At 32.4% G+C, this 72,089-nt stretch overlaps 1 protein-coding gene, 1 long non-coding RNA gene and 1 other non-coding gene across 5 annotated transcripts; 2 read left to right on the top strand and 1 right to left on the bottom strand.

Annotated features, from left to right (window-relative positions):
- Positions 1-17,048: 17,048 nt before the first annotated feature.
- TRNAD-GUC (transfer RNA aspartic acid (anticodon GUC)) lies at positions 17,049-17,120 on the bottom strand. The gene has a single exon. It is a non-coding gene; the product is annotated as a tRNA-Asp (tRNA).
- An 11,870-nt stretch (positions 17,121-28,990) lies between these two features.
- LOC144549537 (uncharacterized) lies at positions 28,991-31,228 on the top strand. Of its 3 annotated transcripts, XR_013509703.1 has the most exons (3): positions 28,991-29,194; positions 30,072-30,268; positions 31,155-31,228. It is a non-coding gene; the product is annotated as an uncharacterized LOC144549537 (long non-coding RNA). The 3 variants fall into 3 exon arrangements; XR_013509705.1 differs by lacking the exons at positions 30,072-30,268; positions 31,155-31,228 and adding an exon at positions 29,662-30,040; XR_013509704.1 differs by lacking the exons at positions 30,072-30,268; positions 31,155-31,228 and adding an exon at positions 29,561-30,040.
- A 12,848-nt stretch (positions 31,229-44,076) lies between these two features.
- Positions 44,077-49,186, top strand: LOC144549361 (meiosis-specific protein PAIR2-like). The gene is made up of 12 exons (XM_078298066.1): positions 44,077-44,360; positions 44,884-44,917; positions 45,005-45,046; positions 45,693-45,821; positions 46,111-46,218; positions 46,599-46,641; positions 46,722-46,763; positions 46,881-47,008; positions 47,103-47,115; positions 47,738-47,808; positions 47,901-47,990; positions 49,160-49,186. The coding sequence occupies exons 1-12, from the start codon at positions 44,077-44,079 to the stop codon at positions 49,184-49,186; spliced, it is 1,011 nt and encodes a 336-aa protein (XP_078154192.1).
- Positions 49,187-72,089: the final 22,903 nt, after the last annotated feature.

The following is a 72,089-nucleotide window of genomic DNA, read 5'->3' as shown; positions in this document are numbered from 1 at the left end:
CTTAGGCTAAGACCTGAAGATATGTGAATCCACATCCTCTCCTTTACGTAGTTTTTTTGTTACGTTTAGCTAGGTTCTACTTGTTGTTTAGATTTTAAAATATTTTTCCAACACATTTTATGTATTGAAAATTTCTATTATGATTATTGAAAAGAAAATAGGTCGTGTTTGGTTGTGGCTTATGATTAAGGTTGATTCTTTTACTTAGGTATGGCATAGATTTATTTCTTGTTTTGTATAGATTGAGATATGGGTTAAATATAGAAAAGCCAAAAGAATTTATTTTTTGTTTTGTATAGAAAATTATTTGATTCTATATTTACTAATTTTACTCATTATGAATATTTTGTAACACCTGCTATATAACAACCTATATTTTTATAAAAAAAAAAATAAAGCTATTATATTTAGCTGAATAATATTTTAAAAAATGAAAATAAAGCTATTTTATTTTATAAAAAAAAAGCTATTTTATTTTATAAAAAAAAAGCTATTTTATTTTATAAAAATAAAGCTATTATATAAATATTGATAGAGGTCTAATAAATGAAAGTAAATTTTAGTCTCAAGTCATATCTAATTATTTTGAATCAGAATTGATAAGTGTCACTACCTCTGATTCCACTTGGCTATGCCTGACTCGGTCGAGGATTTAAATTTATTTAAACTTGACCTCTAATTTAATAATGAATTCATGTGTGTTTGCAGTGTATAAGTTTATTATTTTGGGGATTTTGACGGTTTTAAAATACTTGAGAATTTGAATATGTTAGTACTAGTGCATGTATAGCAGCATTTAATTTAATTTAATTTGTTCCTCGATCGTCTTGTTGAAATACTATTTCTATATATATACTACGCATATCTGGCAACTGCGCATAAATTATCTAGTACAAAACAAATTAAAGTAAGAGAATGAATATAGATGCATGCATATATGGTTGATCATTTTAGATATTTTCCTAATATATAGCTAGCTTCCATGGCAGTTGATGAGTACGTCGAAAGGTTAATTTGATCATTTCTTTAATGGTTCATCTTTATGTACAAATCATACCTATTCTTTAATGCACGCAAGATATATATAAGCTAGTGTCCTTTTTTCGTTTGACATTTTTTTAACTGTTTTGGGAGGGTGAATTCCATTAACATATATATTAATTGCTCGACAGTCTATATATATATATATATACGAAGCTCCAGCTAAATATGACTTAATTAATGATCGATATAACTAAATTTTCTTAATATATATTCATAGCATGTGCACTTTTTTCTTTCATTTTATAACCAATTAACTACTCATACAATCTATCTCAATTATTACCGTCGAAGCAAAGCAAGGCAAAGTGATCTAATATTCTTAGATTTTTCTCTATAGAATAGCAATATCATATTTTTTTTTTAATCTATTAATAAATTTCACATTAAATTTTCTTTTAAATCTGTTGTTCGGTTTTACTGATAAGAAATTTTATTTAATAATGAGATTATTCGGTAAATTATTTCTTTTCCAAGTTAGATGAATATTTAAAAGTCATTTCATACTATGTATAATTTTAAGTTTTAATTATATATTCCTCCTTGATAATTATAAGACACTATAAATATGTGACTCTCTAAGATTGATTTAAATGATTCCAAACAGTGCCACGATTGATAAGTAACTAGGGTGTGTTGTGCTCATCAAAAGGTTTGGTGAGCATAACTTCAAAATCTATTTTATTGACTTTAAATGAGATGAATCTAAACGTACTGTTAAACCGATCTACTTTGCAAGTTATGTTTGTACATGTAAAATTTTGAAATTTTTGAATTTATTTAGTGTAAGATCAAGTGGTAAAAAATATGAGTTTTTATATGCAAAAAAACCAAAAAAATGTAGTTTTACAAGTTATTTTAATGCATACATATTTCATTAATTTTTAACAATTGACTTCGCACTAAATGAAGTCAAAAAATTAAAAATTTATGTATAGTCAATTACATCAACGAACATTCGCCATTGTTGTTTGCAGAGTGTGTTCGTTAACAGACAAATCCAAAACAAGCTAGATCTGAGTGATATCATGTTTCAAAAAATGTATCTCTGTTTCGCAAAGACTCGTTGCAGTTATTTGTTTGACTTTTTTTGTTACGTTTAGGTTCTACTTGTTGTTTAGATTTTAAAATATTTGTTAATTAAGAATTTATTTGTAACGGTGAAGGGATGAAAAATTAAGGTACACCCAATTCTTATGGTACAAATATTTAGAAGTGTGATATGTCTAGTTCTTATAATACAACCAAATTTTATGGTACATATATTAAAAAAAAACAAAAGATTATTCATATTCAAAAAAATTAAAATTATAGGTGTATCACAATTAAGTTTTTATCTTATACCACAATTAAGTAGCAAAACTTTTACCTAAAATGCAAAAGAATATAGGACTGTGCATATACCCAACAAACATATTGCATGTCCTAAAAATGTTGTCAAGCTTTGAAACTACCACTTGACGTCCTCTACTGTCTGTATGGTACTACGGTTATCCCAAAATAGCCATGCATATCAATATTTTGTATATTTCATATCAAACTAAAACTTGCATAGGTGCCTAGGTGGCATGCGAGCATAGCCAGACATATATAAATTAATTGGAGAAAGATCCTCTGTAGCATATATATACTAGCTAATTGTGTGAGAAATAGGCACAAAAAGAGGTTTAGTTTACGTTGACTCCTTGGTGTTTTTGTACAAACAGAAACTTGTACTTCCCATATTGTTATTGGTTATGTAACTGACATGAACAGTACATATATGTCAGCCTTAGCATTGCATGAAGTAAAAACAACTCTATCAATATCTTTACCAATATCTGTTAGCAAAAGAAAATTGTCAATTTTTCTTCTTGAGCTCCGCACCAATCACCATGAGAGGAGTGACGCATGCTCTGCTGGCCTGTCTTCTTGAACTATAAGATGATGATACCAAAATACAGTGACTTGATGTTGTTATCCGATAACAAATCGAAGCACATTTTGTATTTACAAATAAAGTTAATTGACTTGATGTCATGAATAACACGGTTTGAATTTTGAAACACTGTATCAAGATCATCTGTGGTTTGAAAAACTATTATCCGGTGTAAAAAGTTAACGGGATTGGGTTTCAAGTTTCATTGTCCCTAATCTCTATATAACTATAAGTTTCTTTAAAGAGAAAAACCCTTCTTCTTTTTTCATTGTCCCTAATCCCTAATAGGCTATATAACTACTATGAGTTTCTTTAAAGAGAAAAACCGTTTTTTTTTTTGAACTGGTTCGGTTATTACTGCTTTTTCCATCCATTTAATGAAGAGAGATAGTAAAAGTAGGTAGGTAGACTACTAGGCTATCGTATCATAATTGGTCATCCTCTTGTATTCTTAGAGAGTAACGAGTTAAGTTAGTATTTAATTTGTCTTGTGAAATTTGCACATGAAACCTCAAATAGTTTAGATTGTGTATTGTGTATTGTGTATTGGAGTAGAACTAGGGTGTTCTCAAGCTCACCAAAGTGTTTGGTGAGCTTGACTCAAAAACCCGTTAAATCGGTTTCAAATGATGAATCCGAACTGTTGGAACCCACCTATTTTACGTGTGATGCGTCTACATGTGAAATTTTTAAACTTTCGAATTAGTTTAGTATAAAGTCAAGCCGTCAAAATATGTTCAAAAAATGAATGCACTAAAATTAATTTATTAACCTTCTAATTTTGACCAATTTACTTTATATTAAACTAATTCGAAAGTTTAAAAATTTAATATGTAGACGCATCACACGTAAAATAGACTGGTTCCAACGGTTTAGATTCGTCATTTGAAACCGATTTTACGGGTTTTTGAGTCAAGCTCACCAAACACTTTGGTGAACACCCTAATTCTACTCTTGTGTATTGTGTATATTTGTTTCTTTTCAAAACACAATTTTAATTTTATTATTGTTTAAACTTTGCGTAACTATTTATCAAAATTACATCTTCCTAATAAATAAAGTTAAGTGATTATAATTTTCCCTATAAACTAAAACTTCAATTAGATATTATTTAGAGAGTGATTGTGATTGTTTTTTTTTTATTTTGCGACTTAAAAAGCTGGCACTTCTTCTTAAAGCTGAATAATTATCAAGATTATATAATAAAAGCATGTATTTCTGACATTTTTATTAATATCCAACATAAAATATAAAATTCTAAATCTATTCAGAATCTAATGTTTTTTTTAAATCTATTCAAACCGCATGTTAATTTTGCGGTTTGGATTAAATATTTCAAACCGCAAAATAATTTTGTAGTTTGAGTTTTTTTTTTTTACCAATTAGATAAATTCAAAGTTTTAGATATATATTATTTTATTTTATGGTTATTTTTTACCGAAAACCCTGGAAGTTAATCGCCGATAACCCTGAATTAATTTTTATTACAAAAAGTTCAATTTGATTATATATTTTATTTTATTTTGTGGTTATTTTTCACTGAAGACCCTAGAAGTTTAATCGCCGATTGTACTAAATTACACTTAACTGCGCTAAATTACGCAAATTATACTAATTACTTTGAATTACACTGAAAAACGCTAACTACACTAAATTATGTTAACTATGCTCAATTACGCTAATTACGTTAAATTACGCTATTTATACTAATTTAAATACTAACTGTAATAAATTACGCTAATTACGTCCTCTACTGTCTGTATGGTACTACGGTTATCCCAAAATAGCCATGCATATCAATATTTTGTATATTTCATATCAAACTAAAACTTGCATAGGTGCCTAGGGGGCATGCTAGCATAGCCAGACATATATAAATTAATTGGAGAAAGATCCTCTATAGCATATATATACTAGCTAATTGTGTGAGAAATAGGCACAAAAAGAGGTTTAGTTTACGTTGACTCCTTGGTGTTTTTGCACAAACAGAAACTTGTACTTCCCATATTGTTATTGGTTATGTAACTGACATGAACAGTACATATATGTCAGCCTTAGCATTGCATGAAATAAAAACAACTCTATCAATATCTTTACCAATATCTGTTAGCAAAAGAAAAGTGTCAATTTTTCTTCTTGCGCTCCGCACCAATCACCATGAGAGAAGTGACGCATGCTCTGCTGGCCTGTCTTCTTGAACTATAAGATGATGATACCAAAATACAGTGACTTGATGTTGTTATCCGATAACAAATCGAAGCACATTTTGTATTTACAAATAAAGTTAATTGACTTGATGTCATGAATAACACGATTTGAATTTTGAAACACTGTATCAAGATCATCTGTGGTTTGAAAAACTATTATCCGGTGTAAAAAGTTAACGGGATTGGGTTTCAAGTTTCATTGTCCCTAATCTCTATATAACTATAAGTTTCTTTAAAGAGAAAAACCCTTCTTCTTTTTTCATTGTCCCTAATCCCCAATAGGCTATATAACTACTATGAGTTTCTTTAAAGAGAAAAATCATTTTTTTTTTAACTGGTTCGGTTATTACTGCTTTTTCCATCCATTTAATGAAGAGAGATAGTAAAAGTAGTTAGGTAGACTACTAGGCTATCTTATCATAACTGGACATCCTCTTGTATTCTCAAAGAGTAACAAGTTAAGTTAGTATTTAATTTGTCTTGTGAAATTTGCACATGAGACCTCAAATATTTTAGATTGTGTATTGTGTATTGTGTATTGGAGTAGAACTAGGGTGTTCTTAAGCTCACCAAAGTGTTTGGTGAGCTTGACTCAAAAACCAGTTAAATCGGTTTCAAATGACGAATCCGAACCGTTGGAACCCACCTATTTTACGTGTGATGCGTCTACATGTAAAATTTTTAAACTTTCGAATTAGTTTAGTATAAAGTCAAGTGGTTAAAACATGTTCAAAAAATGAATGCACTAAAATTAATTTATTAACCTTCTAATTTTGACCAATTGACTTTATATTAAACTAATTCGAAAGTTTAAAAATTTAATATGTAGACGCATCACACGTAAAATAGACGGGTTCCAACGGTTCGGATTCGTCATTTGAAACCGATTTGACAGGTTTTTGAGTCAAGCTCACCAAACACTTTGGTGAACACCCTAATTCTACTCGTGTATTGTGTATATTTGTTTCTTTTCAAAACACAATTTTAATTTAATTTTATTATTGATTAAACTTTGCGTAACTATTTTTGAAAATTACATCTTCGTAATAAATAAAGTTAAGTGATTATAATTTTCCCTATAAACTGAAACTTAAATTAGATATTATTTAGAGAGTGATTGTGATTGGTTTTTTTATTTTGCGACTTAAAAAGCTAGCACTTCTTCTTAAAGCTGAATAATTATCAAGATTATATAATAAAAGCATGTATTTCTGACATTTTTATTAATATCCAACTTAAAATATAAAATTCTAAATCTATTCAGAATCTATTTTTTTTTTTAAATCTATTCAAACCGCATATTAATTTTGCGGTTTGGATTAAATATTTCAAACCGCAAAATGATTTTGTAGTTTGAGATTTTTATTTTTTACCAATTAGATAAATTCAAAGTTTTAGATATATATTATTTTATTTTATGGTTATTTTTTACCGAAAACCCTGGAAGTTAATCGCCGATAACCCTGAATTAATTTTTATTACAAAAAGTTCAATTTGATTATATATTTTATTTTATTTTGTGGTTATTTTTCACTGAAGACCCTAGAAGTTTAATCGCCGATTATACTAAATTACACTTAACTGCGCTAAATTACGCAAATTATACTAATTACTTTGAATTACACTGAAATACGCTAACTACACTAAATTATGCTAAATATGCTCAATTACGCTAATTACGTTAAATTACGCTAATTATACTAATTTAAATACTAACTGTAATAAATTACGCTAATTACGTCCTCTACTGTCTATATGGTACTACGGTTATCCCAAAATAGCCATGCATATCAATATTTTGTATATTTCATATCAAACTAAAACTTGCATAGGTGCCTAGGTGGCATGCGAGCATAGCCAGACATATATAAATTAATTGGAGAAAGATCCTCTGTAGCATATATATACTAGCTAATTGTGTGAGAAATAGGCACAAAAAGAGGTTTAGTTTACGTTGACTCCTTGGTGTTTTTGTACAAACAGAAACTTGTACTTCCCATATTGTTATTGGTTATGTAACTGACATGAACAGTACATATATGTCAGCCTTAGCATTGCATGAAGTAAAAACAACTCTATCAATATCTTTACCAATATCTGTTAGCAAAAGAAAATTGTCAATTTTTCTTCTTGAGCTCCGCACCAATCACCATGAGAGGAGTGACGCATGCTCTGCTGGCCTGTCTTCTTGAACTATAAGATGATGATACCAAAATACAGTGACTTGATGTTGTTATCCGATAACAAATCGAAGCACATTTTGTATTTACAAATAAAGTTAATTGACTTGATGTCATGAATAACACGGTTTGAATTTTGAAACACTGTATCAAGATCATCTGTGGTTTGAAAAACTATTATCCGGTGTAAAAAGTTAACGGGATTGGGTTTCAAGTTTCATTGTCCCTAATCTCTATATAACTATAAGTTTCTTTAAAGAGAAAAACTCTTCTTCTTTTTTCATTGTCCCTAATCCCTAATAGGCTATATAACTACTATGAGTTTCTTTAAAGAGAAAAACCGTTTTTTTTTTTAACTGGTTCGGTTATTACTACTTTTTCCATCCATTTAATGAAAAGAGATAGTAAAAGTAGGTAGGTAGACTACTAGGCTATCGTATCATAACTGGACATCCTCTTGTATTCTCAGTCTGAATCTCAGAGAGTAACAAGTTAAGTTAGTATTTAATTTGTCTTGTGAAATTTGCACATGAAACCTCAAATATTTTAGATTGTGTATTGTGTATTGTGTATTGTGTATATTTGTTTCTTTTCAAAACACAATTTTAATTTAATTTTATTATTGATTAAGCTTTGCATAACTATTTATCAAAATTACATCTTCGTAATAAATAAAGTTAAGTGATTATAATTTTCCCTATAAACTGAAACTTAAATTGGATATTATTTAGAGAGTGATTGTGATTGTTTTTTTATTTTGCGACTTAAAAAGCTGTTACTTCTTCTTAAAGCTGAATAATTATCAAGATTATATAATAAAAGCATGTATTTCTGACATTTTTATTAATATCCAACTTAAAATATAAAATTATAAATCTATTCAGAATCTATTTTTTTTAAATCTATTCAAACCGCATATTAATTTTGCAGTTTGGATTAAATATTTCAAACCGCAAAATAATTTTGTAGTTTGAGATTTTTTTTTTCACCAATTAGATAAATTTAAAGTTTTAGATATATATTATTTTATTTTATGATTATTTTTTACCGAAGACCCTGGAAGTTAATCGCTGATAACCCTGAATTAATTTTTATTACAAAAAGTTCAATTTGATTATATATTTTATTTTATTTTGTGGTTATTTTTTACCGAAGACCCTAGAAGTTTAATCGCCGATTATACTAAATTACGCTTAACTGCGCTAAATTACGCTAATTATACCAATTACTCTGAATTACACTAAAATACGCTAACTACACTAAATTATGCTAACTATGCTCAATTACGCTAATTACGTTAAATTACGCTCAATTACGCTAATTAATTGAGAATAAAATAAGGTGATTAATTTGCTCCCTCACAAAAGAAAAGAAGGGACATCTCCATTATCTTGAAAAAAATTGAGAGATAGTATTGATAAATATATACATAAACTTTTGTTTGTTTGTTTTTCTTTTCTTTTTTTAGAAAACCTTAGGTATTTGATTGAACTAAAGTATCAATATTACAAACCAGGAATAATTAAGAGTACTCTAATTACGCTAGAAATTTAATTGCAATCAGCTAGAAGCTTAAAAGGAAAACTAGAAAAAGAAAAAACCAAATGGAGCCGGGTCCACTGAACTATCCGCTCCATTCTTTGTGTAGGGTTGAAACAACCAAGGGATTAGGACAGTAATTTTATTTATACATAGAAGTAATTTCAAGTTAGGTGTTTTTTATGCTTACTTTGTTCTTAATTTTCAATAATTGTAGTTTGTAACAATTTTATGTTTAATGTCAATACCTACGGGTTTTTTATCAAAAAAAAAAAAGAAACAACCAAGGAGTTTATTGCATATTTCCTTGTCCCTGCATCTGACAACGTCCTCTTCGCCGCCTCCTATTTTGTTTTGTTCTATGCGAGAGAGAGAGAGAGAGAGCCACTGCCAGGTTTTAAAAGAGAGAGAGGACTTGGTAGCCACTACCAAGTATTCTCAAAAAAAAAAAAAGAGAGAGAGAAGGGGGAAGTACTTTTGAAACATTTCTTCTTTAATGGCAGACATTCCTCTTCTATGTTTTAACAACAGCGAAATCAGCTCTTTGTTTTTTTTCCTCATTCGGAATACAGTTCTCTCCTCTCCTCTCCTCTCCTCTCAAACATGGAGACCCAGACCCAGACCCCGTCTATAAAAGGTGTCCTGTTCACCATTCTTCATATCCAATTAAACCATGGCCAACTCCCCTGAAAGAAAATCCTCCTCCGCCTATCACACCCCGGCTGAAACCCCCTCAAGAGATTCCCGTCACATACCACACATCACCGGAAAAGATGAAAGAACGCCGCTATTCGATGGCCCAAAATCAAATGTGACAGAAGGGAAGGGAAAAAGCCTTGCAGGGACTTCCGCCACACCCAGTGACAAAAAGTCTAATGAAGTGGAGAAGGGAACATCTGAAGGGAAAAAACCCCCAGAGAAAGGAGAAAGCTCCGCTAAGTCTTCCATCATTCTCCATTTCAAATCCCCATAAATCACAGAGGAAGAAACCTCCACCCATAACAATACCCTTGCACCACCCCCTACACCTACCCACGTTGTAGCTGTAAATACAGCTGCTGAACTAGCACAACAGGAAGCTCGATCCTGCATTGACGAAGCACGAAAAGCTTCTCAAAAAGCTCTAGAATATGCTCAATGCATCCGACAAAGACGTGGCACTGCTATGGAAACCATTCGGGCAGCTGCTGATGCAGCCCGGATTGCAGCCGAAGCTGTTAGGGCAACTGTAACCTATGCAGAAGAGGTCGCAATGGCTTCCTCTGCTGCCACACTTGCTCATGGCATTGCTGCTGCGGCCACTAATACCAATGATGCCTCAGCAGCTTCTCTTCAAGCCGACAGAGCTACAAAAACTGCCACTGATGCTGCCAGAATGGCGCAAGCCCATTTGCAGGTTGCCTTATCAGCTAGTCAAGCTGAAGAGAATGACATCGATCTCAAATGGGAAAAGGTGCGTCTCAAGAATATGCCAAATATCCTGGCTTTAATGGCTGTGATTGTTGCCATTCAATTTGCTCTTAAAGAGCCAACTGATAGGAGAGAATGGCAGTGGTGGATGTTTTGTAATGCGTCAACGATCGTCAGCGTGGTAATTACTATTCTTGCCTTGTCTGGCATGTATAACGCAGTTAGTCGGATTGTTCCCCCAAGGCATGTTGAGAAGTTAATCGTGCTTAGTTGCGTTATTTCTATGATAAATTGTTTGGCAAGACTCATACTTCTTTATCCAAGTACATGGTTCCTTATATTCACTGTGGTGTGGTGTGTGCTATCTGGAATGACGTATATTTTTTTGTAAAAGTGGTGACTCCGTTCATATCATGGGCACTTCTTGGAGATTCAGTCCCAGAAAGGGTGTGATGAATAGCTAGTGCATGGTGGGTGGGTAGGGAGGCAGCATGGTTTTGGGTAATTAAGTGTTTTGTTTTGGCAGCATTGTTTTGAGCCTCGTGTTGGGCCTTTTTTTTTTCCTGTTGTTTAGGCAGCCGCCGTGTAGTCTTGTAGTGTTAGGATGTTAAGATGTTGCTAGTGTTAGGATGTTGCTAGTGTTAAGATGTCAAGATGTTAAGATGTTACTAGTGTTAGGCCTTCTAGTCTTCTTCAGATGGATGTATCAGTGTCAAATTGCAATGCTAATTAAGTTGTCAAATTAAACATTTTAATTAGCACCTCTTCTAAATTAACCATGTTGGAGAAGAGATCATTAAGAGAATGCCAAGCTAATTATGAAGGTTCTTAAAAAGTAAGAGGTGTCATAACTCATAACAATATAGTTGAAATAAATAAATATTTACTTTCTTTAATCCAAAACAAGTGCATGCACAACTAATGAAATTTATTCCTGATATGTTTACTTCTCTTATGCTGTTTATCTTTTTTCTTTTGAATTAAGCACATGAGTTACCATATTTCAATTTCAGAGGAACAATTGGTAGCTGGTTCTTCAAATTAATCTGGCATGGGTGAGATTGCAATCAGGTGCACTTGTTGTTGGTTGGTAGTATCTTAAATGTGTCAGGTTTTAGCTTTTGTTACTATTTCTAGCTTAGATTTGCAGTAACCCTGGTTTTCAACTCTTGAGGCATGCATCCTGATACCAGTCAGGTTGATTGCATATGAGTGTTGTTTGGTAACAGTGCAGTTCTAGCTGCTACTGCTGACTTCGTTCCAATCTATAACTGACCATTTCCGGCAATGTTAATAAACTTTTATACCGGTACCTGTGTGATCATTAAACATTTGTTAAATATGTAATAGGTTGGAGGCTAATCAGCTACCTGATGTTAAAGTGACCAGACTAAATTTAAATGAAATAAGTGTTGAACACCTTACATTTTCAAAGTTCCAGATTTACCAAAATGCCAAGTAACTCTCTTGCATTCCAAGAAATGGGAGGTTTCTTTTCTATGTGGATATTGAAAAAAAGGTCATTATGTTTGAAATATGAAAAAAAGGTGATTTTGTTCTCATTTCTACATGATCTGTCATGTCTTATATTTTGTTGTGATTTATGTTTAGGTAGAGAGGGAAAACATGGCGGTGCCGTTGCCGACGAAGATCATGAAGAAGAGGGTTAAGAAGTTTAAGATGCCCCAAAGTGATAAAAAGATCTGCGTTAAGGTAATTCTACGCTACTATTGTTTGTAACAATAGAAATGTTAGGCTTATTTGTAAAATTGACCATCTCATTTTTATCAGTCACTGATTTCAGTTCTAATTTTGATTTTCTTTTTCCTGCCAGGGAACTACGAGGCTGGTCCACTCACTTCCCTATGTGTAAGTTCTTTTTAATTTAACTCCTTTTCAATAATTGAGTTCAGCTCCAAATTGCTAATATACCTGGTAAAGAAAATCAAAATTGCTAATATTGCTGGCAACAAGACTTTGGTTTTGCCTGTAAAAAAATGCAGAGGTACATGTTCTTTTCGATTAAATGTGCCTTTTTCAATTAAATTGAGAATTTTATGCCAATTTTTCTAGGTCTTTGCTAAGTCATTGTTACTTGTCTTTTTAGCAGCATATAAAGGCGATAATTACTGCTTTTTAAACAGAAATGAACTTATTATTTAATTGTTTCATTGCTACTGTACTGCCACACAGGTTTCACTCATATCAACTACTGTACCAATGAGTTAGGTTTTGTACTGGTATGAAATCTACGGTGCAATAATTTATTCCTCGACAGTTCGTTCAGATACTTGTACTAAAAAGGAAGAATGATGTTATCAGCTGCAGTATTTTGTTCAGTTCCTTGTACTATAAAATTCCTTTTAATAGATTGCAACTCTTTTAACTATGAGATTCTTTCTTTGTCAATTTGTACACACAGTCAAGAGTTAGGAGCTGTTTAACATTTGAACTGAGTGGAGAAGTTGAAGTTGTTAATGCTTGAGGGTAAGTTAATTTCTATGTTCATTATGAATCAGTAAAATACATATTTCAAGGCTGATTCTAATTCTTTTTGTAAAATGAAAATTTTTGTTTATTTTTTATACAAAGCCAGAACTGATATTTTACCTAATAAAAGGCAATTATCTGTGACCTGTTGAGCAAATGTATTAGGTATTTAGATTTTCAGATGGATAAACATGGGAAATAACTAGAGAGGGAACTTTTTGTAAATTACCCAGTGACATGTTTGAGATTTTCAGATGAATCGGCAAATGTCTTGAGGGAGTTTTTTGTAAATTACCCTCCTGGCGATGAGGACCTGAGTGTAGGTGCGGTAAAAACACCAATGATCATATTATGCTGGAATGGCAATGATCTGGTGTTTTTCATGATCTTGTCGGTATCAGATAAGGGTATAGTAGGTAGAGGGGCATATTTGCGTAAACAAAAGGTTTTTTTCCTTGTCAGTTTTCTGCATTATTCTATTCTTTAATCATAGGAAGCAAGTGGAGCTATATCTGGAACTGGTACTTATGGTAAACTAAAGTTTGAGAGCAGAGCATTCACAGGGTTAAGATTTCACTTTCGGAACAAAATTCATCAATCTCCCTTTTTTCACTTTTAGAAAAGATTTAATCAATTTCCCCCTCAAAAGCTTCAAAATAGCATATACTCTCTTGCATCAGCACAGACGTGACTATTTTTTTTTAATAACATTTTTTAAGTTTAGTAATTTGGTAGAGAGTGCCACCGACAGAGAAGTCAGGACGTGTGCATACAAGTGGAGTCTCAGTTGTAATCTCCCACAGGCTGATGAGATACCCTTTTTTTGTTTTTGTTCCCCTCCAAGCTCCAACTTTTGGTTTCTTGGATTTGAACTCAGAACCTCAACAATCACCTGAGCTATCTCTGATATGATAGGTCGATGCCCAAGTGAGAAATGAAGATTTGAGAATAGACACGTATAGATTGGGTGGCAGCGATGGCCAGTCAGTGAACACAACGAATAGTACTGTTAGAGTTGCACAAAATTCGGGTATCACCACCGCAATTCAAGATGAAAGATCACAGCACATGGTAAATTAATTTTCTTTAATTCTTTTGGCATTATATGCTCCATTTGTTGCCAGCATTTTTCTTATCTGCAACTAACACAAAGCATTCATTTCATTTATATTTGTCCCAACACTCTTAATACTCGACCCAGATCTGATAGAATATGTACTCTCTGTTAAATGGCAAATATGCCCTTCCCTAGCAAGATATTTTTATTTTCATTTTGTAAGCCCGAATGAAACCCTATCAAATAACCTCTAGGGTCAGGTTTCATTAGCCAATAACCTACAAATAACTGGTGTTAGTTGCATATACATAATGTCCCATTTTTATATGTCTAAATTTTTTTTATAAGATAGGAATATCAATTCAGTAATGAATGTCTTGCACATAGAACTTGACTAGAGACCAACATTTACCTACTCTGGTACTTGTGAAAGCATTACTAGAAGCCCTCCAAATTTGCAGTTAAGCCAAATTACCCCCTATTAAAACAACAATAATCGGCAGTTGTGTAAGATATACAGCTAAGCTTCAACTGTTGATTCAATGGACGTGTTTCTATACATCTTTCACCATTAAACCCAATGCCACCCTCAACTCAATTAGGCAACTAAACAAAAGTGGTGTTGAAGTTTTGAGAAAGGGGGATGCTATTAATGGGTCCATAATTTGTAGTGCTCTACTTGGTAGGTACCAAAAACCAGGATTACTATCCTGTGAATAATTATGACAACTTTCCGTACCGAAGAATTAATTCATATATGCTTTTACTTTCAGCAATTACAAATTATCCTGTGAATAATTGATGAATGAAAGTTTGGTCTTTAGGAAAGACTTGTTACAAATGAGATTAAAAAAAGAGACCCGTGCTAATATTTGTTCCAGCGACTCCAAAAAGACTTGTTCATAAAATTTTGAAAAAGATAGAATCAGACAAAGAAATGGGTTCTTGCCAGATCCAAGAAGATCAAGATAAATCTTGATTCAAGTATATTGATGATAGCTTTAGGACAAATGAGAAATCGTGATCGGACACTTGTCATTATTTTTCTTCTATTTCATATAGGGGTGCACAAAAAAATCGAGATTCGTGATTCGATTCGAATTCGATTCGAAAAAGTTCAAAAAAAATTCGATTCGAAAAGTAATTAGGTTCGAAATTAATTCAAACCAGTTCGATTCAAAATTATTTCAATTTCAAATTCGAACCTGCCCTTGTTCGATTTGATAGGTTCGCGATTTTTTTTTGTTCGAATCTCCGCGCAACAGGGACCGTCAATTATATTACGATGAAGGTTATAGGTTCGCCATCGCCATTCACCAGTATTCTTTCTCTCTCTCGCTTAAACCTAAACCTAGCCGACTTTCCTCCGCCGTTGCTCCTGCGCGTTCTCCTCCGCCGTGCCTGTGCTTCTGCTTCGCGTTCTCCTTTGCCGTGCCAGTGCTCCTCCGCCGTGTCAGTGCCTGTGCTTCGCGTTCTCCTCCGCCGTTGCTCTCATCTCTCCTCCGCTGTGTAATATTGCTCACTGCTCTCTAATTTTGTGTACATGTTCATCTTCTTTGTTTCATGTATTGAAATGAACCTTTTGAATGCCAGGTACAACGCGAAGCACAGGCACTGGCACTGCACCAAGCTTGGATTATGAAACGCGAAGCATAGGCACTGGTGCAGGTACTTGTTTTGTTTTGTTACAAAAATAGATTCCTTGTCTTTGATTTGAATTCAGTTAATGGTACTTGGTACAAAAATAGGTTCCCAATAACATGGATCCAGTCGTTTCTAATTAAAATCATTCAAGACTGTTGGCAAACGTTAGTCTGTGCTTGTTTACATCTCTTTTTAGTGTTGTTTGATCTTTTGCTTATATTTGAAACTTCATAAACTGGTCTGAACTTAGTTTCATAGGACTATTAACATACATATTATTAGATTAGATTAGATTAACCTCAAATGAAGAATAGTCCCTGTTTAAATACAAACCAAAGAACAGTGACATAGGAACAAACCTAAAATAAAAATATAATAATTCTATTAGGTATGCTACTGGTATAGCCAAGTAAATGGTATACTGGCTCATTACTTGTATTCGTCATCATCATTGCTATTTTGTTAAATCTGCAGATGGATTGAAAGCATACTTGAAGCTCCCAATTCGAGTAACCAATCCCAAGAGGTGGTATTCTCCCATACAAGAAAAAAAAGATTACACGACTTTCCTTATAGCAGTTTTTGTAGCTTTTGAAATGAATTGATTGGGATCTTCTCATTTTAGGCTATAGCTCGGTGATGAGGATTGTAAGTGCAGAATAAACTATTTTGAAGTGCCAATTTTCAATTGTTTTCATTTGTTATTTTTTTTTTTGCATTAAAGAATGCAAATTGTACATTTTTAAGTGACAATTGTATGTGCAGATTTTGAAGTGGCAACTTTCAATTGCTTTTATTTGTTACTTAATGCAAATTGTAAATTTTTAATGACAACATTCGTAGATAGGAAAGATTTCTCTTTTTACTTTTGTCACATGTGCATTGAATGGTAGAGTATATTGCCATACCACTAGTGAGCATACACACACATATACATATACATATACATATACATATACATATACATATACATATACATATACATATATTATATTATTTTATTTTATTTTATTTTAATTTTTCACCGATATCCTTAAAAATGTATTTACTAATAGTCTTAAATTTATTTTTATTACAAAGAAGCCCAATTACAAAAAAAAAATTAAAACAATTTATGTTGAGTTGCTCAATAAACTTATAATCAATAAATCCAACAAACCAATGGTTCTAAGAATAACAAAAGTTAGATTTTGAAATTCGATTGACAAGGGAATCCAAGACCCAATATCAATCAAACGAAAAAAAAAATGAAGTAGGTGTTTTTAAATATGTTCTGAGTTATAAAAGGATTTGGAACAAAATAAATGATAAACTTCAATAATTGGCTGCTTTAGCGGCTACATACATTTTGTCAATGTGTGACAAATTAGATATTTGATACTATTAGTCATAACCATTTTATCTCTTTGCTAAAGAATTATTCACTATATAGGTTACTTACTGCACACAACACATTGGAAATTATTTAGGATAAAACTAGTATGTACTTAAGCTTATTAAGGTGGACATGGTTAATGAATTTATTTCAAAAAAAATTATTGAACCATAAATATCTAACATTTCGCCGTTGCCGGGGATCGAACCCGGGTCACCCGCGTGACAGGCGGGAATACTCACCACTATACTACAACGACCTTTTCTGTTTAATCTGTTCTCTTTTTTGTTAATAACATAATGTTATTCCACCGACTTCATTGGTCTCTTTGAAGCGGGAAGAGTCCGTGTCCTGAGACCCAATATCAATCAAACGAAAATAAATTAGCCTTGATAGTTTATAATAGTCTCTATTATAAAGATGATGTTATCATCTGTATAAGGAATTAATGCAAGCAAAAAAAAAAAAAAAACATAAAAGAGGTACTTAATTTCAATCCCACGGTGATGTGGGTCCGGATCCCCTAAAGTAACTCAATCTTTGGGTTTTGGATCGGGACCGTCCGATTCGAATATTTCGCTCAAGATTACTTTGCAATTAGAACTCTTCTCTCGAGATGCGTGCACTCCACTTCGAATAGATTATCACGGATTTGAATCGTCCGGTCCAAATTTAAAACTCAATCTTTGGGTTACTTTACTGAATCTGAACTCCGGTGATGTGTTGTCGGCACTTGAGTAGTACAAAGCAAAAGTAAAAGAATATAGCCGGTGAGTAGAACTAGGGTGTTCTTAAGTTCATCAAGTTAACTTGATGAACTCAAATTTAAAATCCGTCAAATCGACTTCAAATAACAAATTTGAACCGCTGAAATCCGTCTATCTTATGATTGATGCGTCTGCATGTTAAAATTTTAAACATTCAAATTAATTTAGTATAAAGTCAATCGATTAAAAAAACGTTCAAAAAATAAATGAATCAAAATTAATTTATTAAGCTCAAACAGCACGTAGCAACCCAGGAGCAGAATAAGAGTAAAATAAATAACTATTATGCAAGAGATAATATGATCTGAATACAAATCAATTCTGGATCTGGCTGAAAATCTAATTTCTTGGTGCAACTTAGGCAACAGTCATATGGTTTATATTAAGCTTCTAATTTTGGTAAAAAAAAATATTCAAAAAATGAATGCATCAAAATTAATTTATTAAGTTTCTAATTGTGATGGCTTAACTTTATACTAAATTAATTCGAATATTTAAAATTTTCACATGTAGATGCATCACTCGTAAGATATGTGGATCTCAACAGTTCGAATTTGTAATTTGAAGCCAATTTGATGAATTTTAGACTTGAGTTCATCAAGAACCATGTTAAACTTAAGAACACCCTAGTTTCACTCGTAGCTGGTTGATCTTTTTAGATATTTTCCTAGAAGTTTCCATGGTAGTTGAACATACACATGTTGATTGTTGAAGATAGAACTAAACTTGTATGAAAGTATTTTACAATTAAAATCCTCTTTGAGGGTAAGGATCTACATATTTAAATACAAAAGAAAAATGTTATTATTATAAAACCATTACAATAATCTTACAAGGGAATTATCCAAGACCCAATATCAATCAAACGAAAAAAAATAATAGTCTTGATAGTTTATTATTAAGTTTATATAATAATAGTCTCTATTATAAAGATGATGTTATCATCTGTATAAATAATTAATGCAAGCAAAAAAAATGAAAAATAAAATAAAAGAGGTACTTTTAACATAAAATGTGCTTGTAGAGCAAATTATATATTTTTTTTTAAATTTATTACGTACAAATTGTTGTTTTTGAAAATAAAATTAAAATTTATGTATAGTCAATTCAATCAACGAACATTCGCCATTGTTGTTTGCAGAGTGTGTTCGTTAACAGACAAATCCAAAAGAAGCAAGATCTGAGTGATATCATGCTTCAAAAAATGTATCTCTGTTTCGAAAAGCTCAATTTATTTATTTTTCAAATTCTTTTCATAAGGTTTTTTTTATGAAAGAGAAAAGAGTCGGATATAATATATGGATTTTTTTTTTACTTTAGAAATAAAATATTATTTTCTATGAAAGAGAAAAGAGTCGAATAGATTTTCGAAAAATAGGTAACACCGAAAAATTATCAGTGTACGTAACGTAGACATGTATATTGTTTGTACCTAAGAGAAAAAATTAGTGCTTATGATTTAGTTTCTCTTTTGGATTTTGATTTGATCTGTCCGATCCTATTGTTTCAAAAGATTTTTATTTTTTTTTATTTAAAGCCTGCTGGCACTGGTTACTTATGTAATTCTAGCTAGTTTGCAGATATATATAGAGTTAGGCTGGGTGCTATAGATAGCATAGTGGCATCTATGCTACGGCACAATATTCGAGTTTTCAAAATTCAAACGGTCGATCCGAACCATTCATCTTATTCTCCATATTAATATCTGCTTGGAGACCAAATTTTACATTTTTCTGAATTTTTTTACTATTTATTAAGTATTTTACAAAATTGTTGATCTAACGGTGGCTGCACAAAACAGTAAAACCGTTGGATTAGCGATTTTCAAAGTGGCTTAATAAATAGTAAAAAAATTCAGAAAATTATAAAATTTGGTCTCCAAGCAGATATTAATATGGAGAATAAGATGAACGGTTCGGATCGACCGTTTGGATTTTGAAAACTCGAATATTGAGCCGTAGCATAGAGGCCACTATGCTATCCATAGCACCCCAGCCTAACTCTCTCTCTCTCTCTCTATATATATATATAGAGGTTGGCTAAGATAAAAGTGGTAGTTCCTGAGCTTTGGTGCTACCAATTCTTTTTTCAATTTTCACAGTTCAAAACGTCGATCCGAACCGTTCAAGTTTTTCTCCATATTAAATTGTGCTTGGAGACCAAATTTTACATTTTTCTGAATTTGTTTACTATTTATTAAGCCACTTTGAAAACAGCTGATCCAACGGTGGCTTAACAAAACAGTAAAATCAAAAGCCACCGTTGGATCACCGTTGGATCAGCTGTTTTTTCTGTCGTTGTCTTCCTAATTAATTTGTCTCCTTATATTTCTTGGATTAATGATACAGCCTCTATTTAACTCTTTCGAAGCAAATAAAGTTGCATTCTACCGCTGGCGTTTAATTTTTAGGTGATATGCTAACAAAAACAAATACTAGTAAAAAAATATTTATATATATAAAGAACCAACGTAGAGTTCCAAATAATAATTGAGTTTGTCTAATTGTCTTCTATATATATTTTGTTCCTGTATTTCTAGCATTCTATCCTTCTGAAATTAGCTAGTTTAATTAATGGATAGGGATTTGAACTAACTTAATTCATTTAGTTTTCTGTTGGATATGTGCCTATCGATCTGTCCTCTCAAACTTTTAGGATTGTTTATGGAAAACAAAAATAACTTAGATCATGTCAATGAAATATATAGTGAAAGCCATACAATACCATACGAACCTCATATTAATCATTAGAAAAAACTAATGGGGCCAGACTTGCAGAGAGACAATTGATAAGGTCAAATCCTGCTAACCTTTTTATTTCAGTGAAAACAATGGAAATCCTGCTAACCTTTCCATTTCATTTCAGTGAAAACATTAGGAGCTGCTAACAAATATCATTCAAAGTCTTTTAGCAAAAACAACTCTATCAATATCTTTACCAATATCTGTTAGCAAAAGAAAAGTGCCAATTTTTCTTCTTGAGCTCCGCACCAATCACCATGAGAGGAGTGACGCATGCTCTGCTGGCCTGTTGCCAAAAATAATAATAAAATAAGATGCGGTTAGGGGCTAATAATTTCCAATAGTAAAATAAAATAAAAATAATTAAAGAAACCAATTGAAAAACAAAACAAAAAATCGAAAGAAAAATATTATGGTTCTTCTATATCATGTAAAAATAAAATTATCATTCTACTTGAAAAAATCACGATATAAATTACCATACAGCAGTAATAATTTTTATTTCTTTAATTATACCAGATTCATTTAAATTGTTCCTCACACGTACAATACTCCGAATTTTTTATTAATATCCAAATTTAATATTAAATTTCAAAAAATAACCGGATCAGTAACGTTTTTCGAAATCTACCATTTCCGGAAATTTTTTTTCCGGAAACGGTAACTACTTCCGGAAAAAAAATTTCCGGAAATAGGCTAAATCCGGAAAAAAATTTTCCGGAAATAGGATTTTTTTTTTTTCCGGAAAAATTTTATCCGGAAATAGGATTTTTTTTTTTTTTCCGAAAATTTTTTTTATAGGAATTTTTTTTTTCAGTTTTTATTTATAATTTATTTATTTTTTGTATTTAAGTATTACAAATATTTAATATAGTTTTTAAAAAAATAGATGGAATACTATATAATTTGATTTATTCGAAGGACTGCTACAAATAATCCGGATCAACATTTTTTATGCCGGATTTTTTACGGCCGTAAAAAAAAATAATATAATATAATATATGCATATGTATATGTATATATAATATAATATATGTATATGTAAATATAATAGTAAAAAAATGTAAAAAATTAGAAAAATGTAAAATTTGATCTGCAAGCACATTTTTGAGGCACTAAACGAGCGGCCATTTTTGAGGCACTAAACGAAAAGGGGCGTAACTTTTGATCCGTCCGTCGGATCGGGCTGAAATTTTGACAGGAACTCCACAGCCCCAAATCCAAGCTAACTTACTTTCCAGCCCGATCCGACCGTCGGATATAGATTTTTCGAATTTTCTTTACAATTTCAGAGTTTTTAGGGTTTTTTCGTGCATCATTTACTGTTTTGACTTTGCACGATTAGTGTCGCTTAATGTCCGACACTAATACTCATAAACAGCCGACACTAATTCCAAGTTCTCCACTAGTGAATAATCCAATTATTCTCTTAAAAAAAAGTTGTGAATCAAGACCAAGTCCTTAATTAGTGTTATCTTTAGACTCGTGATATCTAACTGACAAATTAATTGAAAGTTATAAAGAGAATATACATATATATTATATATTATATTATATAAAGAGAATATAAAGAGAATATATTATATTATATATACATATATATACATATATTATATTATATATACATATATTATATTATATATACATATACATACATATATTATATTATATATACATATATATGCATATATTATATTATATATACATATACATATATTATATATACATATACATATGCATATATTATATTATATTATTTTTTTTTACGACCGTAAAAAATCCGGCATGAAAAATGTTGATCCGGATTATTTGTAGCAGTCCTTCGAATAAATCAAATTATATAGTATTCCATCTATTTTTTAAAAAACTATATTAAATATTTGTAATACTTAAATACAAAAAATAAATAAATTATAAATAAAAACTGAAGAAAAAAAAAATTCCTATAAAAAAAATTTTCGGAAAAAAAAAAAAATCCTATTTCCAGATAAAATTTTTCCGGAAAAAAAAAAATTCCTATTTCCGGAAATAGGTAGATTTTGAAAAACGTTACTGATCCGGTTATTTTTTGAAATTTAATATTAAATTTGGATATTAATAAAAAATTCGGTACAATACTTGTATGAGTGAAAATAGTGTGCGTGTTGATAATTCATGTTCTATAATAATAATACGTTATAACATAATAAGGTTTCAACACAAGACAATAAAAAAATATAAAAAAATATAAAAAAATATACAAGATTCAATTCAACATAAGACAAGTATTTTTAGGACTGTTCTTTTAAATTAATATCAATAATAAGATATTGGATGAAATCGATATTTTTCTTTTATTGAATCAGAATGTTGATCTACAAAAATTGTTCAGTATAAAAATGAAACAAAACAACAAAGACATATTTATATATAAAAAAAAATCAAAATAGTGATCGAATTGGCTAATGAAAAACATTTTCAGACATTCGCCACCATGAATAGGAAATCGAATGAATCGAGATACACACTAGTATAAATAGATGTACGAATGAATTATATAATGTAAATTTAATTCAAAAAAAAATTTGTGTGCTTGTACTTGATATATTTTTTTTCATTTTAAAAAAAAGTACGAGCATTTTCAAGCAATATGATTGATCGTTATTTAATAGGCTGCAAGAAAAATTTATAGCTCGTGTACTCGCTTGATATCAATAGCTTCAGCTCGATCGACTCGCTCAATAAGATTTTTTGTCAGCTAGAGCTTGAGCTTGAACTTGAAATCAATTTCATTGATTCCTTGACTCGAATAACCTCTATATATAATTATATTATGAAATTTCAGATATGTAACTATCAACATGCAAAATAAGGTTAGCTTTTTAGTTTTAAATGTAATTAAACTTTATGTCTTTATGTTTTTTTTCTTTGAAATTGTTTTTTACTGTTTTTTTCATGCATTAAATGAAGAGAGAGTAAAAGTAGGTAGGTAGATTAAGATTAGTAGGCTATCATATCATATCATAACCGTTTTAGATGCACCCCACGACGTCCCCACCGTTTTAGATTAGTAGGCAAATCCCAAGCGTATAAATACGTTCTACACGAATCTCAAAGCACACATAATACTGACCCCTACATCACCCCCGAATAGGCACCAGACACGTCACGTCGGTCACGCAAAAGTTGAGATATCTCAGAGGATACGCACTCGTCAGAGTCTCCGAGAGCATTTTCTACGCCAACAGTTTTGGATTTATTGATCGGTCGGAAATTCTGCAGCTGAATATATAACGGATAACATCGTCTGACCTATTCGACTCGTTTCATTAAAAATCAAAGAAGAACACCACAGTAGAACAACATGTAAATATTTTATTTTTACCAATTAAAAATTGAGTTTTATATATATATGACACTTCAGACATAATTAAAAACTAAGTTTTATATATCAATAAACGCAACAAGCACATAGAATCCATGATTCATTAAAAAAAAAAAGTATTTTCTTCCGTTTACTTATGACTTGCCTGTAAACATTATAATAGAAAATCAAATATTTTGGTGATAAATGATTTCAGACTAATTGTGTATTGTGTATATTTGTTTCTTTTCAAAACACAATTTTAATTTTATTTTATTATTGATTAAAATTCGCGTAACTATTTATCAAAATTGCATCTTGATAATAAATAAAGTCGAGTGATGATACTTTTCCCTATAAAGAAAAACATCACATCATTTTTAATAAAATCGGTACTACCATTCTATTTAGATATTAAATTTTGAAATATAGATATTACTTGATTTTATATTATATTATTGAATATGTGTGAGTGAATTTTCACAAATATAATATTAAAAATGTGATTTATAACAATTATTATACCTCATGTATTATTTTTTGTATTTGAATAAACTAGCAATTAAACCGGTTTATCCGTTGATTTGGCCAGTAAACTGTTGAACCAAAGAATTACCGGATCGATATCCGATCTGATACTGAAAACATTGCTTACGATACGAATTCGCAACCTCTGAGATATCTCATATTTTGTGTGATATTTTGAAAAATCTCAACCGTTTAAATATGTTTTGTAGGAATATCAAAGCTCAAATAATATTGGTTCTCCAAAGTGATTTTTGAGCACAAATAATAGTCTCCAGATTGATTTTTGACTTGTTCTCTACGGTACCGGACCGCATAGAATACTTCAAGCCGTTCAAAAATCACTTTGGAGACTATTATATTTAGAATATGGAATTCACTTTACGACACAATAAAACACAACTCAGATCTCATTCTACACGATCCGAAAAAAATTCAGTTTCCACGCGTATAGCAACAGACAGTTCAATTTAATCCATATTTCACGTCCGTTTTCAATTCTACGTGTCCGCCGAGCAGGACCTTAAAAAGTGATTGTGATTGTTTTTTACTTTGTTATTTAAAAGGCTCGCACTTCTTTTTAAGATGGATGATTATCCAGATTATACAAACTGAAAAAAGATAACAATAGTATTGATTGATTGTTCATTTTATTACATTGCATAAGATTAAACGCAGCAAGTAATTAGATTGTTAAGATTTTTTTACAAAGCAATTATTACTATAATAGTTAGGTTAAGTGGTAAGGCAAGAGAGGCAAAGGTGCATCAAAGGCAGCCTAGGTTAGGCGTAGATTGTAAACAAATTATCCTGGTTTTCACTTAACAAAAATAATTAAAACATAAGAGATTGACAAAAATAATTAAATCAGTTATTTATTTAACTTGTTATGTGGTTCGTTTTTTTTTTTTTAATTAAACCAAGTTCCATCGGTTGCTTAATCAACTCCAAGTGCATATATTTAAAATATATATATATATATATATAGAGTTAGGCTGGGGTGCTATGGATAGCACAGTGACCTCTATGCTACGGCTCAATATTCGAGTTTTCAAAATCCAAACGGTCGATCCGAACCGTTCATCTTATTCTCCATATTAATATCTGCTTGGAGACCAAATTTTACATTTTTCTGAATTTTTTTTACTATTTATTAAGCCACTTTGAAAATCGCTAATCCAACGGTTTTACTGTTTTGTGCAGCCACCGTTGGATCAACAATTTTGTAAAATACTTAATAAATATTTAAAAAATTCAGAAAAATGTAAAATTTGGTCTCCAAGCAGATATTAATATGGAGAATAAGATGAACGGTTCGGATCGACCGTTTGGATTTTGAAAACTCGAATATTGAGCCGTAGCATAGAGGCCACTATGCTATCCATAGCACCCCAGCCTAACTCTATATATATATATATATATATAGAGTAAGGATTGGGTGCTATGGATAGCATAGAGGCATATGGTGCTACGGCTCAATATTTGAGTTTTTAAAATCCTAACGGTCGATCCGAACCGTTCATCTTGTTCTCCATGTTAATATTTGTTTGGAGACTAAATTTTACATTTTTTGAAAAAAATTTACTATTTTTTTAGCTAGGTAGAAAATCACTTGATCTAAAAAATTCTATACCATTCAGATATTTGATTTTCTACCTATCTAAAAAATTAGTAAAAAAATTCCAAAAAATGTAAAATTTGGTCTCCAAACACTTAATAACATGGAGAACAAGATGAACGGTTCGGATCGACTGTTAGAATTTTAAAAACTCAAATATTAAGCCGTAGCACCGTAGGCCTCTATGCTATCCATAGCACCCAAGCCTTACTCTATATATATATATATATATATATATATATATATAGTTGGGCTATGGTGAGTTGCGAAGTAAAGCAACTGTTTTACTTCCCACTCATATTTTGCGATTTGAAAATTCAAACGACCGATCCGAACCGCTCAACATGATCTCCATATTAAAATGTGCTTGGAGACCAAATTTTATATTTTTTGGAATGTCTTTACTATTTATTAAGCAATTTTGAAAATCGCTGATCCGATGGTCCAGAAATTTTTACTGTTTTTTACTGTTCATAACAAAACAACAGTTTTTAAAATTGCTTAATAAATAGTAAAAAATTTCTAAAAAATGTAAAATTTGGTCTCCAAGCACATTTCAATATGGATATCACATCTAACGGTTCGGATCGGTTGTTTGGATTTTCAAATGGAAATACAGCGTGAAGTAGAAACGTGTTTTACTTCTCAACTCACCATAGCCCAACTCTCTCTCTCTCTATATATATATATATATATGAGATGAGCTACGCTACTCCATGGAGTAAAACGCGTTGGTGCTTCATGGAACTATATTTTTATTTTGAAAATCCAAACGACCGATCCGAACCGCTCAACATGATCTTCATATTGAAATGTGCTTGGAGACCAAGTTTTACATTTTGGGAATTTGTTTACTAGTTATTAAGCAATTTTGAAAATCGCTGATCCGATGGTTTAGAAATTTTTACTGTTCACAGCAAAACAGTAATTTTCAAAATTGCTTAATAAATAGTAAAAAAATTCCGAAAAATGTAAGATTTGGTCTCCAAGCACATTTCAATATGGAGATCACATATAATGTTCAGATCAATCATTTGAACTTTCAAAATGAAAATACGGCGTGGAGTACAAACGCATTTTACTCCATGGAGTAGTATAGCTCATCTCATATATATATATATATATATATATATAGAGAGAGAGAGAGAGAGAGAGAGATGGACTATGGTACATTGCAATGCATAGGCGCCCTTATGCATTGGACCATAAATCACCGATTAAAAGTCCAAATGACTGATTCAAACCGTTCATCTTGTTCTCCATATTAATATGTGCTTGGAAATCAAATTTTACATTTTTGGAATTTTTTTACTATTTATTAAGACACTTTGAAAATCGCTGATCCGGCGGTTCAGACATTTTTACTGTTCATCCAGATTTTCAATAAATCTAAAAAAATAGTAAAAAAATTTCAAAAAATATAAAATTTGGTCTCCAAACACATATTAATATGGAGAACAGGATGAACGGCTTGGAACGGTCATTTGAACTTTGAATCGGTGATTTATGGTCCAATGCACAAGGGTACCCATGCATTGCAATGCACCATAGCCCATCTCTCTCTCTCTCTCTCTCTCTCTCTATATATATATATATATATTTATGGTCCAATGCACAAACTCTTCCATGCATTGCAATGCACCATAACCCATCTCTCTCTCTCCCTCTCTCTCTATATATATATATATATAGGGCACGGCTAAATTGCTGCTGGCAACAGTTCAGCGGAGGTGCTGCCGGGGCAATATCGTAAATTGTGATGTTCAAACAACAAATCCAAACCGTTTGATGTTTAATCTATATTATAATCTACTTGGAGACCAAATTTTACATTTTTTGGAATTTTTTTACTATTTATTAAGCTGGTTTGAAAACCGTTGATTTCAGTAAATTTCTGCAGCATTGAAATCAGCGGTTTTCAAACCAGCTTAAGAAATAGTAAAAAAATTCCAAAAATTGTAAAAATTGGTCTCCAAGTAGATTATAATATAGATTAAACATCTAACGGTTTAGATTTGTTGTTTGGACATTAGAAAATAAAAAAAGCCCGGGCAGCACCTCCGGCTGAAATGCTGCCGGCAGCAATTTAGCTGTGCCCTATATATATATATATATATATATATATATATATATATATATATATATATATATATATATATATATATATAGGGTCTGTCTAAATTGCTGCCGGCAACATTTCAGCAGAGGTGCTGCCGGGGCTATATTTAGCCGTGTGATGTCCAAACAACAAATCCAAACCGTTAGATGTTTAATCTATATTATAATCTACTTGGAGACCAAATTTTACATTTTTTGGAATTTTTTTACTATATATTAAGCTGGTTTGAAAACCGCTGATTTCAGTAAATTTCTGCAGCATTGAAATCAGCGGTTTTCAAACCAGTTTAATATATAGTAAAAAAATTCCAAAAATTATAAAATTTGGTCTCCAAGTAGATTATAATATAGATTAAACATCTAATGGTTTAGATTTGTCGTTTGAACATCAAAAAATAGAAAAAATAGTGGCAGCACCGCCGGCAGCAAATTAGCCACAGCCTATATATATATATCAGGACTCCTATAATAGCACCTTGGTATAAAAGGGACTGAATGGTGTATCTGTCCAGAGACGATCTCAGCCTTCCATTCAGTGAATCCAACCATTCTAAACCACTGTATTGAATATGAGATATTATGCATATATTTCATGTATCCGTTTGTGTACAAGTTTGAAATTACTTATAAACTAACTCGCCACACGTTAAGTCACGTAAACATTGTATCTCCTGTTTTCATTCTTCCTCACGTATTTCTCACTTTTCGACCATTTTCCTTTCCCGACACATTGAATACGCGTTTCTCCTTTGCTTTCCTCTCTTCCCTTCCACCTTTCCTCCAAAATATAATTTTTTTCCTTTTGCTTTCCTCTCTTCATTTCCACCTCTTCGATCTCCACCCTCTTTTCTCTCTTCAATCTCCACTTTTAGCTTCCAAAGATCTGGTGGAGATTCACTTCTCTTTCCTCTTTCCTTTTTTTTCAAAATCCCCGTGCAACAGCAACGACTCTAGACCGCATCTCCTTTTTAAAACCAAGCACCATGAAAACTACATCTTCCGTTGTCTGATCCCACCCAATCCCTTTCTCCTCCGCCCAGCCACACCTTTCTCCCCTACTTCTCCTCTCCTCCTCTCTAGCCCGTCAATCCTCGATTCAATAATCACAATTCGCAACTCCGCCTGTTAAAAGAGATTAAAATGAAGAGAGATGATGAAAGAGAAAGAATCAGAGCAGCAGCGACTCGATCTCTCTCTAAAATCAGCTATACCTAACAACAGGTACTAGATGCGCTCTCTCTCTCTCTCGCTGCTTTTGAGTAGATCTTCCAATTTTTAGCTGCTAGAACAGATAATTAATCTATTGTACTCAAAATTAGAAAATTAGAGTTGCTAATTATGTGATCACTTGAAGAGAAGCTTCAAATTTATTAATTTTAAGTATAAATTATTTGTTTTAGTTGTAGTTCAATAGAAGAACCTTTTTAATTTGATGTTATTTGTACAAAACTTATTTCAGAGCAGAGATTTGTCACTGCATTGAGATTAATAGAGGATTTCTTTCATTATCTAGAATTAGTTCTTATTTCATTAGATTAATGTTATGTTAAATGTTAATCGGAGACTCAATATTAGAAACCTGTGCAGACAGAAAAAATGAGAATGAAGTAAAAGGCAAGATAATGTTTGAGTGAAATATTTAGTGATCAAGAGACGGTCTAATTTTGATCCCAATATGCTTTGCACAGGTTCCTCTACTCCACCGACAACATCTGCTTTGTTGAAAAGCCAGTGGTGATGGAAGCCTCGCTCCTGCTCCTTGCCTCATTATGCACGTAGAATCACATAATATCAAAGAAACTATGTGTAATAATACCTTGGATGCGGGGAGCCTTTGATCGACTTCTTGACTATATTTTCTCCAGGAATATTCATCAGCTGGTATATCAGCCACCATATTATTCACTGCTGGTACCTTAATAGACCTCATTATCCTCAGCTTCTTATCAAAACCACATAATAAATTTAGAAAAAATGCAATGCACCAGATTTTGATAATATTTCAGTACTGTCACAACATCTGATGATATCATACTATCAAAGAGTTAAGGAGGTTTGACATTTTAATTCCATGTTTTGTATTGCAAGTTTTTTATAGGTTTGGGCACTACACTTGTTTTGCCACAGATGTAGAGAAGTACCTCCATGAACTAAATGAAGAAGAGAAGACTGAGTTATTGGATAAGATATCCAAGAAATTTGTTGTTTACCCAGAAGTACATACACTTGGCCGCACTGTTACAGTTTTCAGAATCCAAGAAATTTGTAGCTCCAAGTGGAAAAAATCTATCCAAGGTAAATTTGTCACTTGTCTTCTACTATGGAGCGATATTGAATATGAACTAAATTTCAATTATTTTGTTTGAATTTATCTTTAGATCTTGAGACTACTACATTGAAAAAGATGGAATTGTTTTGTAAGATTTCTCTGGACTACTACAGTATGGTATAGGTTTCTCTGGAATTGTAGTTGAATTTCTCTGGACTTTGTTTTCGGTTTCCCGTTTGGAAGTTAGAGGTTTGGGCCCTGGGCTGATATGGGTTAGTTTATGTTACTGGTGTAGCTTATGGTTTATTAACGCTCTCATTCTTTCATAAATCAGATTATAATCTGATTAGGCAATTAGTGAGTTGAAATTTTAATTTTATTTTTTGAATTTGGCCTTATGGTTATTCCCAACTGTTATGGTTAAGATTGATTTTAATTTTATTTTCCTCAAATTTATATAATTGGTTCCAAAGTTATTAGATTAGTTGCTTGTTAAATACATGTATGTCTGGCAATTGTTTTAGTGAACTTTCAGATGATTATTTGAAATAATAAGAATCTGCTAACAATGGTAGAAATTCAAGTTTGGCAGAAATAACAATGTTAGAAATCCTGCATAAAAATGGAGAAGGCGTAGAAATATTAGATTATGAAGTTTTTTTAGACCAAATATATGATTTGTTGGAGATGAAAGAAAAAGTGTTCAGCTCGAGGGTCTCTTTAAGGTAATGTAAAATCAACTAATTATACAAAATTAGGGATCTGATAGAAAAATGAATTGTTCTTAACTGGTACACTATCATAATCTGGTATATTACATTCTTCCTCTTCTATATTTTACTGAGACACTCTATTTTTATTTTATTTCTTTTGTTTGTTAGCGTACTCGTCTTATATGTGATCCTTTTTCAGGTCAAAGTGAATGCAATTGATGAGTTTGGGAACTCTTACCGTAAGAGTGATTGACTCATAAGATGGCATAGAGGGCTTATCATATATATATCAAACTTGAAGGTACTTCTCTTTTATTTGTTACACTTTGCTTATAAATTTTTCTTAGTTCACTTTTACTTCTTGAAAATTTGAGCATGCCTAGCAATTCTTGATTATAGCCTGATTTTAAATCTTTTGCTTGTATTTACCACAGACCACATAAAGTTCTTTCTGGCACATAGGCGCAACGAAAGTCATTTTTAGGTAGAAGAGCATGTAGTAGGTGGATTAAGGGAGACGACTAAAAAATTCGCCTTGCACCATTTTAAGAGTTTTAGCTTCTGGTAACACAAGAGAGTTATGTCAGAAGCTTGGAGGGAAATTTTTTGCTAAGCCACTGTATTTGTTAAGTTTTTGCGCAAAAAAAAAAAAGGAACATCGGGCTGTTATATGGGCTGTTTATTTTTAGATGTTTGTTTTAATTTTTTACCTTACAGTCAACTAGGAAAATGTAATAGTTAAATGTAGACTACTTTCCTTTAAATACAAAACATCTACGGATTTTACTCATAAAAAAATTGAGAAGAATCCACCTCCAACTTATCTTAAGGTACTTGAGAGTTACTTTTTTGTTATTTAATTTCAAAGGAAATAGATTAGCAAGTTATTTATTCAAAATTATAACATGTAAAGATTAAAACTTGTATATACCGGATAGAACTGGTGTCATTTTATATGGATAGATCAGGAACATGTGACTTTATGTCTGTCCAATATCAAGTTTTTATATAGTATATAGATGTGATGAACATGTGTATTATGCAAGGGTAAGCATACATGTGTGATATTTATTTACATTTAATTATCTCTACAAATAATATATATGTTAACTAATATATTTACAATTAATTATCTCCACAAATAATATAGTATTAAGCTTTTATTGTTCACGAACACATAATGAAAAAAATAATTAAAAATTAATAACATTAAAAAAAGTTATCAAAATAATATTTCAATCTCCGTTGCAACGCACGGGCACTTGACTAGTATATATATATATATATATATATATATATTGGAGGTAGACGTAATATTTATCATTCTTTTTACGGACATGCAAAATATTATGACTTGTAACAATTGAGATGCAAACAATTAAATTCTTAGGTCTTATCAAAACAAAGGTGACATGCACATGAGTTGATTTTTTATTTTTTATGTGTGCGGAGAAAATAATATACATCATGTTTACGTATTTACATTACGTATTTACATTTTTTATTTATTATTTACGTATTTACATTTTATATTTTTAAATAATTGAAGGATATTTAAAGTTTGAAAAGTACTTGGAGACCGTAGCATATAATTTTTCTATAGTACATTACGCTATTGGTAAGCTCCTAGGCTCCCAACCAATTTTTTTTGTAAGAAATTATTTTTTTTGATTGATAATTAGGGATTTTACTTTCTTGTTGAAATTTCTATTTATAGAGGGCAATTATTAGAGTTCACTGTTGATGCGTTCAACTAATTGGGTAGTTTATAAAAAAAAAAAATAGTTTAATTCCAAGGCAATATCATGCCAAAAGGCAAGGTGATATACGTAAATACTAATAACAAGACTAATAACAAGACGACATCAAAATGCATCAGCAGTTCAGGTCACACATATATATATATTACAAATTGCGGCAGATTACAACTGTGAAGATGATGAATCCCAAGTGTGGCAATGTTGGATATATATATGTGTGTGTATTGATGTATCCATTATCTATCCAGCAACGTACTACGTAGAGAACTTCCACCTTGTTGCATGCTTTAATTTGCCAAGAAATCTGCCTTGCCTCAGTACGTATTGTCAAGTCGAGAGATGTGTTGACAGAGTAAATTTATTGCGAATACGTATAGCAGATAGCCATGATCTCCCTCCCTGTGGGCTCTCCACTTCTCCAGTCCAGTCACAACTCACAACTAATACTTTTTTTTTTTGAAGGTTAGTGGAAATTTCCACTAAAATGTATTGATGCTAGAAAAACTGTACATGATTGTTCCACGGATCAAGTGATCCATGTATCGCTAAAAATTCTTACAAAATCCTGTCAACTGTTAAACAGCTCGGACAAAAAACATAAAAAAGCTCCCAAAATGTCCATGCCTCCCCTCTCGCTTTTTCCTTTAACTAAATAATAGCCAATTATGTATGTCTGTCGAGGCATCATTAATCAGAATATCCTCAGACTTTCTCTTTTGGGTGAAGGTCCTTCTGTTTCTTTCCTTCCATAGCGCCCACGAGCCTGCCGCCCATGTCACATCCCATCTTTCTTTGCTCTGCCCCGACAGTTGGACTCTCCCATCCCACCAGATATCAATGTGGGAGCCACCTGCTGTTATCCGGAGGTTTTGTTGTACGCATAAACCCCGCCAGAAATTGCATGCATACGGACATGTTCTCATTAAGTGCTCCGCCGTCTCACTAAGGCCGCTGCTGCACAGCGCGCATCCCTGGGTTACCGCGCATCCCCTCATGGCAAGAACCTCCTGAGTTAGGATTTTGTCCTTCATTAGCAGCCAAAGGAAAACACAAACTTTCATTGGCACCCTCAGTTTCCAGAGGACCCGATGGTAAAGCGATCGCACCCCCGAGTCATTCATCATTCGATAGGCCGAAGAACAGGTGAAAGTCTTGGATGTCGTCCATCTCCATTGGAATGTTTGGGTGGCAACATCCAGTTTAACCGAGGAGTCAAAGAATGGAACTAGCAAAGCTAATTCTTTTAGAAAACTGGTTCGTTCAGTGGATTCACCAAGCTGTGTGAATTCAGTGATGTTGTACAATTGTCGAAGCGTGGATGCCCAGAGTCCTTCTTGATCACTTTGTAGTCTCCATAGCCATTTAGTTAAGAGTGCCTGATTTTGGCCCTCTAGGGATATCACTCCCATTCCACCATTGCATTTGGGCGTGCATATGGTATCCCAGTTAATCAAGCAATTTATGCCTCTGCACGGTGAATTCCCTCGCCATAAGAATTGTCTTCTCATTTTGTCAATTTGCCTGACGACTCCTTTCGGTAACCTTGTGGCTTGCATATAATGAATTGGTATAGCTGATAGGACCGCTTTTACCAAGGTCACTCTCCCACCGTATGATAGGAAATTTGATTTCCAACCTTCCATTCTTCTCCGGACCGCCTGCACCATTGGATAGAAGTCCAATATGCGCAATTTTTTGATTGAAAGTGGAAGGCCCAGGTATGTGATGGGAAGTGCCACAACCGGTGACGAGAGAATATTCTGCACTGTCGGGATGAGGTTCTGCAGAATTGAAACTGGAACAAAAGCACTCTTCGAACTATTCACTCTGAGGCCCGTGATCTCCTCATATATTATGAGGATTTGAGTTATAATCCTGAGTGTTTCCGGATTTGCTTCCGAGATGATGACTGTATCATCCGCGAATTGGATTGTTTTTGGGGACATGTGAACGGACGGGGGCATGGCCTGTTCCGCATTTCGCATGAAGCTGTTTAGCGAATCCGCCACTATGATGAAGAGCATTGGGGACAGCGGATCGCCTTGCCTGAGGCCTCTACCATGTGAAAAAAACTCCGTGATTTCTCCATTAACCCTGATCGCCGAGGTCGATGTTTTCAGAACCGCTAAGACACAGCCTATCCATTTTGGTGGGAATCCCCTTTCAATCAGGAGATTTGTGAGGAAGCACCAGTCCACTGTGTCGAAGGCCTTCTCAAAGTCCACCTTATACAAGATTGCCGGTAACCCTCTCATCTTACAGAATGACAGAAATTCACGGGCCGTTAGGAAGGATTCCATCATTGATCTTCCTTTCACAAATGCCGTTTGATTCGGCGCAATTAGATTCGGGAGATGTGGTTGCAGTCTGTTAGCCAAAATTTTTGTTATTATTTTGGCCACCGTGTTGATTACACTGATAGGGCGATAGTCAGAGATTGCAAGGGGCGCCCTTATCTTTGGTATCAGGGTTATGATTGCTTTGTTAATGGGTTTGATGCTGCGGTGAGAGTTGTGAAAGTCCCATATCAGATTCATGAGCTCTGATCGGATTATATTCCAGAACGCTCTATAGAATTCAATTGGAAGCCCGTCCGGCCCGCTTGCTTTGTCACTTGGCATTTCCTTTATAGCGGCCATAACCTCGTCCTCCGATATTTGATTGTCAAGGCATAATAGATCCCCAGAGAGGTCAGTTCCAACTTTACCTGTCAAATTAAATGGTCGTCTGTACAAGTTTTTCTTACCAAGTAGGTTTGAAAAGTGATTTTTGATGTGGCGAGGTATTTGTGAATGAGGTATCGTTGTCCCGTCATCCCCATTAACCGTGATCATCGAGTTTCTATTTTTCCTTCCATTGGCTACCGCATGGAAATATTTGGTATTCTTATCTCCTGATTTGAGCCATGAACAACCTGATCTTTGTTTCCACCTCATCTCCTTGTCGCGTGCTAAGTTGAAGATGTGTTCCCTGAGGCTGATTCTCAGTCTGAATTCCAACGAGCTCAGCCGTCTTAGCTCCTCTACCCGATCTATTTGCCTTAGCACCCATTTTGATCTGCGGAGGTATGTGTCCCTTTTGCAAAATTTAATCCTCGCCCATCTAGAAAGGCCTCTTTGAACCGCCCATATTTTTCCCTGATGGTAGGTCCTGTAAATAATTTGTGGCACCGTATAGGTTCCAATGGTCTGACAGAAAGATTCGATCCAATTTAGAAAATGTTGGATTTGGTCTCCTGCTTGACCATGTAAAATTTCTACCCTGCAGTGGGATGTCAACCAAGTTCAAGTCTGCTACCAAATTATTAAATTCTGATAGCAGGCCAATGTTTCTAACATGACCAGTGGTGTCATGGAGATCCCTATATAGATTAAAGTCTCCCGAGACTATCCAAGGTAAATCATTTAATTCCCTTATTAACCGTAGCTCATTCATAAACTCAATTTTTATCCTATCCTCTTGAGGTCCATATACGGCCGTGTACATAAATACAAAATCATTAACTTGTAAAATCACCGTAATCGAAAAATTATAAACAAAAGAATTTATTAGAGAGAATCTAGAGCTCCACGCGAGCAAGATTCCCCCTCTCGATCCCACTGAATCCAATACCTCATATTGATTAAAAGACGCGGGGCACACTTGCCGCACACGAAAAATTGAGCAAGTGCTCCATTTTGTCTCTTGATATGTAATAATATCCGGTTTCGCATCTATAGCTATATCCTTAATCACATCACATTTTTGCGAGTCCCCAAGACCCCTCACATTCCAGTTTAAAATACACAAAGGAAATCTAAAATATAAAGCTTGATCATTCATATAGATAGATTACACAAAAGTAGCACAAGGCTAAAGATAAATAATAACAGATAACTTAAAGTGGCAGCATCCAGCTAGTTCCTAATCAATAAGTCACAAAATAAAACTGCTCGCTACCTAATAGGCTACACTACCTTAGTGGCCTTCCCCATCCGATGGAATCTCATCGTCGGTGAACCTATCATCCTCACTATTAAACTCTAGATCACCTATGATTGACTCCCCAAACTCTTCATTATTTCCTTGAGTCGCATCCAATCCTGCAAAGCTCGGCCCTTCTCCATGTGGCACATAAGCACCAATATTTTCAATCCCACAGAACCGTTCTATATCCTCCAACTTACCTTGATCCAGAGGTGCCCCCTGCAGTGCTTCGGTTTGTAGTGCCTTCAACAGGTCAGACTCAGTGAAGGTTGATTTATTAGTTGTTTTCTTCCTTCCTCTTGATTTTTTGGGGGAATAGTTCCTATTAATACCCCTCACCGAAATTCTGGCACTTCGGCGCAATGATTGTTGGTCTTGAATTGGCGGGTCGATCACCTCCTCCGCTACTGCCTCATCTTGAATGGGACCAGGCGGCGGTGCTAGGAACTCCATCGCTAACTGATCTGCCACTGCCAGTGCTTGTTCCTCTGCCGCCAGCGCCTCCATGGCCGCTGCTATGGATTCCTCCACTGGTTGAGGTTCGGACACGGCAGCACCATATGCCGCCTCAAACATCTGGAGATCAAATTCTGAGGCTGTCGGTGTTATATACTCGCCAATAATTTCCGGTTCCCCTTGTTCTATTGAACTTTGATTCTCCAAGGCACTGAGGTCCGCCTGGTGGTTTGCTTCAAAGTCCTCGTAGATCTGATAGTCTTCTTCCTGCATATCCTCATATTCTTCCACCTCCTCCTCTGGTTCGGATTCTTCAAATCCCTCCTCCGGTTCATTTCCATGGATCCCGGCTCCTAAATTACAATCAGTTCCCTGGTCCGAAGTTTCTAGGTTTGCTTCTGCTCCAGATTCGGCCGGGAGCGGCATAAAATTATGAGCGGGTTGTGGTTCACTGAAACTGTTTTGGGTTTGGAGAAGTATTGTTTTTGGGCTTCCACGTGTTGGGTTTGATTCAATTAAAGGCCTTGGGTTTGGGAGTTGGGAATTGTTTTGGTTTGGATCTGGGTTTATAGTTGGGCCTGGTCTTATTGCTGTTTGTGGGCTTGGAAGGGACTTGATCAAGCCGATGGCCCGATCGGTCAAGGGTGTGGGTGCGTGGGGGGGAGTGGCTATAGGCGTGGTTTTAGTTGATTGATGGGGAGTTGGGTTATTTGTGGTATTAACTTGAATTGGTTTCGGGACTACAGTTGGGCTTGCGATGGGGTGGTCTTTGGTCACTGCTGGGGATTTGATGACCAGGTTGCGCTCCTCCTTTTTCCCTACAGAACCCGAGATCTCCTTTTGTTTATATTCCAGAATATTCTTACCCTTGGTGAGTTTTGCACTGCTTTGTTGAGGTGTCACCTCTCTGTTCATTCCTAGTTCCTGTTTATGCATGGCCTCAAACAAGGGGGATGCTCTTAGACTTTTCTCTAGCTTCTCTTTCTCCTTACCCGATTTCATGTTCTTCCAAACAGAGAAGATCATGTCAAAGTCAATGGCTAGTACATTACCTCCTTGGTTCTCATCCCTGGCAATGGTTATTTCTTTCATGTTCTCACTTTGCACCCGATTAAAAAACTCCTCTGTCGGGGTTGTGTCGATTGTTGGTGATAATGGTACTGGTTCCTCCAACCAACTCAGCACCCTTACTTCTACCTCCCTTTCAATCCCCTTGAGCCAAATGTATAGGTTGTGGGGAATGTTGCCAAGGTCAGGAACTGCCACAACGGCAAACATGCTCTCTAGAGAGATAGCTCTAGTCATAGAGGCATGTTCAAGAACAATACCAAATGAGCTAGCAGCCGCTATTAAATGGTCTATGGTCCATGATTGAAGAGACATCCGTCTCAACTCGATCCATATTTTGTATTTCAATCGTAATGGATAGCCATTTATGGCAGGTGTCCAAGGATAAGAAACATAACCTAAGTCTTGCAGAGGTTTTCCATAGTTAAGTAGAAAACTATGACGGTCAAAACCACCGGGAAGCAATAAGAGGTATTGCGTGCCCGACATATGCGTTAAGGGAAACGGGAAGTCCGACTTGCAAACGTTCATGAGAACATGTTGGACCTTCTCAGTTGTGTGGTTGTTCTTAAGGCGAGCGTCTATCACTATTGCACGATTGAATTCCAACGCATCGACCTTCATGAGATTAGTCTCCGGGATGAAAACCGTCACTGCTTTAGGCCGGTTCGGTGGTAGCTGAGATTCCCCCATGTTTCCCCTAGGTTGAAGGGGGTCGAATCTAACCTTCTTGGCCGCCGGGCCTTGCATGCAGCTTTTGGCCTCATGGCCCGAGGTCCAACACTTCGCACACTTACGCTCTCTTGTTCTACATTCATGTTGTTCATGTCCCAATTTGAGACAGTTGTAACAGCGCCCCTTCCATAGGTGATGGTTTGGGTCTGGTGGCAGAGGTAACTCGGGGTTGGATTGGTGTAGGGGGTTTTCAGTTATGGATGAGGGGTTTTGAATGTGTGAAAACTGCCACGGGTTTTGATCCAAGTAATGCTGCCATGGCGGGCTTTGATACCGCTGCACAGTAGGCGGGTATGGAGGGAGTTGAATGTTTGGTGGAGGGGTGGTGATGTGTGCATATGATTGGGCATTGGGGTTGAGAGGGGTGTTGCTTTGGCTAATGGCGAAAGGCTGTCGAGTGGGGGGGTTATTTCTTTTCCTTGTCATATCTGAGTTGATGCAAGAATTTTGTGGATATGAGTTAATGGAGATGGAATGTCTGTTGGGATTAGCCGTATTTGTAGGGGGATTTTGAATTTGGGTGCCATTAATGCTTGCAATGCCATTAATTAAAGGTGAGAGCTTGGGTATGGTGAAGTACGGGAATAATCTCTCCACTCTTCCCCAGGTTGACCGGGGCGCTGCTGTGTCATGATTAGGTGAATTCGTCTGTCCTTGGTACTGTTGATTAAGCGTACTAGAACAATTAATGTGCCCCACGTATTTCCTATTCCCCACGACAGAGATATTTTTGTTACCTTTGGGGTCGCGCTGGGTGCAATATGGGGATGGATGTTGAGTTGAGAAGGCATGCCCGGTGCGATTTGGGGCTGGTTGTTGTCGGGAGAAGACATTGTTGTTCTTCCACCAGCTTCTCCTTGGCCGTCGCTGTTGGTGCTCGAATTCGCCTCGATTCCTTCTTGCTAAGTCCTGGCGCTGCCGTCTGGAGAGCACCGTGAACCACCCATCTCCGTTAGAGAGCACTGGTTGCTTCATATTTCCAGATCGCCTTGCTATTTCAAAAATCGCCTTGGGGTCGCCTCCTTAACGGGTCCTCCTTAACGGAGTGAGATAATTTCCACTCACAACTAATACTAATAGGCATCTATCTGTATAGATATAGACATATAGTAGAGTAGATAATTTAAAGTATGCACTAATTTGCTCAGAATCCGTCAGAAACGTACATTGGTACAGCTGCAACCGGGATGTTTTTTTTTTTTTTTTTGAGGTGTGCAACCGGGATGTTGCTTTGCTTGCATGGCCATCAAGAGCTAGCGCCATTGCCTTGCCTCGCCTCCATATGGAATGAGGATTGAGGAGAACCCTTTAACTTTAACAGCTTTGGCAACCATATTGAACGATCCAAACTCATTGAATAGTCTCCTCGCATCAAATCAAATCCAATACAACAAGGAAACTTTTTAAAACCTCACGTAACGTAGCCATTAATTGAAGCTAACTTTTGACTGGGGCTGACTGGGCGCGGCGCCGTGCTTTTGTCCACCTGTCTCCTCTCTCCTCTCTCCTCTCTCCTCTCTCCTGTCCTGCGTTGCATTACATATATCACTTTCACATTTATATCCCCGTGTTTTTCTCTTTTTACCCTTTATCAAGTATTTCGTTTAGAAATTGATTCTCCCTCATATCTTATCATAAGATTTTCTGTCCTCAAAGAGTTTTGTTTATAAAATATGTTATTTTTGTTTAAAATCTATTTATTTCTCATAAATTATTGAATGTTTTTTTTCCTCTTAAAAGTTAGATTTATAAAATTAGTAAATAGTTTGTTGTTTTCTTTATTTATTTTCGTCACATCTTAAGATTTTAAAAAATACAACAGTGACAGATTTAATTATATTATAAAAAACCTAGCAATATTGTATATATCAATTTATTTTACCCAACTCCAATAATTTTATTGACAATTTTCTTAAAAATTAAGTAAGATTGTTTCAACTTGACTTATTTTATTTATTAATTTATCTAACTATTCTAATTTTCTCGAAACTTATCACAACAAGCTTAAGTGTATTCCTTAATTCGGATAGCATTTTTATAAATTAATGAAATTAGTATTATTTAGAAACTGCATTCCATTATATAATTTAATACAATAGTAGGTATAAGAGAATAAAACTGAATGATAAATTAGATGATTCTAATTAAGTTCATGTAGTTGTTCATATATGATATATTATAAAATTTGAAATCGTAATTTAAAATTACGAGTAACTAATTCAGTATTTTTATACAAAGAGGTTTTGTGATGATATTATATTAGCTCGATTGTTAAATATTCTACTATATAGTTTCATCAAAGAGATATCATCATTAATTTGAAATTATTTCCTTCATTTTATTCGTCGAACATATATAAGTTTGAATTTTATATTAGCAGGCATAGAAATTAGCTCGAAGCTATCCACTATAATATTAAATAGATTAAATTAGAAAGGTGCTTTCTGTTATCAGAAACCTTAATAAATATTTACATTTATTTGATATAATAATTATGGAAGCTGATAATTGTACCCCAAACAAAGTATCCATGAGCGTCCCCCAATTTTTTAGAATATCGGCGACAAAAAGATCAGGTTTTACTTCATACAGTGCAGTAACAGTACCAATCTTTCTTTATTGTATAGAATTTCGCTGCATGAAGAGAAAAACGCTATGTTAAACAAATTTAACAAAAGCACCGCCAAATGCAGCGAAACAATCGTATAATTTAAACATATAAAGAAAAGTGTTTAATCTACTGCGTTTAAGTGTTTAACTCTCATTGTAAATGAGTTAAATTTTTATTTTTAAAAACAAAACGGAATCCCCGAATTCGTCTCCGAGCAAAAATTTATAGATCTAAACTGGAACGAATCCCCAAGCGCGTCCCCAAGCATGAAATTTACACCTCTAAATTTGTACAAATCCCCGAGGGCGTCCCCCAGCACAAATTTTCTTCATTTGTGCAGAATGTGCCAGGAACAATACATGTGAACAAGTAAAACATGTAAACCAATATGTACTGGCAAGCAAACAACATAAATAAAACATGGAAAAATTGTTACAAACATATAAACCTATATTTACAAACACATTTTAAAGCATATAAACCTGTGTTTATAAACATTGAGAAAATTGTTACAAACATATAAACCTGTGTTTATAAACACATTTTAAAGCATATAAACCTGTGTTTACAAAAATTTTAAAAATCTGTGTTACAAATATATAAATATGTGTTTACAAACACATTTTAAAACTTATTCTTCAAACACATTTTAAAGTATATAAACCTGTGTGTAAAGCAAGCAAATAACATAAACAAAGCATTGAAAATTTGTGCATAAAAACATGTGTTTACAAACACATTTTAAAGCATATATAAGCCTGTGTTTACAAACATTAAAAAATTTGTTACAAACATATAAACACGTGTTTACAAACACATTTTAAAACATATTCTTCAAACACATTTTAAAGCGTGGAAACTTCTATTAAAAAGCAATAAAACTACTACTTAGAAACCATAATTGCTAGCAAACTTATCAATTATCTTATGTTGTGAAAAATATAACTTTTCACAATAATGACAATTTATAACCATGCAAACTTGTATTAAATGACAATGAAACTACTCTTCGAAACAATCATTGTTAGCAGACACATCAATTATTTTATATTTTCAACATAGAACTTCTCACAACAATGACAATTTGTAAGCAAACAAACATGTATTAAATAACAATGAAACAAGTACTTCGGAATAATAATTGTTAGCAGACTTATCAAATATTTAAAAAAAAAAAGAAACGAAGCAAAACAAAAACAAAATGGAACTTCAAAATGGATGCTCTTTTTTTAGTTATTAAATATCAAAAGCAATTTGTTTAACTTTAATTAAAATTTGTGCTTATCATTCAAATTAAAACCAAGCCCCGAGCTAGTCCCCGAGCTAATCATTATAACTTGTACTTTAAGGTACACTAAAGTACTTAATTAGTTAGAAAATGATTAGAGGACAGTTAACAATCTGGGGGACTAATTCAGGGATTGGTGATTACAACTGTTCCTAACAAACTATCCGTGAAATTAAAACACAGTACAAAAGCATGTAAAGCTAACGTTTAAAACAATCAAATTAAAACTGTAATGCGTTAAAACATCAATTCATTAATTAATGGCAAATTAATAAATTACCCTTATTAGCAGATGGTTAAACCCAGTTAAACCAGTTCGGAGACAGGCTCGGATTTGATGGCTCGGGATACAAGAACATTTCTCAATAATTATACATAGATCAATTTTTTTTTTTTTTTGGTATCATTGATCTTCTATGGCATCGCATTCTAATAAACAAAGAGGATATTAAATTTCAAGATCTTCAAGTTTAGAAATTGATTAAATTAGGATACATTGATGCAGGTAATTATGGAAATCAAATCATTAATAAATGATCATAATATTAATTGCTTTATAGAATGATATGATAATTGATAAGATCTTTAAAAAGGGCTAAATTTGTTCATACATTCATTTTCAATCATAAGGATACGCATTTAATACAAGTAATATGCATTGATAATCTGATATTCAACTCAGAAAAAAGATATGCACTGACAATTTTATTTTCACTAGCCATATATGATATAGATTAATATATGTTGTTATATTTATTGTTAACAACACATGATAGACGAAAAAAGTGGAACATATATTATTTTAAGAATAACATATCAACTTATTATTACACGTTTATAGAATATTTATGAACATAGACGATTATTTTTGAAATAATAATGATACACGTTCAAATTCAATGCTAACTAAAAACTTAATCACGATACTTTGTGAGAAGAAAATAACTTTATCCTAAGCTCATTAAATGTTTTGCAGTACAGGGCTAAATAATCATTTATATTTATTGTGAGAAAATAATAAAAATGATTTACCATCACGTAGCAAAAAAAGGAAAAAAAGAATTATTCAGTTAACCGAGACACTGAGTTCAGTTCTAGTATCATATTGAAATATAACGACTAAACAGGAAAAGAGAAAATTGAAGGGTTCTGTTGGTAAGTTTTTCCTGACATGTTATTTAATTCCGTCTTTCCCACCCTCTTCCCCCAACAAAAAAAAAAAAAAGCTCCGACGAAAATGGCAGGTTCCTCTTCTACGCGACAAGCGTTTTTTCCTGACATGTACTTTCCGTCTTTCCCACTCTCTTTCCCCAACAAAAAGAAAAAAGCTCCGAACTGCATTGCCGACGCACGTACTGCTTCATGCGATCAGATGGGCAGCAGCCGAAGCAGTTCGAATAGCTGTTCAAGCCACTCACATTCGTCAGAGAGACACAAGATTCCACTGAGACTGTCAGAGTCGCTTACCAAAGAGCTCGTACGGTCACCAACACAGCAATTATTGTACAAACGGCTGATGAGGTTCTAGGAACGGCCGCTTGTACGACAATTGCCCTTCCCAGAACCTTATCAGCCGCTTGTACGACAATTGCCGTGTTGGTGGCCGTACGAGCCCTTTGGTGAGCAGTTCTGGCAGTTTCGGTGTAATCTTGTACCTCTCTAGCGAATGTAACAGTTGAACAGCTATTCGAGCTGCTTCAGCTGCTGCTCGTCTGATCGCAACCACAAGACTTGGTGCTGCATGGTGTGTAGTTTTTTTTATTTGCAGCTGCAGATTTTTGGGTAGTGTTTTGTTTTGTCAGGCAGCTGCTACTAGCCTTGTTTTTATTTTTATTTTTTTTGGAGTTCTAGTCAAGTGGTACACTGTTACTTCTGTACCAGATCCTTTTTAACGGTATTGTCTCAAAAATGTTATTTTACTTCATGCTATCTTTCCTCAATGTTTACTATGTCATTTAAGGAACTATTGCTAACAAATTATTCTGATAAAGAACAATGTGTAAAATATACAAGTTATTGATTCCTCAATGTTTACTTTTGTGAGTTTTGTTGCTGTTGTCAATGATGACTATTTCAAGGTTACTTTTGCATAAATTCCCACAAAAGAAGTTCCAGTATCATACTGAAGAGGATATATATTGATAAATTCTACTGTTGTATTCCAGCGTACCATTCTGATGAAGCTGTTACACTATGATGAAGTCACGGTATGTCGGAGCTTGAGATGTGAGGTTATGTTTTCCCTTCGTTTGTTTTTATTGAACCAAACCATGATTAAATTATTGCTTGGGTGTACCAAGTTAGACAAGACACAATTGTATGAGATTACATCCATCTCAAGTTGTTCTATCAGTAAATTATTGTGTAGTGTTGAAATTGATCCGAATAAATATTTTTTTCAACTTGATTTATTTCTTTAACTATCCGAATTTCTGAATTTTTGACCCAACATGTTGTACATTCTATTACATAGTTTGGATCTTTGGAAATATATGTAGTGGCTAATTTTGGGTTTGATATTGCACGAACCATTTAATCAGCATACGCTGGTCACTAAATGAATATCACTGGTTATCAGTTGAATCATACAACCAATATTTATCTTGTTGTTCCCTTTTTTTTTTTTAAGTTTCATCACCATTTTATGCTGTCAATTCTCACCTAGTGTAATTTGCAGCTTAGATATTAGTTATGACAATAAAAAATGAAAATCCAAAAGACAACTATTAGAATTTATTTAGCACTTCTTGGTCTAATTACTTTAATGTTGCAGTCCTTCCAACAAAATGCATGCAGTTACTGAAAAGATTGGCTTTCTACTAAAAAATTTCTTGTGAACATTTATCATTACAGCCTGAGGACTACAAGCCCCCATTTTTCAGAGGTTGCACAGAGAACGAAGCAGTGAATATATGGCACAGGAACCCCTTAAAGATGGAGGCCGGCGATGTAGATAGCAAGCACCTTGCGCTAGCCCTCAAGGTACTCCTTTTACCTGATTGGTCTAGTACCAGCTTATGCCTGTAGGGATCAGTGCATAATTAATGTTTAAGAGAAAAATAACAGTCAAATGACGTCTGCAAATGTATTCATTGTGTACTGATATAATAGACATTAACTTACCTATTGTGCTATTGGTTGCATCAATGGCTGAAATTGAAATCCTGCCAATGTTATACTATTGTTTCTTGTTCCTTTTATTGTGATAAATATGATAATTTTTTTTTTCATCATGTGGGTGTACGTTTGCCTATATGTGTTCTTTGTGTAGGTTAAGGGTGTTCTTGATCCATGTGAGGGTGACAATAGAGATGCCCCGGCTGATGATATGAGCCTGGGAGATGATTCTGGAAATGAAAAAGACTATTCTGACAGTGAGGTTATTCTCTTTCTCCGTGTGTTCAGTCACATTTCTGATTTAGCATCGAGGTACTGATATACCTGGAGTTTCCATTTGTTGCCTTTGGATTACTTGTAAACAATATACTCCAAATAAAATTCATAGATATTTTGTTGGTCAAGTTAAAATTACTGTTGGTGCCAACCTCCAAATCAAGTTCAATGTATGGTAGAGGGTTATGCTTGTTACCATTTTTTGCAGTTAACGATATTGTACTAGCTAAGTAAATAACGGACACTTTGTAATTTTTTTCGTTTATTAATATATTTGTGAATGGGCATCCAGCCCACTCTCCTTCAAAAAAGAAAAGTCCAACTTATGCTTATAATTTAAATGTTTTCAATACCACAAATTTTCAGATCGGGACTGCTGAACTTGATCGCTGCATCATTGCTCCTAATGGTAAGAACATTTGTCATCGTTTTTTTCGCCTTTAAAATGATTGATATACCTCCTTGTTAACTGAATTAGTAATTTGACAGTTCCCAAGAAGGAAAATGGAGCAAATGGTTCAATTTCTGATGGCCAGTGATCCTTTTAACATAAGAATACAAAATATAGTGGTGACACACAGTACTAGCTTTCTTTCTATTCCATGTCTGAACTTTTTTCTTTTTTACAAAAATTCTTGCTATCATTAGATGGGACTCAAGATAATGCAATGGGGGCAACAAATATGGATGAACTGACAGCTTTAGTAAGAGAATGGATAAATACTAGGGAAATCAACACTGATAATATCTCAGATGTTCTCTCATACTTCCCAGAGGTTTATTCGGGAAGTTTTCTTTTACACATATACATCTGTCTTTTTCATTTCCATCTGCAAATTTAATAATTCTCTCTTTGTATAAAACTTGCAGGCACTGATTGAAGGTAGTTGGGCATGACATTATGTTATGATTTGAATAAAATTTATTATTTTAGTAATGATACGACGTGTTTCATTCTGGTACTTTATGGTAATCCATAGTGTAATAGCCTGCAGGGAAATTCATTCTGGTACTTTATGTTGACATTGGTTCAATTCTCAGTCCATATCTGCTGCTTTTTTGCTTGAAGCCCAATGTAATAAGCACCAGATCCACACCATTGAAGTACTTATAGGATTTTGTGTTGGTATAAATCATGTTTGTTTGCTTAGGTCGAATGGACCGGGTTGTAGCAGCAGCCTGCCTTTGAGGAGAGAAAAGCAAAAGATATGTATCTGCTGAAACCTTGTATTTGTTTTGAACTCTTATCCTCGTTAGGATTCTGTTTACGATTACAGAAATGTATTAACTTAGGCTTTTAAACCTGGGTCATATTGTTAGAGATGAACAAGAGATAAGTAAAAGAAGGGTAATATACTTGCTTGGTTTGTACTGGTATTCAGAGTTAGATTAAATTTGTTACCATCCCCTCTCAGTAAATTGCAGCTTTAGAACCAAATGTCCTATATAACAAATCTTTATTAGTAATAAAAAAATTCTTTAATTACTAACATCCTTGTTTATAGAAATTCTGGATAATCTAGTCAACCAAGGGCTTTTAGCCAGAGCAAGAAAGGACAGCTTTACTATAAGCAAGGTAAACAAACCTGCAATTGCTCCTGTCATATTAGTTCATTTTAATTTACAGATTGATATAACCTCTTTCCCATTGCTAGTCCCAACTGCCAGATTGCAACTGGGGAGCAAGTAGTAATGCAAGATGTGATAAAACTACAAGAAGTCAACAAGGGTCCTGACGAGATTTTGATGTACATGAAGGTATGCAAAAGGGCTTGTATACCTTTGTCAAAAATTCAACCAGTAGAAGATTGGGTATGCACTTTGTGCTCGATTTCACTCAGGTTTGCTTCAGTTATGCAATGAACTACACTAAGCGATATAAGTGAAAAACATTAGACAAATAAATAAAAAAGGGTAGAATAGTTGTTGAATGGTGACTGAACCATTTCTGGTGGTATGTTCTCCTTTTTAACGGTACTGTCTCAGAAATGTTATTTTACTTCATGCTATCTATCCTCAATGTTTACTATGTCCGTTAAAGGAACTATTGCTAACAAATTATTCAGATAAAGAACAATGTGTAAAATATACAAGTTATTGTTAAATATGTCTCGAATTATCCAGCTTATATGTTGTCTGTATTTTACTAGGTTGCATATAATCACATCAGCCCAAATAATTTTAAATTACCATGCTTTATTTGAATTTTGAATGTACAAAAACAATTATTTACAGGTAAGCAAGTTGTCCATTCTGAGATCATTAACATAAAGCTCCTTGAAATTAAAAAGAAACTTGAAGTAACTTTTAAGGCCCCAGGAAATCTTTTTTAAGTTTGTATGCGTGTGATATACCAAAGAAAGAGGTTTATGAAGTTCATTCTATTATTTATGGGGAATAATTTTGTTACATTATGAAGGACTCTTGAAAGCCAATAAATGGTGTACCAGTTGTTTATTCGTATTATGTAACAAGCTTTTTTCAACCTTTTTACATAATTTCTGACACAATATTCATGGGTTTGTTTTTCATGTGTGTTTCAAAAAGGGCCCTAATACATCCTTTATCTTGTTAGATAAAATAATGCGAGACGGATCAACTATTGGTGGAGTCCATTCAGTCGGTTCTGATCAGACTGGGACCTGAGAGAGATCCGAGATGCAATACATACAGTGCTTGTTGATGATGGCAATGTATGTAGGAAAAGAAAACCAGAACTTATGTTGTAAATCTATACTTTAATAGTTGAAAACCAAAGCAATGTTAAGGCTGAGGACACTTCATATTACAAAATGGCATAGAGAACTCGTATCTGAACAAAAATTCCAAAATAAGACACAATTACTTTTGATCACAAAATGATTTTATTCATTCGAGTTCTATTGTTTTATAGTTCACTGACCTAGTTGTTGTTGCAACTTTGACAGGTGAAGGAGAGGTTCAATGAGTCATAGAGATTGTTTTTTTTTGTAGAAGTTGGTGCTTAGTGTTTTCTCTGTCTTGTAAATAATTGTTTACAATATCAATTGCAATAGTACTGGGTGTTACTTTGAATTTGTTTGAGTTGCACTGCCAATGTGGTTTGTTGCATATTGTAAAGTTCTATGGCAAATTTTACCCGAAAATCTTTTATTCTGTTCTGACATACGTGATTTTACATTTCTGTTCTGTAAACAAGCAACTCTATTTTAGGTTATTTAGTTTGATTTTGATTTTTGAAGTTTTTTTACATAATTTGATAGTGTTAGCTTTTCATTTGATGTGTAAAGTTTGGAGAATATGGGTTGAGTTGGCAGTTGTTCAATAAATCCAACCAGTGGTACTTCTAAGATTTAACAAAAGTTGGATTTTGAAATTCGATTGACAATTTTCCATAAAATAAAATAAGAAATAAAGTAAAAATGTTATTTTATGTAAGATCTTTATTTGACCAGGTTGAACAAACCATAACATATACAAATTAATTATATTCATCAAATTTTGCCAATCCTAAGTATAGTTTGGCGATATATTATTTAAAGCGTCACTAAGTTTTTTTTCTGGCGAGAATTTGCAAAATGAATAAAAAAATTAGATGAAACCTAAACATACATATGAACTAGTAATCATATTCATCACTAGATTTTATTTCCAATAAAACAACAAAATATTTTCTTTGCTTATTGGTTTCTGATGTTATTGAAGTTTATGAAAATAAATAAATAAATTTGAATTATAAGATGATGGAAGCACCTTTTGTATTTTCAAATAAAATAAGATATTGTTTAAAATGAATTAGCTTCTGGATTTAATTTTGCTATAAAAATTCTATGAAATTCTAACTCCCTTGGGGCCTGTTAGGCTGCAGCAATGAAATTATTGTTCACGTGAGAAAAAAAAAAATTCACTTAGATTGAATTTTTTTTTTTTCCCCACATGAACAGTAATTTTTCAGTTCAAAAGTTTTGAAATCCTGTAGCCATTCCTATTCCCCTCATACCGCCGAACAGGCCCTTAAAAAGACAGCTTTTATGAGAATAAGATTGAAGATGAATGTGATGCTATCAAATATTTGTAACAAGTGTTTGCAAATATTAAAAAGTTGCTAAATTGATGTTTGACGTCTAATTTAACTTTTCATAGTAGAAACAAACTCTTTTTAAGCTCACTCTTTAAAGAGAAAAACCGTTTTTTTTTTTGAACTGGTTCGGCTATTAGGCTATTAAGTGTTTGAGAAAAAAAAAAGAGAGAATAAAAGTAGGTAGGTAGGTAGATTAGTAGGCTGTCATATCAAAACCGTTTTAGATGCACCCCACAACGTCCCCACCCGGGCGACCCCTACGCAGTCAGAGATGACAAGGATAATACACAGCATGTTCTTTGAGATCTAGAGATGCATAGGCTGTCTTGCTCTTGCCCCCTTGACCCTGATGAAACAGATTCAACAAGTGTTGCATGCATCTCTTGAGATTATGATCAACAAACAGCAACATATTTTAATTTCTCAATTTTAGCAATCAGTAGTTAACTGTAATGTTTCCTTAGGTCATGTTTTTAGGTTTTAGCTTAAAGTACTTCAACTCTTTTTGTTTAGTTTTTCCTTATCCACTTTATTTTAGGCTCTGTAGTTTTAATCATGTAATTTCAACTTCATTTATTAATGCAAATTGCCCAAGGGCTTCCAATCACAAAAAAAACAGAGAGAGAGAGAGCATGCATTTTCTGCACCAACAGTTTTAGATTTATTGTTCGGTCGGAAACTCTGCAGTTGAATATATAACGGTAACATCGTCTGACCTACTCGACTCATTTCATTAAAAATGAAAGAAGAAGACCACAGTGAACAACAGGTAAATATTTGATATTTACCAATTAAAAATTGAGTTTTATATATATGTGACACTTCAGACATAATTAAAAACTAAGTTTTATATATCAATAAACGCAACAAGCACATAGAATCCATGATTAATTTGCTACATTAGATTAAAGAAATTAACCTAACTATTTTAGGTTAACAAAAATGTCCTAAATTTTGAGCTTGAAAGAGCATGTGTTCTTTTTTTTTCATAAAAAGATTAATTGCACTGAAGATTAAGTACATGCTGTATATCTAGGCGCTAAAATAAAATTTGAGAAACATAAAAAAAATTATCCATTAAAAAAAGTATTTTCTTCCGTTTACATATGACTTGCCTGTAAACATTATAATAGAAAATCAAATATTTTGGTGATAAATGATTTCAGTCTAATTGTGTATTGTGTATACTTGTTTCTTTTCAAAACACAATTTTAATTTAATTTTATTATTTATTAAAATTTGCGTAACTATTTATCAAAATTGCATCTTGATAATAAATAAAGTCGAGTGATGATATTTTTCCCTATAAAGAAAAACATCCCATCATTTTTAATAAAATCGGTACTACCATTCTATTTAGATATTAAATTTTGAAATATAGATATTATTTGATTTTATATTACATTATCGAATATGTGTGAGTGAATTTTCACAAATATAATATTAACAATGTGATTTATAACAATTATTAGACCTCATATATTATTATTTTTGTATTTGAATAAACTAGCAATTAAATCGGTTGATCCATTGGTCCAGCCAGTAAACTATTGAACCGAAGAATTACTAGGTCGATGTCCGATCCGATACTGATAACATTGCTTACGATATGAATTCGCATCCTCTGAGATATCTCATATTTTGTGTGATATTTTGAAAAATCTCAACCATTTAAATATGTTTTGTACGAATATCAAAGCTCAAATAATATTGGTTCTCCAAAGTGATTTTTTAGCACAAAATAATAGTCTCCATAGTGAATTTTGACTCGTTCTCTATGGTACCGGACCGCATAGAATATTTCAAGCCATATCAAAAATCACTTTGGAGACTATTATATTTAGAATATGGAATTCGCTTTAAAATTTGAGACACAATAAAATACAGGTAATGATTTTAACACAACTATATTTTTTATTAGCACAACAGTTTCAAAATTTTTAAGTGTATAGACAATTTTATCCCTACTTTATTGTTACTATAACTTGTCTTATTTGATTATGCAATCAAACACTTCTTTATTTAAAATTATAATTCACTTTATTTCTAAAATCAAAACATCTCCCTTTAAATACATTTCTTTCCTAAAAAACGTAGCACAAAAATTAAAACTCATAATTAACAAGATGAAAAATCAATTTATCAATCAACAAAAAGAAAACTTATAGTTAAATTAATAAATAATAAATTGTAGATTTTATTAATTGAAATGATAAAGCTAGTTTGAAAACGGTTGTTTTCAGTAAATTTTTGTAGCATTGAAATCAGCAGTTTTCAAACTAGCTTAATAAATAGTAAAAAAATTCCCAAAAATATAAAATTTGGTCTCCAAGTAGATTATAGTATAGATTAAACATCTAACGGTTTGAATTTGTTGTTTGGACATCAGAAAAAAAAAAAAAAGGCCGGCAGCAAATTAGCCACAGATGTAAATTATTATAATTATTATTTTTATATAAAACTATGGAGACCGGTTCTAAATTGACTAGCCATCACTTTTGATTACCGGTCTTACATAATAAAAGGCATATCTTTTCTTCTTTGATTGGCTATCAAACAAGTAAAGGATAACCTTATATTATGCTACTAGCTAATTGAAAACTTTAAGTATAGCTAGACTTTTGAATTTGAAAAGGCTAAATAAATTATAATAAAAAAAAATCAAAGTGGCGCAGCAAAAGCGTAGTGAATTTATACTACTAGTTAAATTGATTAAACTATACATTTTAATTTCCAGTCTAATTATTTTCGACTAAGAAAAAAACTATTTTCTATTTTGATTTTTATTTTGAAGACGAAATTCTTTTACGGGGGGAGAATGTTACATTCTACAAATATATATATATATATAGAGTTAGGCTGGGGTGCTATGGATAGCATAGTGGCCTCTATGCTACGGCTCAATATTCGAGTTTTCAAAATCTAAACGGTCGATCCGAACCGTTCATCTTATTCTCCATATTAATATCTGCTTGGAAACCAAATTTTACATTTTTATAAATTTTTTTACTATTTATTAAGTATTTTACAAAATTGTTGATCCAACGGTGGCTGCACAAAACAGTAAAACCGTTGGATTAGCGATTTTCAAAGTGGCTTAATAAATAGTAAAAAAATTCAGAAAATTATAAAATTTGGTCTCCAAACAGATATTAATATGAAGAATAAGATGAACGGTTTGGATCGACCGTTTGAATTTTGAAAACTCGAATATTGAGCCGTAGCATAGATGCCACTATGCTATCCATAGCACCCCAGCCTAAATCTATATATATATATATATATATATATATATATACAGAGAGAGAGAGAGAGAGAGAGATGGGCTACAGTGAGTTGCGAAGTAAAGCGACTATTTTACTTCACGCTCATATTTTGCGATTTTAAAGTTTAAAATGTTGATCCGAACCGTTCATCTTGTTCTCCATATTGAAATGTGCTTGGAGGCCAAATTTTATATTTTTTGGAATTCTTTTACTATGTATTAAGTAATTTTGAAAGTCGTTGATCTGATGGTCCAGAAAATTTTACTGTTTTTTACTGTTCACAGCAAAACAGCAATTTTCAAAAATGCTTAATAAATAGTAAAAAAATTCCAAAAAATGTAAAATTTGGTCTCCAAGCACAAGCACATTTCAATATGGATTAAACATCTAACGGGTCGGATCGGTCGTTTGGACTTTCAAAATAAAAATACGGCGTGAAGTAGAAACGCGTTTTACTTCGCAACTCACCGTAGCTCATCTCTCTCTCTATATATGTATGAGTAGAACTAGGTGCTCTTAAGCTCACCAAAGTTTTGGTGAGCTTAACTCTAAAACTCATCAAATCGATTTCAAATGACGAATCCGAACCGTTGAAACCCGTCTACCTTATGTGTGATGCATCTACATGTGAAATTTTTAAATATTCGAATTAATTTAGTATAAAGTCAAGCGGTCAAAATTAGAAAGTTAATAAATTAATTTTAGTGCATTCATTTTTTGAACGTTTTTTGACCGCTTGACTTTATACTAAATTAATTCGAATGTTTAAAAATTTCACATGTAGATGCATCGATCACACATAAGGTAGGCGGGTTTCAACAGTTCGGATTCGTCATTTGAAATCGATTTGATGAGTTTTAAAGTTAAGCTCACCAAAACTTTGGTGAGCTTAAGAGCACCCTAGTTCTACTCTCTCTCTCTATATATATATATAGAGCAAAACTAGGGTGTGATGTGCTCACCAAAGGAGATTGGTGAGCACACCTCCAAATAGCTATCGGATTGATTCCAAATTACGAATCCAAACCGTTGAAATTCACGTACTTCATGAGTGATGCACGTGCATGAAATATTTTAAAGTTTCGAATTCATCAAGTACATAGTCAAGCGGTCAAAACAATGATGAAAAATTAATACATAAAACATTAAAAAAAAATTATAAAATGTTCATTGTTTTAACCGCTTGACCATGAGCTAAATGAATTCAAAACTTTAAAATTTTTGCATGTACATGCATCACTCACGAAGTACTTGAATTTCAACGGTTTAGATTCGTAGTTCGGATAGTCATTTGGAGGTGTGCTCACCAACCCCTCTTGGTGAGCACATCATATCATAGTTTTGCTCATATATATATATATATATATATATATATATAGAGGTGGGCTACGGTGAGTTGCGAAGTAAAACGCGTTTCTACTTCACGCTGTATTTTTATTTTGAAAGTCCAAACGACCGATCCGAACCGTTAGATGTTTAATTCATATTGAAATGTGCTTGGAGACCAAATTTTACATTTTTTGGAATTTTTTTACTATTTATTAAGCTTTTTTGAAAATTGCTGTTTTGCTGTGAACAGTAAAAAACAGTAAAATTTTCAGGACCATCAGATCAGCGACTTTCAAAATTGCTTAATAAATAGTAAAAAAATTCCAAAAAATGTAAAATTTGGTCTCCAAGCACATTTCAATATGAAGAACAAGATGAACGGTTCGGATCGACGTTTTGAACTTTAAAATCGCAAAATATGAGCGTGAAGTAAAATAGTTGCTTTACTTCGCAACTCACCGTAGCCTAGCTCATATATATATATATGAATATGAAATTAACAAAGTGACAATTCAATGTAATATTCCAAAATTTTAAAGAATTTCAGATTTTTGTTTATCAATTAAGGAAACTTGAGGGTCAATTTATAAGAAGTGTTTCATAAAATTATTTGAAACAACCTTAGATTAATTTATAAATTAAGGAAATTTGAGGGTTTATTCTATGAAATTTCTAAAAAAATAAAAATAAAAACAACAACGTGGCGGCATTTGAGCCACGCGGCTCTCATGTATTAATCGACACCCTCTAACCGACCCCCACCATTAAATAAGTTTAGAGTGATGCTGGACCAAAATTTGCCATAAGTTTATTATACCTCTATTCGATTCTCTTGAGAAAGAAAGAAAAAAATTAACAGAAATAAAATCGGAAATACAAAACAGAGAGAATGAGTACGAGGAAAAATGAGAAAATGGAAGAAAAGAAGATTTACATTACTTCTAATTGGAAAATATTAGAATCTCATGCTACCAGATGTAACTACGAAAGAGACGCACGAGACGAGATTCTTCAAAGTTGCAGATCACTAACGAGCTCATCTTTCTATTCTATGTACTCAGGTGCGGAATTATTGGACTTGTTTGATATTATATTTTTAAGAATTAAATTATTATTTGTTTGTCATGTTGAATGATTGTTTGTTGCATTATTTGAGATGTGTGAATCATATGCATAGCCCTATCAAATTATAACTGGATTTGTGTGATTGTTCTCCTATTTTGGACTAAGGTCGAAAGTCACCATTTGTGATGATTACTAACTTATCAAAGTCAATTGCTGGGCATTGACTTTGAGCGATTATGCACATATGGCATGTGGTCAATTACTTGCTAGGCGGTGATTGATTAAATTAATCAATTGCAGGGCGTTGACTGATTGTGACGGAGACTTTGACTGACTATAAAGAAATATCTGATAGATGTCATATCCAGTCAATTGCGGAGCATTGACTGTTTTGTTTAATATGGTAGAAATTACAGATTCTGAGTTTATTGTATGCGAAACATTATCTGACTATGAACTAGACTTTAATAAATGGTATAAGTCCAAACACAACAGATGAGGGTCAGTTTGAGGGTACTATATGGGTACCGACAGGTGTGGGTTTAGCTTGACCACCTGTGTAACAAGTTGGTGGATCATCTGTTTGTGTTACCAGACTTGATAATCTAAGTTTAAAATCAAATATATCTCTGTTAAGTTTCATTTGAGATTCTATGAGTTGAGATTCGATTTAATATTGTGATTGAGCATTTGCATTTATTTATTTATATAAATTGAACTGGTAATGTCAAGTTGCAAGGATTTAATTCTAGATATGGATTGATTGCAAGTCCAGTGGCCTGATTATGACAAATTCACACTGGAAGATAATATTATTATTATTATTTCTCATCCTCACCCTTTGGGTTATTTTCAGATTTATTACACGGATATAGAGAGACGGTTCTAAATTGTATCTGATAGCATAACCACATGAAGTTGGGGATTTGTGTTGTTGAAACTGACAAGATGTGGGAGATATTTCTAAAATATAGTTTGTCGTATTTTGTCAGATAAATTTTGTAAAAAATATTGAGATGTTATTAATATGTAATGGTGTTATTGGTAATGCACATAAAATATCCACTGCCTTACGTATATGTTTTAATAAATATACGTGACATGCTATTATACCCGATTAGGGGGTGACAAAATTGAAACATAAATTAGATATTATTTAGGCCATGTTCGGCGCAGTTACTGTGTGCGTGGGAAGAAAAAAAATCAGTTGGAAAAAAAAAATCTATTCCCACACACAGAGTAAGAAATAGTTCAATTTAACCCATATCTCAAGTTCGTTTCCAATCTCATGTGTCCGCTGAACAAGACCTTAGAAAGTGATTGTGATTGTTTTTAACTTTGCTACTTAAAAAGCTCGCACTTCTTTTTAAGCTGGATAATTATCCAGATTATATAACTGAAAAAAGATAACAATGGTTTTGATTGATTGTTTATTACATTGCATAAGATTAAACGCAGAAAGTAATTAGATTGTTAAGATTTTTTGACAAAGCAATTATTACTGTAATAGTTAGGTTAAGTGGTAAGGCAAGAGAGGCAAAGGTGCATGAAAGGCAGCCTAGGTTAGGCGTAGATTGTAAACAAACTATCCTGGTTTTTCACTTAACAAAAATAATTAAAACCTGACCTCACCTGACGTAACGTAGCCATGAGTCATGAGTCATGACGCGTGGCCGCCTTCATGAAGAGTTGAAGACTAAGTGAAGCAAACTTTTGAGTTTTGAGTGGGCGTGGGCGTGGGCGGCGTCCTTTCCCCCCCGTGGCGTGTCTCCTCAGTCTCCTGTCCTGAACAATTCCGCCAATAAGGCAATAACAGGAGTTGAGTTACAGGTCGACACTGGGCGAATCTCAAAGCTCAAATAATACTGGCCCCCCCGCGTCATCCCCGAATAGGCACCGGACACGTTGGTCACGCAAAATATGAGATATCTCAGAGGATATACACTCGTCACAAGCCTACGATAAATCACATTTAAATGCTGGCCCCCCCCCCCCCCACGTCATCCCTTCATCAACTATCTCATTTACAAATTCATTCTCTCTCATATCTTATCATAAGAGGTATTGTGAATTTGTGATGATATTAACTCAATTGTTAAATATTCTCTCATTTCTTTGATTTTATTCGTTCAACATATATAAGTTTGAATTTTATATTAGCATGCATAGAAATTAGATCCAAGCTATCCACTATAATATTAAATAGTTTAAATTAGAAAGGTGCTTTCTATTATCACAAACATTAATAAAATGAATGCATCGGAAGGATATTAAATTTCAGGATCTTCGAGTTTAGAAATTGAATAAATTGGGATACATTGATGTAGGTAATTATGGAAATCAAATCATTAATAAATTATCACAATAATAATTGCTTTATAGAGAGATATGATAATTGATAAGATCTTTAAACAAAGTTAAATTTGTCCATACATTCATTTTCAATATATCATAAGGATACACATTTAATACAAGTGATATGCACTGATAGTCCGGTATTCAACTCAGAAAAAAGATATGCACTGATAATTTTATTTTCACTAGCTATATATGATATATATTTAGAGGAGGGATCCAATTACATCTTTTTTTGGTGACACCGAATTACACTCTTGATTTTTAAAGTTTTTAAAGTTCAAATAGTCAATCCAAACAGTTCAACATAATGGATATATTAAAAGGTGCTTGCAGATCAAATTTTATATTTTTTAAATTTTTTTTACTATTTATTAAGTATTTAACAAAATCGCTATATTCATACCATTGAATTTTTGTACCCATCTTAATAAATAGTAAAAAAATTCAAAAAAATTTAAAATTTGATCTGCAAGCATATTTTAACATATTCACTGTGTTGAACTGTTTGAATAGACTATTTGAATTTTGAGAATAACGTATCAACTTATTATTACACGTTCGTGGAATATTTATGAACAGAGAATATTATTTTTGAAATTGTAAATAGGAGCATCCTGCGAAATAATGTCTTTATACACGTTCAAATTCAATGCTAACCAAAAACTTAATCACGATACTTTGTGAGAAGAAAATAACATTATCCTAAGCGCATTAAATGTTTTTGCAGTACAGGGCTAAATAATAATTTATATTTATCGTGAGAAAATAACAAACATTATTTACCATCACGTAGCAAAAAAAAGGAAAAAAAAAATTCAGTTAACTGCGTTCAGTTCTAGTATCAATCATATTGAAATATAACTAAGTTCAGTTCTAACAGGAACAAAATAAATTGTTCAGCAAAAAAAAAAAAAAATCCTGCTACGTTTATTTCCCAGTACAGATCATATTTAGCTGTCAGAGAAATGTTTTGCCTTCCCATTACTTCTAACAGCAGGAAAAGAGAAAGGGGGAATTTCACGTATACCCCTCAAAAACTTCAAAATTACATATTTCCCCCTCTAAAGTTTAAAATTACATATTTCCCCCTCTAAACTTCAAATACTCACAAATTTACCCATTTTATTGTCTTTTATATTAAAAGTCATTCTAAATTTATAAAATACTCATTTTACCCTTTTATTAAAAACATATAAAGCCCATCAAACTCAAAATTGAATCTGAACAATTTTTCTACCGTCCAAACTGCTTTTAAATATGCATGCGCAAGATCAGCACGAATCTTGATGCGAACACGCACGTATATTGATGTGACGTGCACAGATCTTAATGCGATGCGCACCAATCAATATTGCTTTAAGATCCGTGCATGCTAGATCAACACGAAATTGAAGCACTATGCACAAATCTTAACGCGATGCACACAGATCAAACGGTAGAGGAACCCTTTAGATTTAAATTTGAGTTTGATGGGTTTATATGCTTTTAATAAAGGGTAAAATGGGTATTTTAAGATTTTTGAATGAGTTTTAATATAAAATACAATAAAATTGGTAAATTTGGAGTTTTTGAAGTTTAGAGGGGGAAATATGTAATTTCAAACTTTAGAGGGGGAAATACGTAATTTTGAAGTTTTTGAGGGGTATACGTGAAATTCCCCCAAAGAGAAAAATGAAGGGTCTGTTGGTAAGTTTTCCCACTCTCTTCACCCTAAAAATGCTTCATTCGGAAATTCGAAGAGCTCTCTCACTTCTCCTCATGGCAGATCCCTTATATAAAATGATTTCCTCTTTATACTTCTTCTTCATATCCAAACCTCTCCTCATGGCAGATCCCTCATATAAAATGATTTCCTCTTTATTCTTCTTCTTCTTCTTCTTCATATCCAAACCTCTCCTCATGGCAGATCCCTTATATAAAATGATTTCCTCTTTATTCTTCTTCTTCTTCTTCTTCATATCCAAACCTCTCCTCATGGCAGATCCCTTATATAAAATGATTTACTCTTTATACTTCTTCTTCTTCTTCATATCCAAATCTCTCTCTATACCTTGGCCTGCACTGTCACAGCACGTGATGCTTCACAAAGCACACTATCCTTCGCTCAATGCGCACGGGCTACCGAAGGCACCGACGTTGAGATCATACGGGCAGCAGCCGACGCAGCACGAATTGCTGATGAAGCTGCTCGGGCTACTGTGACCTTAGCTGGAGAGGCATAAGCTGCTACCAAAGGGCTCGTGCGACCACCACACCGAAGTTGCTGTAGAAACTGCTGATCAAGTTATACGTAGGAGCGGCGGTGGCTGCCGCTGATGCAGCAAGAGCCACTGCAGCTTTTACAGTTTGATCATTAGCAATTCTACGGCAACTTCTGTGTTGGTGGTCGCATGAGCCCTTTCATCAGCAACTTTGGCAGTATTGGCAGCGGCTTGTGCCTCTTCAACTAAGGTCACAGTAGCCCGAGCGGTTTTAACAGCAATTCGTGCGGCGTTCGCTAGAGAGTGGAGTACTGAGTGAAAAAGGTAGAGTTCGTGGTGCCAGCGATGGTGATAATTAATACCCAATCGAACTCAGACTGGTGTTACTTACTTTGAATTTGTACAAGTTGGTGCTTAGTGTTTTCTGTCTTCTGAATAATTGTTTACAATATCAATTGCAAGAGTACTTACTGGTGTTACTTTGAAATTTGTTTGAGTTGCACTGCTAATGTGATTTTACATATCTGTTCTGTGTTAGCTTTTCATTTGATGATGTGTAAAGTTTGGAGAATTTGGGTTGAGTTGGCAGTTGCTCAATAAGCTAATAAAGTAATAATCAATAAATCCAACCAGTGGTTCTAAGAATAACAAAAGTTAGATTTTGGAATTCGATTGAGAATTTTCCATAAAATAAAATAAGAAATGAAGTAAAAATGTTATTTTATGAAAAATATTATTTGATCAGGTTGAACAAATCATAACATATACAAATAATTATATTCATCAAATTTTGCCACTTGTATGGTTTACCGATGTATTATTTAAAGCGTCACTAAGTTTTTTTTTATGGCGAGAATATGCAAAATAAATAAATAAAATAGATGAAACCTAAACATACATATGAATTAGTAATCGTAGTCATCACTAGATTTTATTTCCAATAAAACAACAAAATATATATTTTCTTTGCTTATTGGTTTCTGATGTTATTGAAGTTTATGGAAATAATTAAATAAATTTGAACCATAAGACGATGGAAGCACCTTTTGTATTTACAAATAAAATGAGGTAATGTTAAAAATGAATTAGCTTCTGGATTTAATTTTTCTATAAAAATTCTTTGAAATTCTAACTCCCTTAAAAAGACAGCTTTTATGAGAATAAGATTAAAGATAAATGTGATGCTATCAAGTATTTGTAACAAGTGTTTGCAAATATTAAAAAGTTGCTAAATTGTTGTTTGGCGTCTAATTTTAACTTTTCATAGTAGAAACAAACTTATTTTACTTAATTAGAGTCATAATTGCCCCACAAAAAAGTCTAAAATCAACATGCCAGATAAAATTCCAATCAATTTTTAAAAAAAAAAAATTGGAACTAACAGAAAATATTTATGAAGTTATTAATCCCTTACATCAAATATTCCAATAAATTTTACAAAAATTTCGAACTAACAGAAAATTTCCATTCAAACAAGGTGATAATTTAAGCTCTCTTTACATTATTATAAGTTTCTTTAAAGAGAAAAACCATTTTTTTTAAATGGTTCGGCTATTGTGCTTTTTTCATGCATTAAATGAAGAGATAGTAAAAGTAAGTAGACTACCGTACATGCTCTTGTGAGAATTCAGAAAGTACATAATTTGAGTTAGTATTTTATTTTTGTCAAATTTGCACATAAAACCTCAAATATTTTGATATTTTATTATAATGACTGTGTATTATGTATTGTGTATATTTGTTTCTTTTCAAAACACAATTTAAATTTTATTTTATTATTTATTTAAATTTGCGTAACTATTTAGTAAAATTGCATCTTGGTAATAAATAAAGTTGAGTGATTATATTTTTCCCTATAAATAAAAACATCCCATCATTTTTAATAAAATCGGTACTACCATTCTATTTAGATATTAAAATTTGAAATATAGATATTATTTGATTTTATATTACATTATTGAATATGTGTATTATAGATGCTTAGGAGAAAAAAAATCCATTTCAGAATTCCTTTTTATGAGGGTCGATCGGGTATTAAATTGAATGATGATATTAATACAATGCTTAAATTAAAAAAATAAAATTGTAGCTACTCTTATATTAATATCGAATAACAACTGATATAAAAATCAATTATTGTACGAAGGGACTCGAAGCACAATTATTGTGCGAAGGTACTTTTTTCTTTTTCTTTTCTTGAGATTCTTGATAGTGACTATCGATGTATATACAACTTACAACAAGCATCCACTAGACTATTTCACTTGTGCGAAGGTACTTGGAGCACAATTATTGTGCTCACATTTTGGAATTTAATTTTTTTTTTATAAACCATAATTAAAAAAATGGATAAATTTCACCGTAGGTCACTAAACTTTGTTATTTGTCACGAATTGGTCACTCAAATTTGATTTGTTCCTTTTAAGTCCCTCAACTTTGTTATTTATCTCAATCAAGTTCCTCTATACTTTTTTCATCCAAAATAATAACAGAATATTCTAATTTCGTTAGTATTTTGAATGTAATATGCTCATTATGTTAATATTTTGGATGAAATGAGTATATTCCGTTAATATTTTGGAAGGAATACGAATATTCCATCAAGATTATGGTTGGAAAAGTATAGAGTGACTTGATTGAGCCAAATAACAAAGTTTAGTGACTAAAAAGTGACAAATCAAACTTTAGTGACAAATTTGTGACAAACAACAAAGTTTAGTGACCTCTATCGAAATTTATCCTAAAAATATATATTTTTAGAAATCCAACATTATTATTTTTTTCTTTACAAAAATCATAAGAACCGAAATGTCATTTTGGTCCACTATTTTGTTTTTGGGACCGAAATGACTGGGCGCCGTGCTTTCTCCCGGTCTCCTCTCTCGCATATATCACTTTCATTTTCAATTCCGCCAATGACGACACTGGACTGTCAGAAGGCTACGAAAAATCACATTTAAATCCCCATATTTTTCTCTTTTCACCCTTCATCAAGTATTTCATTTAGAAATTGATTATCTCTCATATCTTATCATAAGACCTTTGTTTAAAATCTATTTATTTCTCATAAATTATTGAATGATTTTTTTCCCTTAAAAGTTAGATTTATAAAAGTAGTAAATAGTTTGTTTTTTTCATTATTTATTTTCGTCACATCTCAAGATTTTAAACAATACAACAGTGAGAGATTTAATTATATTATGAAAAATCTAGCAATATTGTATATATCAATTTATTTTACCCATCTCCAATAATTTTATTGACAATTTTCTTAAAATCCAAGTAACATTGTTTCAACTTGATTAATTTTTTTAATTAATTTATCTAACTATTCTAATTTTCTGAAAACTTATCACAACAAGCTTAAGCGTATTCCTTAATTCGGATAGTATTTTTATAAATGAATGAAATTAGTATTATTCAGGAACTACATTCCATTATATAATTTAATACAATCCTAGGTATAAGAGAATAGAAAACTGAATGATAAATTAGATTATTCTAATTAAGTTCACGTAGTTGTTCATCTATGATATATTATAAAATTGAAATCATAATTTAAAATTACGAGTAACTAATTCAGTATTTTTATACAAAGAGATTTTGTGATGATATTAACTCAATTGTTAAATATTCTACTATATAGTTTCATCAAAGAAATATCATCACTAATTTAAAATTATTTCTTTGATTTTATTCGTTGAACATATATAAGTTTGAATTTTATATTAGCGTGCATAAAAATTAGATCGAAGCTATCCACTATAATATTAAATAGATTAAATTAAAAAGGTGTTTTATGTTATCAGAAACCTAAATAAATATTTGCATTTATTTGATATAATAATTACACAGAGATCAAAAAAAAAAATTTGGCATTGGATTTATTAAGGTTTTACATCAATGTATCAAATAAATGCAATTTTTTTTTGGCATTGGATTCTAATAAACAAAGAGGATATTAAATTGCAGGGATACATTGATGTAAGTAATTATGGAAATCAAATCATTAATAACTGATTACAATATTAATTGCTTTATAGAAAGATGATAATTGATAAGATCTTTAAACAGGGTTAAATTTGTCCATACATTCATTTTCAATCAGAAGGATACTCATTTAATACAAGTGATATGCACTGATAGTCTGACATTCAACTCAGAAAAAAGATATGCACTGATAATTTTATTTTCACTAGCCATATATGATGTATATTAATATATGTTGTTATATTTATTTTTAAGAACAACACATATGATAGACGAAAAAAGTGTAACAGATTATTTTAAGAATAAAATATCAACTTATTATTACACATTCGTAGAATATATTTATGAACAGAGACGATTATTTTTGAAATTGTAAATAGGAGCATCGTGTGAAATAATAATGCCTTTATACACGTTCAAATTCAATGCTAACCAAAAACTTAATCATGATACTTTGTGAGAAGAAAATAACTTTATCCTAAGCGCATTAAATGTTTTGCAGTACAGGGCTAAATAATAATTTATATTTATTGTGAGAAAATAACAAAAATTATTTACCATCACGTAGCAAAAAAAAGGAAAAAAAAGAATATTCAGTTAACTGAGTTCAGTTCTAGTATCAATCATATTGAAATATAACGACTAATCGCTAACAGGAACAAAATAAATTGTTCAGCAAAAAAAAAAAATCCTGCTACGTTTATTTCCGAGTACAAACCATATTTAACTGTCAGAGAAATGTTTTGCCTTCGCACTCTCTTCAACTTGTCACAGCAGGAAAAGAGAAAAATGAAGGGTCTGTTAGTAAGTTTTCCCACTCTCTTCACCCTAAAAATTGTAAATAGGTATCTTGCATAGCCTAGCCTAGAGCACTTAAAAAATAAATAACAGTACTGATTATTTGGAAGTGATCTTGAAATAATAAAAAATAAAAAATTAGAAAAGGAATTCATCATAACAGTACCATTACAATTACTAAAACATAAAATTGGAAAATATTCCTCTAAACAACAACTTGGACAAAAGAAATAAAACTAGAGAAAAGTAAAAACAACGTTTCTCCTAAAAGAAGAGCTAAATTGATAAAACGGTCAGATACGTAAGGCGAGTGCAATGATCGATCGCATTCACCACAGAGACAGCAAAGCGGACGAGAAGAAAGATCTGAGGAGATTTAGATAATTAAGTAGGTTGTTAGCAACAAAGAAAAATTTGTGATCAAACAACATGCAGCTACATCACCGCCATAATGCCATTTGTTAGGCAAGGCTTTTGGATAAATTTAACTTCACCAACAATACAAGTATTATGATAGTAACCACCAAGGCAAGCATTGCATTGAACGACCGAGCTTCTCCCAAGCCCTCTTCCTCCATCCTTGCATGTTCGGATTGTAAATTTATTCGGTCTGGGGAATTTCCAGCCATGGTTTTGAGAAAATAAAGGAAGAGGGAGAGGACTGTAGCAAGGATGACTCTCTCTCTCTAGCTAGCAACTCTTTATTTGACCAGGTTGAACAAATCATAACATATACAAATTAATTATATTCATCAAATTTTGCCACTTGTATAGTTTGGCGATATATTATTTAAAGCGTTACTACTTAAATCAAAAAATTAGATGAAACCTAAAAATACATATGAATTAGTAATCATATTCATCACTAGATTTTATCTCCAATAAAACAACAAAATATTTTCTTTGCTTATTGGTTTCTGATGTTATTGAAGTTTATGGAAATAAATAAATTTGAACTATAAGATGATGGAAGCACCTTTTGTATTTACAAATAAAATAAGGTAATGTTAAAAATGAATTAGCTTCTGTATTTAATTTTGCTAAGAAAATTCTATGAAATTCTAATTCCCGTAAAAAGACAGCTTTTATGAGAATAAGATTGAAGATAAATGTGATGCTATCAAATATTTGTAACAACTAACAAGTGTTTTCAAATATTAAAAAGTTGCTATATTGATGTTTGATGTCTAATTTTAACTTTTCATAGTATAATTTTTTTTTACTTAATTAGAGTCAATAATTGCCCCCAAAAAAAAGAGTCTAAAATCAACATGCCATATAAAATTCCAATCAATTTTTAAAAAAAAAAAAATTGGAACTAACAGGAAATATTTATGAAGTTATTAATCCCATACATAAAATATTCCAATTAATTTTACAAAAATTTCGAACTAACAAAAAATTTCCATTCAAACAAGGTGTTAATTTAAGATCACTCTTTACATTATTTTAAGTTTTTTTAAAGAGAAAATCAATTTTTTTTTTAACTGGTTCGGGTATTGTGTTTTTTCCACGCATTAATTGAAGAGAGATAGTAAAAGTAAGTAGACTAGTAGGCTACCGTACATGCTCCTGTGAAAATTCAGAAAGTACATAAGTTGAGTTAGTATTTTATTTGTCTCGTGAAATTTGTACATAAAATCTCAAATATTTTTTGTATTTTATAATAATTATTGTGTATTGTGTATATTTGTTTCTTTTCAAAACACAATTTTAATTTTATTCTGTTATTGATTTAAATTTGCGTAACTGTTTATCAAAATTGCATCTTGAGAATAAATAAAGTTCAGTGATTATTTTTTTCCCAATAAAGAAAAACATCCGATCATTTTTAATAAAATCGGTACTACCATTCTATTTAGATATTAAATTTTGAAATATAGATATTATTTGATTTTATATTACATTATTGAATATATGTATTATAGATGCTTCGGAAAAAAAAAATCGATGTCAGAATTCCTTTTTATGAGGGTGGATCGGGTATTAAATTGGGAAATAAATCTCCTTGTTATTCCAAAGGAATAAAGCAGATTTATTTCCATTAAATTGAATGATGATATTAATGCAATAATTAAATTAAAATAAAATAAAGTTGTAGCTACTCTTATATTAACATCCAATTAGGGACTTTTTTCATAAACCATAATTAATAAAAGGTTTTTTAGGGAACCAATATGATTGATTTTTTTTTTTCAAAAACCATAAGGACCGTGGGAACCCCACGGTCTCAAATTGATTTTTTTTTTTTTTTTATTTTTTTTTTTTTAAAACAGATTTTTTTTTTCAGACCGTGGGTTTCCCACGGTCTTAATTTTTTTTTTTTTTTTTATAAAACAGAATTTTTTTTAATTTTTGTATTAAAATATTAGAAATGTTGAATATATTTCTTTGAAAATAGATGAAATACAATATAATTTAATTTATTAGAAATATTGTAATAAATAACCCGGATCAATATTTTTCAGGTCGGGTTTTTCGCGGCTGTAAGAAAAATTAATATATTTCTTTATGTGTTATTAGAAAAAAATAAAAATGCTTAGATTCTGAGTTATTGATCCCGGTTCAAAAGTCACTTCTAGGTAATCCAAAAAATATTGTGATCTTTCTAGTAAATTTAATTTATGAAAAGTTGTATCTATTTTTGAAAAAAATAACTTTTAAGTTATTCAATAATTGTTATTAAAAAAGAATTCTCAAAATAGATATAACTTTTTATAAATTAAATGTCCTAGAAGGATCACAATATTTTCTGGATTATCTAGAAGTGACTTTTGAACCGGGATCAATAACTCAGAATCTAAGTCTTTTTATTTTTTTCCAATAACACATAAAGAAATATATTAATTTTTCTTACAGTCGCGAAAAATCCGGCCTGAAAAATATTGATCCGGGTTATTTATTGCAATATTTCTAATAAATCAAATTATATTGTATTTCATCTATTTTCAAAGAAATATATTCAACATTTCTAATATTTTAATACAAAAATTAAAAAAAATTCTGTTTTATAAAAAAAAAAAAAAAAAATTAAGACCGTGGGAAACCCACGGTCTGAAAAAAAAAAATCTGTTTTAAAAAAAAAAAAAAAAAAAAAAAAATCAATTTGAGACCGTGGGGTTCCCACGGTACTTATGATTTTTGAAAAAAAAAAATCAATCATATTGGTTCCCTAAAAAACCTTTTATTAATTATGGTTTATGAAAAAAATTCTCCAATTAGCATCTGATATAAGAATTCATTATTGTGGGGAATTGAAGCACAAGAATTGATGCTCTACGAAGCTCCAAAATCAAAACTTGAAGCACAATTATTGTGCGAAGGGACTTGGAATTTTTTTTTATAAACCATAATTAAAAAATATTTTTTTTATGAAATCAACGTGATTACTTTATATTTTATAAAAATCATGAGAACCGAAATGTTTGGTCCGCTATTTTTTTTCTCAGTCCCTACTAGTTTCGCAAGTTTTCAGAAAAACGTGTGTAGTCGTTGATGTAACACCCACGGACTAAAATGCCATTTCGATCCAGAGATTGTTTACAGTAGGGCTGTAAATGAGTCGAGTTTGAGCAAGTTACCCCCAACTCGAACTCGGCTCATTTAATAAACGAGCGAGCCAACTCGAGTTGAGATGGTAATAACGAGTTGTAGAGCCCACTCGAACTCGGCTCGTTATCAACTCGAGTTGGCTCACAACTTGTTTATAACTCGTTTAACCAGTGATAGTATTACAACACAAGTTCAAACTCAGCTCGTTATCAACTCGAGTTGGCTCATAACTCATTTATAACTCGTTTAACCAGTGATAGTATTGTAACACAAGTTCAAACATATTTTGCACGAATCTCAAAGCACAAATAACAGTCTAGAGATTTGGGTTTGATTATTTGGAGATTTATTGTGACCAATACTATGCAACTCGAGTTATAAATGAGCGAGTTGGGGCCAACTCGAACTCAGCTCATTTATTAAACGAGTTGGCCAACTCGAGTTGTAAATGAGCCGAGTTAAACGAACTGTAAATGAGCGAGTTATGAGTTCGAGCTTTTTTGCCCAGCCCTAGTTTACACATACACGAAATGGCATTTTGGTCCGGACTTGTTTTTTTATTTTAAGGTAGACTGTCGGATTTGGAGAAAAAAATTGATCGGGACTGAAATGCTATTTCGGTCCGGTCCTCTCTGTGAATTTTTTGTGGCAGTTGATATGAAAAGCTGTGAAATTTGTAGGGATCAAAATGTCATTTCGGTCCGGAAAAAAAAAAGCGGATCAAAATGACATTTTGATTCTTATGGTTTTTGTAAAAAAAAAAAAAAAGTAATCACGTTGGTTTCCTATTTATTTATTTTTTAATTATGGTTTATAAAAAAAATTCCACATTCTGGTCGAGAGACGCACTTCAATATTTGATTTTGGAGCTTCGTAAAGCATCAAATATCGGCTATATTTATTTTTATAAACAAACCCAATTTTTTTTTTATATATTTAGTTGATATTTGATATAAAAAATATCTTTATAAATAATGATGTCTAATTTCATTTATTTATGCAACAAATTTTCTGTTCCCAAAACGAAGCCCGGATAAATCAGCCATATTTAAGTATTAGCTATACAAACAACTTTTTCAGAGAATATACATTTCTGAAATTTATTTTATTTTTTACATACATAGTTAAAATTATTTAACAACGGAATCCTCAATTACAAAGTTATCTCATATACTAGGGAAATAATACATCCAATATTTTTTATATATGTTTTTTTGTCTTACTTATTTTGAAATTGATTAATTATTCTATTATTTATATACCATACATTTTTGTTACTCATTGTTGTAATTTTTTCAATTAGTACGGCATGTTCATTTATGAAATTAAACTGTTATCACAAACTAAATTTATTGATTTTATGTTGGAATAATATATTTCTTTCAAATAATATGTTATTAGTATTTAAAAAAGCTTAATTCTCAAATTTATTTTTCATTAAATAAATGTGTTACCTACACATGTAAGATGCTTATGTGTTAAAAATAAATAAGCGTAGTGTCATGTTAATAATAAAATTAAATTAAATTAAGTTTATTTGATAAGTTGAATGAGTAAAATGAATTATGATATATATAACAAAATTATGAGTTTTTCTCTTACGGTTTTTAAAGGAAAAGCTGGTAGGATCCGTAATCTGTAATGGAGTGAAAGAGGCTTAGCTGTAGCTATATAGCTATATAGCCTATAGCGGCCTATACATATCTAATCTAGGAAGCCTAAACGTTAGCGTGACATGCAGAGTCTTGTTAGGTTGAAGATTTAAAGATCAATTTGAATTGGCATCAACAAAATCAGTTGTCTTGTCTGGCGACTGGCGACTGGCGACAAGGAAAATTAAGTTAAAAAGCTGATTTACTCTACTGGTCTGACCGTCTGAAGTTTGAGGTAAAAAGTAAATGCTAGAATCTACAGTCAACAGGTATATTCGTCCGGTCAAAACCCAATAAATTTGAACAAATTGTCAAATAAATGCCAGAATAATGGGTCATCATATTAACACAATATTGTTTAAACAATATATATGTAGATATTTTTATCTTTTCATTAATTATTTCCTTTAAATGCTTCTCTCTCTCATAATTAATATAAGATTTTCATTCCTAAAATGTTTAATTTATAAAAAAAAACAAGTGTACGTAATAAAAAAATATACATCGATCATGCTAAATTTAATTAATAATTGTCTGTACTTAATTTAAATTGATAAAATATCCGATAAAAATTTTCAACTTCAATTTGAAAACAATAATCTTTTTCCAAGTTGATGATAGCTCATTGAATTTTTTTGTCCAGCTATATCACCTTTTGAATTTATTTTAAAAAAAACGATAAACACATAACTTTATTGTTGGAAACTTTAATTTGTGAACATATATGAGTTCAATAAAAACTACATAATATATACATGCGTGCAAAGTAAACAATGTATTGCCAAATTTATTAAAATTAAGACACTGTGTTATTTAAGTAGGGGATAAACAAAAAAAAAAATCCCTTAAAAGTGTGCTCAGAACAACCTGACGCTACATGGAGAAGTGTAGAAGCATTACAAAAAATAGACAAAAGGATTATAACGTCTTGCAAAAAATAACAGTACTGATCCCTGGCAAAAGTGAAAATTAGAAAAGTAATTCATCACAACAGCAAGATACAATTACTGTAAGTAACATAAAATAAAATTAGAAAATATATATTACCCTAAACAACAGCTTAATTAGAGCTCTAAAATGGTCAGATACGCAATGAGCGCATTCGCCACAGTGAGTGCACCGTTCAACACGAAAGCAAAGCGGACGAAATGAAAGATGTGGGGGGATTTAGCTAATTAAGTAGGTTATTAGCAACAAAAAAAAATTAATTGTGACGAAACTACATACGTACGGATATATATCTCACCGCCAAAACGCCATTTGTTAGGCTTTTGGATAACAACTCCAGCAAGAATTCCTACGAAAGTAACCGACATGGCAATGATCATATTGAACCAGCGAGCTTCTCTCAAGTCCTCTTCCTCTTTCTCCATCCTTGCACGTTCCTCTTCCTCCATCCTTGCATGTTCGGATTGTAAATTGATTTGGTTCGAGGAATTTCCAGCCATGGTTTAATTTGAGGAAATAAATAGAAGATCTAATCAAATAAATATGTAAGATGTGAGTCGGTGGCCTCATGCATGTAAAGGTATGAAATCTTGTAAGATATTGAATAGGCATTATTACTGTAAGCTCTGAAAAGTTTT

The sequence above is a fragment of the Carex rostrata genome, chromosome 35 (genome assembly GCF_964058835.1).
Source record: "Carex rostrata chromosome 35, lpCarRost1.2, whole genome shotgun sequence".
Taxonomy (NCBI): Eukaryota; Viridiplantae; Streptophyta; class Magnoliopsida; order Poales; family Cyperaceae; genus Carex; species Carex rostrata.
Note: the sequence above shows the minus strand (reverse complement) of the source record. Positions and strands in the feature narration are given on the sequence as shown.

Excerpts from the sequence above, each read along its gene's own strand:
- LOC144549361 (XM_078298066.1), top strand. The coding sequence starts at position 44,077 with ATGGCAGGTTCCTCTTCTACGCGACAAGCGTTTTTTCCTGACATGTAC. Across the intron at positions 45,822-46,110 it reads ACCTTGCGCTAGCCCTCAAG|GTTAAGGGTGTTCTTGATCC; the intron begins GTACTCCTTTTA and ends TTCTTTGTGTAG. Across the intron at positions 46,764-46,880 it reads AAATGGTTCAATTTCTGATG|ATGGGACTCAAGATAATGCA; the intron begins GCCAGTGATCCT and ends TGCTATCATTAG.